The 70,134-nt window shown below is 45.4% G+C and overlaps 4 protein-coding genes across 6 annotated transcripts; 2 read left to right on the top strand and 2 right to left on the bottom strand.

Moving 5' to 3' along the window:
* The first annotated feature begins 1,286 nt into the window (after positions 1 to 1,286).
* On the top strand, positions 1,287 to 22,723 carry LOC142391485 (NACHT, LRR and PYD domains-containing protein 3-like). 3 transcript variants are annotated; one of them, XM_075477261.1, is made up of 14 exons: positions 1,287 to 1,403; positions 5,476 to 5,586; positions 5,671 to 5,763; positions 5,844 to 5,887; positions 5,954 to 6,044; positions 6,197 to 6,316; positions 6,778 to 6,856; positions 10,274 to 12,252; positions 12,352 to 12,516; positions 13,178 to 13,348; positions 13,728 to 13,901; positions 15,918 to 16,082; positions 19,809 to 19,855; positions 19,982 to 22,723. In XM_075477261.1, exons 2-14 carry the CDS (start codon positions 5,519 to 5,521, stop codon positions 20,515 to 20,517), a joined length of 3,732 nt encoding a protein of 1,243 aa, XP_075333376.1. In that variant the 5' UTR covers positions 1,287 to 1,403; positions 5,476 to 5,518; the 3' UTR covers positions 20,518 to 22,723. The 3 variants fall into 3 exon arrangements, with proteins under 3 accessions (XP_075333376.1, XP_075333374.1, XP_075333377.1); XM_075477259.1 differs by having other exon boundaries at positions 5,844 to 6,044; XM_075477262.1 differs by lacking the exon at positions 6,197 to 6,316 and having other exon boundaries at positions 5,844 to 6,044.
* A 114-nt stretch (positions 22,724 to 22,837) lies between these two features.
* On the bottom strand, positions 22,838 to 25,130 carry LOC142391487 (diphthamide biosynthesis protein 3-like). Its single transcript, XM_075477263.1, has 3 exons — positions 24,961 to 25,130; positions 24,401 to 24,475; positions 22,838 to 23,874 (listed from the first exon to the last, which is right to left on the bottom strand). The coding sequence occupies exons 1-3, from the start codon at positions 25,066 to 25,068 to the stop codon at positions 23,800 to 23,802; spliced, it is 258 nt and encodes an 85-aa protein (XP_075333378.1). The 5' UTR covers positions 25,069 to 25,130; the 3' UTR covers positions 22,838 to 23,799.
* Positions 25,131 to 26,580: 1,450 nt separating this feature from the next.
* Positions 26,581 to 27,381, top strand: LOC142391294 (claudin-24-like). The gene has a single exon (XM_075477065.1). It carries the CDS (start codon positions 26,581 to 26,583, stop codon positions 27,247 to 27,249), a length of 669 nt encoding a protein of 222 aa, XP_075333180.1. The 3' UTR covers positions 27,250 to 27,381.
* Positions 27,382 to 53,722: 26,341 nt separating this feature from the next.
* On the bottom strand, positions 53,723 to 69,657 carry cdk15 (cyclin-dependent kinase 15). The gene is made up of 13 exons (XM_075477063.1): positions 69,376 to 69,657; positions 67,630 to 67,776; positions 67,460 to 67,554; positions 66,151 to 66,230; positions 65,213 to 65,307; positions 63,202 to 63,264; positions 63,001 to 63,124; positions 61,652 to 61,772; positions 60,540 to 60,633; positions 58,255 to 58,318; positions 57,676 to 57,724; positions 56,136 to 56,278; positions 53,723 to 53,999 (listed from the first exon to the last, which is right to left on the bottom strand). Exons 1-13 carry the CDS (start codon positions 69,544 to 69,546, stop codon positions 53,887 to 53,889), a joined length of 1,359 nt encoding a protein of 452 aa, XP_075333178.1. The 5' UTR covers positions 69,547 to 69,657; the 3' UTR covers positions 53,723 to 53,886.
* Positions 69,658 to 70,134: the final 477 nt, after the last annotated feature.

The following is a 70,134-nucleotide window of genomic DNA, read 5'->3' as shown; positions in this document are numbered from 1 at the left end:
AGAATGCAATTCTACATATCTATGCCCCCCATGTGATGAGTTGTACAGCCAACCTCTCTCTCTCTCTCTCTCTCTCTCTCTCTCTCACACTCTCACTCTCTCTCTCTCTCTCCCTCATCCTCCTGCTTTTCTTCTTCTTTCTTTCTTTACCTTACTAGTTTAACCTCATGTCATATGGTCTGACTGTCTGATCTCAGTCCTGCTTCAGGTGGAAATCATAAAGTTTCAATTTGTAGAACATTTTTTCAGATGGTTTTTCAATTAAAGGAGCAAATATCCTAAACACTCTGCTTGTGAGTGACTGACTGACTGACTGACTGACTGACTGACTGACTGACTGACTGACTGACTGACTTGAATAAAAACATTTCTTGGGTTAGGGGGGGTTGCACAGTGTAAGATTTAAGATAAAAATGCTATGGAGAAGTGAGATACACAGTATAAAAAACTAGACCTACCTAGAAAATAAATAAATACTCAACCTGACATATGGCTATCTGCATTTCTTCTAATATAAAAGGCCCCCATGTGTGAACGGCTTAACGCTGTCACTTTAACAGATTGATGAAGCTGTTACTGTTGTGTATCTCCTGTGAAAACAGCCTCAGAGTTTCTGTGTTATTCTGTGTGTCTGCAGGCTGTCTGATCACAGAGGAAGGCTGTGCTTCTCTGGCTGAAGCTGTGACCTCCAACCCCAAATCCCATCTGAGAGAGCTGGACCTGAGCTACAACCATCCAGGAGCCTCAGGAGAGAAGCTGCTGAGGGCTGCACTGAAGCATCCACACACACTCAGGTATGGAGAGGCCTTTATATTTTTACACAGAACCAGTCACAAGTCTGGACACGTCTACCCATTCAATGAGATGTTTCTAAAGTTTTTATTAGTTGCTGTAAATCAAGAAAAATGCCAAGTCTACCTTATGATAATCGCTGGAAACTATTACCTAACTATTGTCTGCCTCTATCAAGAACAAATATTCAGTAAGTTTAATAATTCATGGAAATGATTAAATTACCCGGCGCTCAGAACTGAAGAAATGTAAATCTATCATTTTTGATTTGATATAAAAGACAAGAAACAGAGAAAGTGCTTAACAAACATTTAATTTAAATAAAAGGTCCAGATTCCAAACAAAGAGACTTGTTTGTTGTCAGCTTTCCTCAGTGGCAGCAGGAAGCTGCTGCAGGTTACTTATTGATGAATTACCATCATATAAAGCTGTAGCAGCTGACCTTTGATCACTTTAAGACTCTTTTACGGTGTGCAGAGTTTCAGTGACGGCAGCCTGCAGACACAGAGGACTGGTGTCGGAGAAGGAGCAGAGCATTTCCTCTTCTTCTACACAGACCTGGTCCAGACAGCAGAGAGCTGCAGAGGGAAGAAGTTCATGGAAGAAGCTGAGTAAGTGTCACTTTGATTAATTTAACAAAGTCTCCGAGCAGAGAGAGATTTCCTCTGCTGATGAGACACAAGTCATGTGAGCTGAGAGTAAACGGCAACAATCAGTGTGCTGATGAGGAGCTGCAGCTTGTTAGCAACATGAAATGTTTCCCACTCAGCCTGCTGCTGTTTTCTCCTCCAACAGAGGAACTCTGCCTGGAATGTGCTGTTCACTCACACTCTGTTCATCACTGCTCTCTGAACACTCTCACAGTGAAACTCGGAGTCCTGATATGAGATCCAGATAAATCCTGGACTCTGATCCTGTTGGACTCTGATCCTCAACGTGTTTTATGAAGGATCATAATTCAGGTGTGCTGGAGCCTCTGGGTGTGACCATGTGGACTCATCAGTGGGTTCATATAATAATATATTTAACTAGAAATGCACTCAGAGAGTGCAGACCTCCGCCAAGGAAGCTTTGTTTTATAAGCGCATTTTTTTTATCCAGCCATATATTGTAGTGAATGGTCTGAAACGATTAACGTCGTTTTGCCTGTTTGTCGGTTAAGTGAGCCATGCCTCCTACTGATCCGTCCTGACTTGCGATCCGTCCGTTACTGCGGAGTCTGGCGAATCATGCTGGCTCTGGGTGACTCACGGCCCGACAGCGAAAATCCTGGGCGCTCACTCGTCAAGTCACGCGACAGAGTCGAGGCTTGGGGGGCTCCGAGTTGGCTTGGATTCGCTGCTTGCCCGTCTGACCGCTGGGTCACCCAGAGCCAGCGATTCGGCGGTCGGACGGGCAGGTGGCGAGTCCGTGCCGGCTCGGAGCTTTTTAAGTTTCGATTCTGTCTCAACCAAGCCCCGCCACCTTGTGGCAGGTCGCAAGATTGCAGCGAACAGACACGCATCCAGACAAACCAACAGACTCGGGCGATCACATAACCTCCTTGGCGGAGGTAATAAAGTTAAATAATATTTAACAGAGAGCAGTGAGCGCCCCCTGGTGGTTCCTGTCAGTCTGCAGTGATCCTGCAGGATGGATTTCTGGAGTCCTGCTGCTACTTATCTGCAGTGTAGCTCTTCATGTACAGTTCAGTCCTGCATTCAGCCCATCAGAGTGTTTCAGATAGCAGATTTATCATCATGCTGCAGGTTCAGATAATCAGTGTGTGTCAGTGAATGGAGATGTTTCATCATCATCATCATCCTCATCAGGATCATGATGTCTGTGCTGCTCCATACCTCCTTGTAGTGGACTGATGGAAGTACAGCAGCTGATCCTCTTCAGTGTTTCCCACAGAAGGCAATGTGTGGTGGTGGGCCGGGGGGGGGGGGGGGGGGTAAAAAATTAAAATTCTTCAAAATAATTCCTTCGTTAATAATTGGTCACACAGAACTTTATTGTATTATTTCTTAAGAACCCAGACCCATTTCTACTTAAATGAAAATTAAGGGGGTTATAACACAGACTAAATAGACCACATAGAACCCATTTCAGAATTTTTTTCCAGAATACCCCCCCCCCACTGTCAGAGATCTGTAATGTGATATATGTCACATTGGGAGTTAAGAACCTGGATAATTTCTCCATCAAGGAAAATTATGGGAGACGTAAGGATGTGGGACACCTGTGTCACGGTGGGTGACGGCTTATCTGCAGATTTTCACATCTTCATTGTAAACAAATTAATAACATAGCTAATTACACTGGTCGGACTGTTCAATCGCGGAAAATATTTTTCCATACTCATCTGGATTGAAGCAGCAAACACTCAGTGTAAGAGTTTAAAAAAACCTACTTTATTTGATTCACAGCTGCTAGTGTTTTGACATCGACAACCCAACTACATATATTTTTTTTTTTTTTTTTTTTTTTACGGCAAACTTGCGACTCGTTAACTTTATAACAGGGGTGCAAACGGCGCGCCTTTTGGCGGATGCCGCCTTTTTCACAGCTGTCTGGGGGACTTGTGTGAATCGTGCAGATCCGATGAGTTTTTTTTTTTAGGGGGTGGGGGGGGGTGGTGTTGTTGTAATGTCTGATTATAATTTCATCAAAGTTCAGCCCCGAATCTCTCTGGACTGACATAGAGACCAATAAAAGAAGCGGGAGAGTATTTATGTTATGTTTGCATCTGTAAAGTTTAATGTTCCTGTTGCATTTGAATGCGCCGCACAGTTCGTATGACCCCATGTGGGGAGTGCCTCAACAGCCAGGTGAACTGCAGGCGCACGATTTTTTCGTTATTTTCTGACCTTAACCAGAGAAGTAAAGCGCAGCTACTTGTGAAAAGGACAGAAAAAGGAGAAAAATCCCGAGTTACACTGAAAGAAAGTCAGAGCACATACCGATTGGAAGTCCGGAGACAAGTACGTCGGTAAGACGAGTCAGTTATCAAAATAAAGGCTTGTTAACGCTTACCGTCGTCCATGCTAATGCTAGCTCCGTGGCTAACAGGCTAAAGCTGGGCATACACTGTGCGATTTTGGCCCGATGTCGACAAGATTTTCACTCGTGCAACTATTTTGGAGATCGGGCCGAGTTTTGGCTCAATCGTGCGTCTCGCATCGTGTAGTATACATGGGGTAACGACAAACGATTAAGCCCTCCCGACCACCTCCCGATCGATCGGATGAAAATCAAACTTGTTTGAAATCCTGGTCGCCCCTCGTGAGGCTCTCGTACAGTTGAAGCAGCTGGACCAGCCGATTGACCTCATCCTGTCACACTACGCATGCGCGCACATAGGTACGGAAGAGAAAAATGTCAACAGAAGAAGAAAAAGACAACAGAACAGCATGGCGGCGACCGAGTCCGACGTGTCGTGTAGTGTGAGCAGCCAGATCGCATCAGACCATCGGGTCGTACAGTGTGAGAACAGGAATCGTGAGCTGTGACGTTTTAACCCTTGCGATTCACTCGTACAGTATGAGCAGCAGCTGAATACCGCGATTGAAAAAAATCGCACAGTGTATGCCCAGCTTAACACTCACCTGTCACCTGTAGAGCCGCTGCAAGCTCCGATATCGGCGTAATTTGAAATACAGAGAGCAACGGTGAGAAACTTGTCTTTTTAGCTGCTCTGAGGCTATTTTTCTGTTGTTTCTCGGTGTGCTAAAGAAAGTTGTGGTGATATAAAAGTCTATGAGAGTGAACTGAGGTTGTTAATGGTGTGATATTTTGGAACTTGTGTGTATTGAGTCATATTCAAAATGTCAGACTTTTTCAAAAAAATTGAAAAAAAGGGGACATGCCAAATGTTTCCAGCGTTGTCTCAGTATTCTTTACTTTTAAGAATTTCCAAGGAACTGGGACAGTGTATTTTCATATAAAGAACATTTTTGTGTGAATAGGGTGAGCCCTGGATGGCAGAGGTGGTGGCAAAATTTAATTATATGATAATTCCTGCGGGGGCGTGGGCTTCGATAATCTCACTCCTTTTTGACCATACCTCTGTTTGCACCCCTGTTATAAAGAAGGCGTAATCGCGTGTTTGCAATGGGTCGGGACGGGACAACATTGTATTCAAAATATAAAATATTTTTTTACGACTTTTTAATGTGTGATTTTATAAAGGTGCACGTGATACCAACCTTTCGTGAATTTCGCCAGCCGTCTTCTTTCGGTTGAGCCAGAGCTATAGAGCTAATCTAACGCGACGCTGAAGCTAGCAAGCTTCCAGGGAAGCACGGAGGGGAGAGGGCTGTGTGTGTGAGTAAGCTATGCGAGAGAGACGGAGGGAGAGCAGGGAAAGGAAATGCAGCTTAACGAATATGAGTATTTTTTTTAAATAGCGTTAAAAGAAATAATAATAACGAAACGCAATATGTGGCGGCCGGTGTTGAATCTGTGGCGCACCGCCACGAATTAGTCTATGTGTGGGAAACACTGCTTTTACAGCCCAAATAATGGAGAGGAGGATGTGAGCTGCTGTGCAGATGAATGATGTGTGTTTCCTCTGCAGAAGAAGGTAGAAAGTGTGTGTGAGCTGCTGTGCAGATGAATGATGTGTGTTTCCTCTGCAGAAGAAGGTAGAAAGTGTGTGTGAGCTGCTGTGCAGATGAATGATGTGTGTCTCCTCTGCAGAAGAAGGTAGAAAGTGTGTGTGAGCTGCTGTGAGTTCAGCAGCATGGATCAGAGTGAGGACACTGAAACCTCTCTGTGTGGGGAACATGAGAGCCAGAGCAAAGCTCAGAGGTGAGGTGACCATCTCTAACTGTCCATGACTCTCCTCCATGTCCCAGCTCAGCGCTCACATCACCAAACCACCTTTATTCACAGGAAGGGACAGAGACCTGGACCCAGGAGGGGGTCCTCACAGAGCGAACTGCAGAAGGATCTCCCACTTTTCAGCTTACAGGCCTCCAAAGCAGAGTAAGTTAGCATCAGGTCATTGATTTAGAGGTTATTAAGTATATCATGCATGCAGGCTGAAAAGCATTTTTTTCCATCAGGATCCACCAGAGACCTGAACCAGAACCTGAACCTGAACCTGAACCTGAACCAGAACCAGAACCAGAACCAGAACCAGAACCTGAACCTGAACCTGAACCTGAACCTGAACCTGAACCTGAACCCAGCTGTGTGTCCTTTAAGAGCGACTGGTCGAAGGATATTATTACTGAATTCCGTCCTGATGTTCCATCAGCCCAGCAGTGAGTAGCTGTCAGTATTCAGAGGAGGCTGCATCATGTTTCAGATGATAACCAGTTTCCAGCTGAATTACTTGAGACTTGGATCAGTTGTTGACGTCTCTGATGAGACTAATTAGCTGCATCATGTGTGAAAACAAGTGTTTTTCTGTCAGGATTCATCAGAGACTCGGACCTGGAGCTGAGCCTGGACCCAGCTGTGTGTCCTTTAAGAGTGACCATTCAATGCTCGATTTTATTAACTTCAGATCAGCCCCACATCCGTCCCCTCAGAGGTGAGCTGAGTGTAAATGCTGTAACAGAGTAAAATGAGTCAGTTTGAACAGTTTTTACTCCAACATGTGTTTAATGTGAGCTCAGCTCTGCTTCACATCCATTTCTATGTTCATATGTGAAGCGGTGTGTGTTGGATGTTTTCCACCAGCACAGCAGTCGTCCAATAACCAGAAGGTTGGTGGTTCGGTTCCCACTCAAAAAAAGTTTGGTGAACTAACAGCTGGAGGGGTGTCCACCTCCTTGCCACAGCTGAGGTGCTCTTGAGCATCGACTGTACCCCCATGCTCCCAGGTGCTGTGATTCCAGTGTATATGGCATCTGTCTCTATGAATGTGTGACCCTGTGTGTGTTCAACAGGTGCCAACCTGGATGGGTTAAAAGCGGAGGAGAAATTCTGTGTATGTTCCCTGTAATGTAGATGAGAATAAATCTAATCTTAATCTTCATGATTCCTCCACAGAGTGGACCAGCAGAGCTCAGAGGGTCCCAGTGGTCCGTCTGCCCAGCAGCATCAAACACAGCTGGACTCCATATTTATGGTCTGTACATTGTAGCGATATTGGGCATTTATATATGTATCAAATATAAGGATTTATAAGATGTTCTCACAGTCTCAATAAACCTTAAACCTCGAATGTAGGGCACCACCTTCGAAAGAAGGAAAAACACAAAATCTTACGATCCTGTATGTTAAATTAATGTTTCAATTAATAATCAGTCTCATATCTCGCTACTTTCGTGAAAGTTCTCGTTTGGTTGGACAGACATTACGTAAAGAAAGCATACGACACAATCTGTGATTATAACATATATATAGATATATGAACTATTTATTAAAACGATATGACCAAAGACATGAACCTTAAACAAACAGGAGATGCATGGAATATGGGTGATTATATAAACACTTAGTGAATGGAAAATAGAATATGGGAATGGAGGGATGCTGGATTTATTCAAATAGTTCAGGTTGGCTGACTATTTGAAGCTAAAGACTGACATCTTGGATTCATTTATCATTCTAATAAGTCTCGAAACATCCATCAAACCACTTTAAGGTGAAAAACGGGTCGGTCTTACTGTGCTGAAGTTCCTTTTGTCAGATCGGAACACAGCAGGTAGTAGCCACGCAGCCCGAGTGGGTTTCTTCTGGGTTCCGCTCTCAGGGCCTGGTTGTGGCTGATTTCAGCGGACCTGGAGTTGCTTCTCTTCAGCGGGAAACGGGAACGCTGGTGCCAAGGACTGCAGGATGATAATCCGAGTGTCAGAGTTGGCCGGTTGCTGATGCCTCTGATGAAGTGAACTTAAGTTCACAGAAGATTAATAAAAGGTTGCTTGAGTTGGCTTTCTTGGTAGGAAAAACTGTGATGGCGTGCAACAGCGGAGGTTAGAACGTGCGACGTAAAAAGGACATGGATGACGATGGACGAACAAAACACAGAAAGCATGTATCTTCAGACTACTTCATTCTGTTTCTATCTTTGTTCGGGTCTTTCTTTCTCGTCCTTCTTTGGGTCCTTGTCATCTTCTTTCTCCCTCCTGTCGTCTTCTGCACCGCTCATACTCTCCTCATTCTACTGTCTTTCTGCTCTCTCCTGAGACTCCGGAAAACTGAACAACTCTCTCCAAATCTCTTCAAATCTGAAAATCTCTTAAAAACTCTCTGAGTCTGGGTTCGCGGGGTCCGTGGTTTGACTCGCGGAGGCGGGGCATGACGTAGGCTTACACTACTCTTTCAGCCAATGATATGCCTGAACTGTGGTGACGTCTGCCTGGGTGTCTCTGTATGAGGTTATCTGCTCAGCATTTATATGGGGATTCCTGGATAAAACAAAGAAACTCTATTTCTCCATTACTCCTGTCTCATAGAACATTTGTCTCGGTGATTCTGAAAACACCACAACTTGTTAAGATATGCAGATTAAAGATATAACATAGACTTGTGATATAAAGACATCAAAATAACACAACATAATACAGACGATTATGAGTCTCAAAATTCAGATATCTGTAGAGTCATGACATATGAATAGCAAACCACACAATGTTAATTTTCTGTGTTAACAATGGAGATTCCAAACAATAACAAATAGATACCGAAGGGACATCGTTACGGTGCGTTCACACCAGACGCGGTCGGGCGACGCGATTACATACAAAGTCAATGCAAAGACGCGATTAGACGCGGATTCGAGCCGGCGGCGCGATGAGGAGCGGTGAGGTGGTGCGGTGAGGAGCGGTGAGGCGGTGCGGTGAGGAGCGGTGAGGCGGTTCGCGTGAGTTCAAAAAATCCAACTTTGGCGAAATATTCGCGCCAGACAGCCTATCAGCGTTGAGATTCTGGACGACAGTGACGTGGAGACAGATGGACAGGTGCTGTCTGTGACATGCAGATGGGACTGCACATGGAAATTAGCTTCTAAGCTACAATCTGGTGCAGGTCATCTCTTTACTTTGTAATTAATGTACTTTGCACATGGTCCCTGACTAAATAAAATAAAAAATTAAATCACCGCCTTCTCCAGGAGTTCCGTCTGGATGACGGCCGCCTCCAGCGGCACCCCAGGCCCACCAGGACCCAGCCCGACGACCCGCTCGGGAGGACCGGAGCCGCGATCTCTCGGCAGGACACCATGCCACAGGCGCCCCGCAGCTGAAACGGAGCCGCGGCCCAGCTGCGGAGCGCCTGCAGCCGGCGTCCCGCCGAGAGATCACGGCACCGATCCTCCCGTGGCGGCCGCTTCCAGCGGTGTTTCGGGCTCGCCGGGACCCAGTTTGGTGGCCTGCTCGGGAGGATCGGTGCCGTGATCTCTCGGCGGGACGCCGGCTGCAGGCGCCGGTCCTCCCGAGCGGGTCGTCGGGCTGGGTCCTGGTGGGCCTGGGGTGCCGCTCGAGGCGGCCGTCATCCAGAAGCAACTCCTGGAGAAGGCGATGAAATTATCCGAGCTGAATGCACCACCGGATGATGTCACTGATCCAGACACGACGGCGTGTGCGTTTCAGGCGAATCTCGGACTGCCACAGCAGGTACAAGGACGCGATCAGCCATGGATAGCCCCTTGAGCTATTCACTCGTTTTTTACTCGCGCGAAAGAGGCGTTTGAGGCGATGGAATTTAATTTACACCTGCGGCAACGATCGCGCGATGAAGGCGGTGCGAATATTCGCATCGCGTTTGGTGTGAACGCACCGTTAGAAGTTAAATTGTTGCATATAACTGTCCGGTTCACTGAGTCCGTGATTTAAATGTTCAACACTACAGACCACTAGGGGGCAATGTGGTTCCATAGGTGGGTTGGTCATTTTCCAACAAGATTATTTTTCTGTCAATATTTAAGCCAGAATCGTACAAATTGTCTCTAAAGGCGTCTTGTGATCTAGCTGGAAACCTGAAAGAACTTGAATAAGGTTATCAAACACATTTAATACAGTTTTAAGATTTGACTAAGAGTAAGTCTTGGTAAAGTTTTTTCAGCCATCTGGTCCCTTATCTGGGAAAATGGGGTTAAAGTGTCAACTTCGATTTATTGGTCCAGATAAGATAGGTACGTCTCCCACTACTCCAAAAGAAGGGTTCTTTGTTAATTTGAGCTTATTCCAATTTATGGCAAGTGTCTGTTGTTAGTTCCACTCCCAAAAGCTTTCAAAGGGCCGAAGGTCGTTGTAACTTAGGCTTTTGTCTCTCTACTTTATGTAGAATTTCCGATCTGTTCTTGCCCAGAAAAGAAACATCCCCCCATTGGAATGCTGTTATCTTCAGAGGCTGCAGGCCTCTTAATCCAAACACTGTGACTGCTACAACATGTACAACAACTACTTTCCCATCTGTTCTGCTCACAGCCATCTCCATGCTGCACTCTGTAGACCAGCGGGCTGTCAGTGTGTCCAACATGGATCTGATGTTTGGCTCCATGGTTTCAGTCTGATGGGCTCATTCATATAGTTTTCTGTTCCAGCTGCTGGAGGACAACATGCTCACTTTTGTGAAGGAGGAGCTGAAGAAGATGCAGAAGGCTCTGAGTCCAGATTACCCAGAATGCTTAGAGAGTCAGAGGGAGGCTGAGGATGAAGAGCAGAGGAGCAGCAGAGAGGCATTAATGAAGATCACAGTTCACTTCCTGAGGAGAATGAAGCAGGAGGAGCTGGCTGACCGTCTGCAGAGACCAGCATGTCAACGTAAAGTTAAATGTGCTCTGAAGGAGAAGTTCCAGTGTGTGTTTGAGGGGATTCCTAAAGCAGGAAAGCCAACCCTTCAGATCTACACAGAGCTCTACATCACAGAGGGAGGGAGCGGAGAGGTCAATGATGAACATGAGGTCAGACAGATTGAAGCAGCATCCAGGAAAGCAGGCAGAGCAGAAACATCCATCAGACAAGAAGACATCTTTAAAGGCCCACCTGGAAGAGATGAACCAATCAGAACAGTGCTGACAAAGGGAGTGGCTGGCATTGGGAAAACAGTCTTAACACAGAAGTTCACTCTGGACTGGGCTGAAGGCAAAGCCAACCAGGACATCCACTTCATGTTTCCATTCACTTTCAGAGAGCTGAATGTGCTGAGAGAGAGAAAGTTCAGCTTGGTGGAGCTTGTTCATCACTTCTTTACTGAGACCAAAGCAGCAGGAATCTGCAGCTTTGAACAGTTCCAGGTTGTGTTCATCTTTGACGGTCTGGATGAGTGTCGACTTCCTCTGGACTTCCACAGCAAGGAGCCCCTGACTGATGCTACAGAGCCCACCTCAGTGGATGTGCTGCTGACAAACCTCATCAGGGGGGAGCTGCTTCCCTCTGCTCGCCTCTGGATAACCACACGACCTGCAGCAGCCAATCAGATCCCTGCTGGCTGTGTTGGCATGGTGACAGAGGTCAGAGGGTTCACTGACCCACAGAAGGAGGAGTACTTCAGGAAGAGGTTCAGAGATTCAGAGCAGGCCAGCAGGATCATCTCCCACATCCAGACATCCCGAAGCCTCCACATCATGTGCCACATCCCGGTCTTCTGCTGGATCACTGCTACAGTTCTGGAGGATGTGTTGGACACCAGAGAGGGAGCAGAGCTGCCCAGCACCCTGACTGAGATGTACATCCACTTCCTGGTGGTTCAGGCCAAAGTGAAGAAGCTCAAGTATGAAGGAGGAGCTGCGACAGATCCACACTGGAGTCCAGAGAGCAGAGAGATGATTGAGTCTCTGGGAAAACTGGCTTTTGAGCAGCTGCAGAAAGGAAAGCTGATCTTCTATGAATCAGACCTGACAGAGTGTGGCATCGATATCTCAGCAGCCTCAGAGTACTCAGGAGTGTTCACACAGATCTTTAGAGAGGAGAGCGGGCTGTACCAGGAGAAGGTGTTCTGCTTCATCCATCTGAGTGTTCAGGAGTTTCTGGCTGCTCTTCATGTGCATCTGACCTTCAGCAACTCTGGACTCAACCTGATGGAGGAACAACCAAAGTCTAAGAAGTCTAAAACACTAACAGAGACTCTCTTCCATCAGAGTGCTGTGAACAAGGCCTTAGAGAGTCCAAACGGACACCTGGACCTGTTCCTCCGCTTCCTCCTGGGTCTTTCCCTGCAGACCAATCAGAGGCTTCTACGAGGCCTGCTGACACAGACAGGAAGTAGCTCACAGACCAATCAGGAAACAGTCCGTTACATCAAGAAGAAGATCAGAGAGGATCTGTCTGCAGAGAGAAGCATCAATCTGTTCCACTGTCTGAATGAACTGAATGATCGTTCTCTGGTGGAGCAGATCCAACAGGCCCTGAGTTCAGGAAGTCTCTCCACAGATAAACTGTTTCCTGCTCAGTGGTCAGCTCTGGGCTTCATCTTACTGTCATCAGGAAAACCTCTGGATGTGTTTGACCTGAATAAGTACTCTGCTTCAGAGAAGGCTCTTCTGAGGCTGCTGCCAGTGGTCAAAGCCTCCAACAAAGCTGTGTGAGTACAGATATAGAGGGATGTGTATGAATATCCTGCTGCTGTTTCTATAGGAGAGAAAGTCCCAGATTCCTACTTCTCTCATTATTTCCTCCTCAGGCTGAGCAGCTGTATCCTCTCAGATGAAGGATGTGCAGCTCTGTCCTCAGCTCTCAGCTCCCAGTCCTCCAGCCTGACACAACTGGACCTGAGTATCTACGGCTCAGGAGTGAAGCAGCTGTCTGATGGACTGCAGAGTCCTCACTGGAAGCTGGAAGCTCTCAGGTCAGGTTTCTCTGCTGTTTCAGCTTCATACAGTCTCTGTGATGCAATAATCTGAAAACATCTTCACATCTGCTTTAAATCCACAAAGTAAAACGTCTCCAGATCTGTGTCCCTTTCCTCTGATCTAGTCTGCAACAACCCAAAGCTTGGGCTGGTGTAATTCTAAATGGTATCAAAGTTTTGTAAAAGTACAACAGTTACATATAAGAAGAAAAAAGATTTACAGAAATCTTGAGGTAGAACATTGACACACAGCCCTTTTTAACCTTAAAAGAGGTTAAGGAAAGGGCACACAAAAAGAAGAAAACATGTGAATTTTTCTTTAATTAAAAGTAGTTGGCGGGCTTATTAAAATCATATATCTGTGGATCAGCCTTCATGGATCCCTAATAAAGTGTTTCTGTGAATAGTGAGATATTTGTGGGCGATGGGAGACATTTTCATCATCTCTGCTGTGGATTAGTAATTAAAGTCCATTAAAAACATGAATATAAAACACCAAGAATGGAACCATAGTGCACATCACCAGATTCAGAGACTCCTCAGTGGAAGTTACAGAGATATTGTGGCTGCAGAGCAGCTTCACATCATTACTGTCCCTTATGTGACTGTTCTTATTAAATGTGACTGAATGTGAGACTGTTTAACATCTTCTCCTCAGGCTGAGCGTCTGTAACCTCTCAGATGAAGGATGTGAAGCTCTGTCCTCAGCTCTCAGCTCCCAGTCCTCCAGCCTGACACAACTGGACCTGAGTAACAACAACCTGCAGGATTCAGGAGTGAAGCTGCTGTCTGGACTGCAGAGTCCAACCTGTGGGCTGGAAACTCTCAGGTGAGGCTGTTTTCATGCTGGAGCAGAGTGCTGATAAATGTTAGCCTTTGTTCCCGGTGGGCAGCTCTGAAGTCAGCCCCACCATCAGTCTGATGGGATCAGTTCCTCAGCTTTGTTCCCCATGAAAGCCTCTGCTGTTTGAATCAGATTCTGAGACTGTCTCTGATGAGCTGCAGCTCCAGGGTGGAAAGGCTCAGCCACCGTGTGGACTCCTTGTTTCACTCATGATGCGTCTCTGAGCATAAAAACCACCGCACGGACACGACCACAGGCTTCTAACCCTGATGTTCCCTCTAAGTGGGCTTTCAGTCCACAGTCAGCATTAGAGCTGACTGATTCTGACCCCAGCTGTTCTTTTTCTCTGTAACTGTCTCCTCAGGCTGAGCGTCTGTAACCTCTCAGATGAAGGATGTGCAGCTGTGTCCTCAGCTCTCAGCTCCCAGTCCTCCAGCCTGACACAACTGGACCTGAGTAACAACAACCTGCAGGATTCAGGGCTGAAGCAGGTGTCTGCTGGCCTGAAGAGTCCAAACTGCAGACTGGAAACTCTCAGGTAACAGAACACCTGTGGATGCTCTTTGTATGATTGTTCCAGCAGCTTTAGGCCTCTGACACCACAGGAACTCACCTGAACCTGGAACCTGAACCTGGAACCTGAACCTGGAACCTGAACCTGGAACCTGAACCTGGAACCTGAACCTGAACCTGGAACAACCTGGAAAGTCTTTGTTGCATCATTTGCTCAGTTTCCTTTTGGGCTGCGTTCTCCTCCAGTAAATAATGTAGAGTGCAGATTCCTACAAAGTTCTTTGAGTGAGTTGTCCTCCTGAGCCCACCTGATGGGCGGGGCCAACCAGCTGTAAACAAGCGTTGGACCTGGTTCCTTCTGACTGAACTGATACGCATGACATTACGTTCCCTTTCAGTGGATTCCCTCGCTACAACACATACAGTACGGGACACGTATACTCGCCCCGCAGAGCAGCCGTCAAACCTGGCTCAGAACCGTGTTCAGGCTTCTAGGGGCCCATGATTAAGAGGGGCCCAGAGAGGCCCCCATAAAGTTATAACACTGACAGAAAATAATGTGACACCAAGTTATTCACTAACTTATAGTCACAAATATATTTTATTTACAATGTTCCGGTAACAATAACTTTATTTGTTTTGGAAACATTAACCCCCCCCTCTCTATTTATGTGAAATGGTTCAGTCCGACTGGATCAGCTGCAGCGCCGCAGCGGGTAAGAAGGCAGAGAAGGCAATATGCCTCAAAGTCTGGTAGCCAAACACGGAAAGAAAGGAAAGAAAGAGGAGAAGGAAAAGTAGGACGAACACATTTTTGAAAACCAAAAACGGACTGAAAATACCATCAAAATGCATAGTTTTCTGTAAAATAGCATCATAAGCCCCTTTCACACTGCCGAATAACCCGCGTTTAATTCGCGAATTTAGCGTGTCCGCTGTTGCGTTCACACTGCCGACCCGGGCTGCCGCGTCAACTCGACTCGCCTTTCGACCCACGTCGGAGCCTAGTCTTTTTGCCGAGCCGAGTTTGATGTGAACGCAATCGACGCGGGTCGGACGTGGGCGTGACGTGACGTGAGGAGTTTAAAAGACAGAATGGACAGCTGATTCAGAATGGACAGCTGATTCAGAACAACAGCGACAGGTGAGGACAAGTTTTACTCTGTTTTAGCCTGCATCAAGTTCGAGACATTTTTTAATATGGCCAACTGGTGAGACAAGGAGGTCCGCGAGCTCCTCAGCCTCCGAGCAGAGGACGTTATTTTCCGCCACATTTCGGGGACGGTGAAGGATGGACCTCTGCTGGAAGGGCTGGCGAGAAAGATGGGAGAGCTCGGTTTCCCACGCAGCAAGACGCACCGTAAAGTAACATCTCCATGAACTGCATTGCAAAAACGAGTTCTCAAGGTGTCCCGCCATCGTTTGTTTGAAAAATTTGATGCAGACAGGTGTATATAACCCTACCTCCGGCGCATGGCTTGTGCCTACGTCATTGTACACGCCCAGCATTTTATGTGTTTCGTGTGACGCTCTGCCACTAGGCAACGCCCCCTGAACTCGGCTTTAGGCGACACGGGTCACCCTGACACGCCAAGCGTTCACATTGCTCGACGCGGGTCGAAGGTGCAATTTGGACCCGCTAAGGTAGCGGATCGCAGTGTGAAAGGGGCTTTAAATTCCTCATAATTCATCATAAAGCCTCCTGACCGGCTGTTTGGGGCCCATGAAAATAATTGTTAAATCCCTGGCGGCGCCCCTGCTGACGAGCGTCTCAGGTTCACATCAGTGAAATCAGCTTCTTCTTCACTGCTGCTCTCACTGTGGTGCAGAGCATATTTCTATCTGAACAGGACTCAGTGGGGAGTGGCTGCATGTGTTCGGGGCTAAAATGGGAGCAGAAATCAGGTCCATCCACGTGTGTGTGGTGTGATTGTGACTCAGATTTGTGAAGACACAGTCAGTAATGTGAGACAGCTGCAGACATTCAGCTTCAGCTTCAGAGCAGTTCTCTCAGAGTTTCTGTTGTTGTGTGTGTCTGCAGCCTGTCAGGCTGTCTGATCACAGAGGAAGGCTGTGCTTCTCTGGCTGAAGCTGTGACCTCCAACCCCAAATCCCATCTGAGAGAGCTGGACCTGAGCTACAACCATCCAGGAGCCTCAGGAGAGAAGCTGCTGAGGGCTGCACTGAAGGATCCACACACACTCAGGTATGGAGAGGCCTGCTGCAGCCTCACAGTGTCTGACAGAGGAGGCAGAGCTGGGAACATGTTCTCTGTGCTGCACTCAGCCCTGTGCTTCTGCTTCCTGCTGAGTGTTACATGAACAGTCACACATGTAGGAGCCTGTTTCCTTTGCTCACAGCACCAACGCTGGCTGGACATGAACAGCAGATATTTGTGGAGGAGGTCTCCAAGGAGAACATCTGCAGGAACAACAGTGAGAAGTGTCTGTTGGTCCTCTGACCCTGGATCAGACGCACAGATGGGTCCAGGACATGTTAGCCTAGCTTAGCACAAAGATTTCTAGAACCATGTTCAGCGTACATCTGGAAATGCGTACATGTGGGTTAGACCTGCGTCCTGAGAGAGGATCTGGATGTTTGGCTGCCCTGAAACCTTCTGAGAGGAGGAGTCAGCAGAAACAATGTGACCATCAGGAGAGACCATGATGCCAGAGACTGAAGAGATTTCAGCACAGTGTTTAAAGCTCACATTTGGCTTCAGAAAGGAGAGAAAAATCAAAGTGAAAATTCTTCCAAAGGTGAAGAGTTGAATTCAGAGACAGAAACTTCATCATCTCCATCATCTGACTGCAGAAAACATTTAGTTTGAACTTGTTTTTTATTGGGTTTTCAGCGCTGACGTTCAGTTTCTGCACTTTTCTCTATCCAGCTGGAGATGATAATTACACACATTATATCCAAATTAAGATCAAAAGCAAACAAGAGACCAACAGAACAAATATCCACTCCCAATGAAATGCATGAAACATCCATCCACCCACCTTCTCCACCCGCTGAATCCGTCGGTAGGGCCGCGGGGGGGCCGGAGCCCCTCCCAGCGGGGCCAGAGGCGGGGTTCACCCTGGACAGGTCGGCCTCCATCACAGGGCCACATTAAATATGTTAAATCAAATATACACATTCAGACATTCATATGTACAAGCCCACACAGAAATAAGTGCTGAGGAGAGCAGCACTGAAACATTGTGAGGCTCTGTGTGGATGATGGGAAACAGGTGGCAGAGCAGGAAGGCTAAGCAGGCTCACTGTGTCTCATAAAGAGCCGACAGGACTCCAGCGGTTAGTAAAGATGGACTTTAGGAGCCTTCATAGATCTGTAATGTGCTCCATCTGATGGAGGCCCCAAACCTTCTGGATCCAGATGTTATATGAAGGGGGGGTTCAGCCATCTAATAGTTCTGCAGCTCAGTGCTGCTGTGAGTAATGTAGCGTTACCGGGGCAATTATATATATCAAATATAAGGATTTATCCTACACCTCGAAATTAGGGCACCACCTCGCTGATGTTTAAACTTGCTTTAAGTTACAGTCCAGGGAGGACGACTGTTAAAATCTTACGATCCTGGTATGTTAAATTAATAATCAATTTAATAATCAATTAGCCTAATAATCAGTCTCATATCTCGCTACTTTCGTGAAGTTCTCGTTTGGTTGGACAGACATTACGTAAAGAAAGCATACGACACAATCTGTGATTATAACATATATATATAGATATATGAGCTGTTTATTACAATGATATGATCTTTGACATGAACCTTTAAACAAACAGGAGATGCATGGAATATGGGTGATTATATAAAACACTTAGTGAACATAAAATAAAATATGGGAATGGGGAGATACTGGATGTATTCAAATAGTTTGGGTTGGCTGACTATTTGACGCTAAATACTGACATTTCGGATTAATGTATCATTCTGTGAAAGCCTCGAGACATCCATCAAACCCACTTTAAGGTGAAAACGGGTCGGTCTTACTGTGCTGAAGTTCTGCTTAGTCAGCTTGGAACACGGCAGCGGCCACGCGGGGTCCGAGGGGATTTCTCTTCCGCTCTCTGGGCCTTCCTGGTTGTGGTGGCTGACTTTAGCGGACTTCTCAGTTGCTTCTTTCACTGGGAAACGGGAACGATGGTGCCGAGGGCTGTGGTTAGATGATCGAATCTTCTGAGTGTCAGTGGGTCCGTTGCTTCTCTGATGAAGTGAACTTAAGTTCACAGAAGATTAATAAAAGGTTGCTTGGAGTTGGTTTTCTTGGTAGGAAAACTTCATTCTGTTCTTATCTTTGTTCGGGTCTTTCTTTCTCGTCTCCGGGGTCTCACTGGGTTCTGGAGGGTCTCCTCCGGTCGTCCTCTGCATCGCTCATCCTCACGTCCTTCCGCTCTCTCCTGAGATTATGGGAAAACTCCCAAACTCTGGTGAGCTCTTCTCTTCTGCTCAAACCATCTCCAAAACTCTCTGAGCAGCTGTTCTCTGCTCAAATCTCCTTCTGAAACTCTGGGTTGGAACTCTTCTGGAACAAGAAGCAAGAGAGCCGCCTGAAGCGAGCCAGCAAACGAGAGAACTAGAGAGCGTGTTTTTCGCGGGCTCCGGGTTTTGACTCTCGGAGGCGGGGCTTACACTACTTTTTCAGCCAATGATATGCTTGAACTGTGTGCATGTCTGCCTGGGTGTCTGTGTAAGGTGATCTGTGCTATATGGGGACTTCTGGATAGAACAAAGAAAACTCTTATTTCTCCATTACTCCGTCTCATAGAACATTTGTCTCGGTGATTCTGAAAACACCACAACTTGTTAAGATATGCAGATTAAAGATATAACATAGACTTGTGATATAAAGACATCAAAATAACACACATGATAAAGACAATTATGACTTCAAAATTCAGATGGATATCTATAAAATCGTGACACATGAATAGCGAACCACACAATGTTAATTTTCTGTGTTAACAATGGGGATACCAAACAAATACCAAATAGATACCGAAGGGACATCGTTAGAAGTTAATAGTTGCATATATCTTGTCCATTTTACTGAGTCCTCTGGGATTTAAATGTTCAACTAATCAACACTGCAGACCACTAGGGGGCAATGTGGTTCCATCAGGCAGGTTGGGCATTTTCAACCAAGATCAGTTCTTTGTCAATATTTAAGCCAGAATCGTACAAATTGTCTCTATATGCGTCTTGTGATCAAGCTGGAAACCTGAAAGAAATTGTACACGGTTATCAAACACATTTAATATAGTTTTAAGGTTCGACTAAAAGTGAGCCTTAGTGAAGTCTTCTCAGTTCGTGTGTAGCCATCTGGTCGGTTTGCTGGTGAAAAGGGGTGTTAAAGTGTCAACTTTCGAGTTATGGTCCAGATAAGATAATAAGTGTCCCACTTTTCCAAGAGTGAGTTCTTTGTTCGTTAGAGTCTATCCCCAATTTTTATTGCAAGCGTCTGTTGCGAGTTCGACTCCCCAAAAACTCTTAAGAGGGTAGAAGGTTAACGTAAATTAGGCAGTTTCTGTCTCTTTTTCCTTTGTGGAAAGAAAATGAAGATCTGGTTTATATCCACATACGTAAACATCCCCCACAGGAATGTTGGTTTTGTCAAAGTTTGAAAACTCTTAATCCACACGGCACTGTGACTGCTACAGTAATATATTTACAGATGTTTCTCTGGCCTCCCATTCAGCCCTTTAGGCATCACTCCTAATAGAGCCACAGCAGCATTCCGAGGTACAGAGCATCAGATACCTCTCCCCAGAGTGTCTTTACTCTGGGACATAAGCAGAATATATGGCTATGACTGGCAGCATGTGCTCCACCGTTCCTCCAGCATCAGCTGGAATGGGACCGGCTCATTCTAGATGCTATTTCTGGAGTCCTGAAACATGTGACAGTTATTTTCCTGCTTTCAGGGTGGAGCCTGCTGGAGAACGATGGCTGACACCAGGGCTGAGGAAGTGTGAGTGTGTTCTTCATCTGATTCATGACATCCAGCCATCGTCACACTGTCACATCACTCATTGATCAAAGTGAACAGATGATGGATCAATAACTGCAGCTGGACTGTGTTTGTTCTCTCCTTCAGATTCCTGCCGACTCACAATCGACACAAACACAGTGAACAGGAAACTGAAACTGTCTGACAACAACAGGAAGGTGACATGTGTGGAGGAGGACGAGGAGTATCAGTCATATCCTGATCATCCAGACAGATTTGATGGCTGGTATCCTCAGCTGCTGTGTAGAAATGTTCTGACTGGTCGCTGTTACTGGGAGGTCGAGTGGAGAGGAGACGTTTATATATCAGTGAGTGACAGAGGAATCAGCAGGAGAGGAGAAGACAGTTTGTTTGGAAGGAACGATCAGTCCTGGAGTCTGAGCTGCGATGATGGAGGTAAATACTCTGCCAGGCACAATAAGAGAAAAACACACATCCCCTCCTCCTCTGTCTGTAACAGAGCAGCAGTGTATGTGGACCGTCCTGCTGGCACTCTGTCCTTCTACAGAGTCTCCTCTGACACACTGATCCACCTCCACACCTTCAGCACCACATTCACTGAAGAGCCTCTGCATCCTGGGTTTGGGTTCTGGTCACATGGTTCCTGGTTGTCTCTGTGCTGAGTATTGAGAATGAGGAGTCACGTGACTCCGGTCGGCCATGTTGGCAGAAGAATCTATTGGTTGCCAGGGGCAACGCCATTAACTTAACGGATATCTTAACGGATATCTTCCCGCATTTGTCATTTCGGCAGGGCAGAGACTAATACAAAAGAAAGAAAGAAAGCAAAGCAATGCAGAGAGATAAGGCGAAAGAAAAGGGACCTTGCAGGGACAAGCTTATTACAAGCGCAAAGCAGCGGTATTTGGAGAAACTGTCCAGCATCCAAAATATTGATCCTTACGAGCTCCCTGCAGCAGAATGGCACAGAGACCTGGACCAGTTACCTCCGTGCACATATATGGACATAGTCAATTATCTTGTCTTTGGTGTAAGTTACTACACTATGCAGGAGTTTAAAAGTCACAAATCTTTGGAATCGTACGAGACTTTCTGCTGTGGCTGGGTGCAGGACTTGGCCATCTACAAGCCTCCAGGTGGCTCTGGTGATGATAACAGCGTTGTACTGGCAAAGGTAAGGTTCTTGTCATGCGTTTTAGTGTGTTGACTGAGAGGGTAACGCTGCTCATGGTATGACTAAAGGGCTGAGGGGGTACACATTAACACATTAACCACATTAGGGGGTAGTTAACATTAATTTTCGAAGAGGCAACAGTTTGCAAATTGAGCATTTTCGAAGAGGCAACAGTTCGCTAGTTAGCTAGGCAGCAACGGTAAAACAACGGTTGCAACAACATAAGGTAACTTCGTAGCTTTAAGAGACCACAACATAAAGAGATTTTTAGATAACTTACCCGAGTGAAAATGCAGAGAACACACTCTCAACCACGGAGGGGCGCAATCGAAAGTAAGGTCCTTTCTTCTTATTGCAGCCAACCAAGCAACCCGGGGTCTCCTGGTCAGGTCAGAAACCTGCTCTCCCTGATGCTGCATCCATTTAGGAAACCTAAAATAACGAATTTCGTTGTTCCTATGTTTCCCAAACGTATTGTGTGAGGTACTGGAACAGTTCTTCACACAGCATTGATTTCCAGGCATGTTCTTGCAATTCCGTAATGTTAACACTAACTGATTTAAAAACACACGCGTACAATGTAAACTAACGGAGAGAACGGCGTTTTCTCGCTAGCATTCTGCCAACATGGCGGATAGGGGCGGGGCTCTGTACTATGACGACAACTCCTCATTCTCAATACAGAGTGTCCTCCTGTCAGAGAATCCCTGCTGAACAGATAGTTCAGTCTGTTCATGTCTGTCTCTTTCACTCAGAAACACCTTTTCAGACTCATGGACTCAGTCAGTTTCTGTGTGAAACTCTTCTGAATGATTCCCTGGAAACTTCTTCCTCTTCCGGTCCTTTAAAGATGGAAGCTGCCATTCTTCCAGGAAGTTGTTTTTCTGTGTGTTTCCAGTCAAAGCTTCACACTGAGCCCATTCAGTTGCTGTCAGCTGCAGTTAGTTTGCTGCACATGTGACAAACTGATACTTTTAATGTAGAATTTCTATGTAAAAAAAAAAAGTTTAAAAATGAGATGAAACAATTTGCAGTTTGCTTGTCAACATGAAAGCATATTTCTGAAATATGTGCTTGATACCCTGAACTATAAGTGGATGTCTCGGCTTTGCCATCAGTGCTGTAATTCAGGACTTTACCTTTAGAAGCCTCCTAAGATGATGTTTGTTGTGATTTATAAATATCATGTCAAAATAAAACTGAACTGAATTTGACTGACCCTAACCCTATGTATCTGTTGTCATGGCAACGTTTCCCAACACACCATTGAAAAAGCCGCCATCGGCACCGGGCCGGTTGGCCGCCTCTCTCCAGCACATCTGTCGCCGGGGCAAAGATTCGGCTCATTTGGAACTTTCTCTACGAACATTTTTCCCGCTGCGACACATCTGGTGGAATGCGCCGCCTCCACTGGTCATCGACATGCTGCAGACGCCTTCATTTAAACGCAGGATCCACCGCTGAGAGGGACGCATCTTCATGGCCTTTAATGGCTTCTTCTTCTTCTTCCATCAGTCTGAACCTGAAATCATGCTGCATTCACCTGACCTAAAACTGGGAAGTTAAGAATCTTTCACTCTTACTTTCTGCTTCATTGTTAAAGATAAATTCCAGTTAAACTCAGGAGATTTTATATTAACTATATTAGCTTCCTTTGATGTTTGATGAGTGGAAAATGTCATTTCTGTCTTTTTCTTTTAAATTAAATTTAGTCACGTTCTTCATTAAATGCTAACTGCTAAGATATTTCAGGATGAGTTTTCTGATGAATAAAATATTCACAATAAAACTCGGTAGCATTCCAACTTTATTACTTGTGTTTTTATTCTTTTTATCAAAGCAAACTGTTCAAACACGGTTTAAATGTCTGTTTAGTATTTCCTCAGGGGACGTCTCTCCTGACCCAAACAGCACAAAGTCCACTTTCAGACAGAAGTACGGCAGCCTGAGAGGGACAAATTTCACCCCGTTGCATCTTAATAAATACAATGAAACAGTTTTAAAAGACAGATCTTTAATCCTGCAGGGTCGAGCTGCCCTCAGATGGAGATTTGATCCGTGCACACAAACTCTGGTTCATGTCGCCATCATGGCTCCCAACAGTCTGAAGTCGGCTGATGAGCCACAGCTCCGATATGAAGGCGGCTCACAGCTGCAGGCACTTGGTTTTACTTCCGTTTAGCCACATTTACAAGATTTTAAGCCTGAGTTCCACATCCCAGACAAACGGCTGAAATGTGAGACAAAGCGTTCAGCTTCAAACGGGCGAGTTTTAGCAGAAAACACCAGCAGAGAGTCTGTTGCAGCTCTGAAAGACCTCCGAAGGGGAAGTCTGAACTGGTGCTCAGGTCATTTTTTACTGTCGGTAAAGAGTTCGCCTCTTTGCTGAGCCACCGGGACGCCGTCCGATGTTTCCCTGGAAGAAGAAAAGCAGATGGAAGACTCTGTGGGCGACCTTTCCAGCAGAGGATGTGAAACATGGAAGTCTGCTTCACGTCCCCGACCAGGAAACCGGATCAGTGGTGCAGCGCTCTCTGAGTTTTCCCAGTCGTAATCGAATGCAGCGTGACGCGGCTGGAACCAGGCGCCGCCCCGGCCGTCTCCGGCCTCCAGCGGGACGTCGGCTCAGGGGAAAACACGCCGCTCCTCCCCATGAACGCAACAGGAAAGCTAACATGAAACCACCAGCCAGCACAGGAAAACACGAGGCTCAGCGTCACTCCGAGCGTCTCTTTGCTCCAATAAAGTTTGTACAAACTGTTTTCCTCCTTCAGGACCGAGCCGGCTGCAGTTTGTGCTCCGAGGCCGACGGAGCCGCGATGATTTCTCCGGACACGAACAACTCCTGAAACACAAACGGCTTTGGGTCAGTCTGGATTTCCTTAAACATTTCAACCTTTTTCTCTCACAGCGGAGCTCCAAATGGGATCAATCAGAGTCAGTAAACAGTCTGAACCCGAGAGAAACCCACCTCACATTAGTGTCTAACGTTTTTATGGCCTTAGAATAAACCACTGACGTCCCACACGTCAGGGCGGCCATCTTACCGCCATAAAAAGGCACAAAGAAGAAGAGTCCTGTTCAAGAATAAACCCTGATGTGGCTTTTCCCAGAAGCCCATTTTCTCCCAGACGGGTCATTCAGCCTAAACTTAGGTGGATGGACTTTGGGATGGTTGCCATCTCCAACTTGGCTTGATGCCCGAAAACATTAAACCTTTAAGAAAATAAGATGAACTTAATGTTGTTCCTCTGCGGTTTTGACCTTCACATCCAGCTTTAAGCAGGAGCTGATCTGGAACCGCTTTTCCTGCTAAAAGCTGGTCTTTAACAACTGGATCAGGGTGAGCAACCTGAGGATTCAGCAGCTACCTGATCATAGATGACTTTAACAATGAGCGAGCAGCTGGGACAGGTGGCCACCTCCTCCCCGTTCTCCAGGTCCTCCTTAAAAACACAAGCACAGCTCTCAGGTTCAGCTTTCTGTCAGCACCCATCAGCTCAGCTGAGAGTTCTGCACCAGCATGTCTTCATGATGCAACACTCATTTAAACCCATTTCATTCACAAACTAACAAACCTTCAACATCTATTGGCTTTCAGTGGAAATGATCAACTTAATTCGGCTTCTTACTGTAAACTGACCATCAAAGGTAAAACAACGACATTCTGAATCATTGGCGCCATGTTTGAAAGCAACTTTCTGGTAAAAACTCTTAAAACTATTAAAAAATGTAAATATAATCAAAAAATACTCAATGATTCTGAGCAGAATGCATCAGAAGACGTTGTAGATTTATGGAAACGATAAAAACATTAACTGCTCAATGTTTAACTTCCCCAAAGGATGAGAAGAGGGATAATCAGAGATTTTTAAAGTGGACTTTGGTTTGAACAGCATCGGAGTCGGCCATCAGCTCCCAGCGGACTCACTTTAGTTATAGCGAAGCGGTCCCCGCAGGGACACGGGAAATAAAACGTCTCCGTCTCCTCATCGTACTCAAAGTCTTCGATCTCAACTTCATCGTGAAACACCGACATCTTTACCGGAGTCACGCGCGTCGCAAACGTCAAAAAGCAGCACCGGCGGCGCACGCTTACGGCGTCATCGTCTCAGGTCTGTGACGTATTTCAGCCGTCTTTGTTTTTGTTTATTTTCACCCCAGAAGAGACGGAAAGGGAGGCAAAAATGGATTAAAAACGCAAAAAAAACAACAACAAACAAATGGTTTAATAACTAAAAAAATATTCAAACTATATAAAAGTTTTCATACACGAAAGGAAATAGTTTCTCCTGCGACTCTTCCCACTTTGTCCAGAAGAGGGCGACGTTGCATCAAGGAAACCCGCAACTGGAGATTTAATCACAAGAGTAACGAATCACACCACTTATGCACATGCAGAATATGTTTGAAAACGGGTGCTTTTATTTGCACCAGAAATAGTTTTATCTCCATGCTGCAGCACGTCCAAATGAATAGAACCGAAGTGTCTGAAAAAATAAATTAACAGAGTTTAACAGAGTTTATCAGAGTTTATTAGAGTTTAACAGAGTTTATCAGAGTTTAACAGAGTTTAACAGAGTTTATTAGAGTTTAACAGAGTAAAACCTATGCACAGTTTTTAAATAAGACTTCTTTGATCCTGCTTGGACTGATACATTAATGTTGAAGGGAAATAAACAGTTTTATCTTGAAGTAGAGGCACTGATGTTTCCACACTGAAGCAGAGATAAGCTCACTTTGACGTGTGATGAAAGGATGATTTTTCTCACACATGGTGACTGCTAACAGAAAAAGAGAAACGTTTAAAATGTCAGTGTAAAGTGTTGATCAGATAAATATTAAGTGAACACTGTCAGAGGTGAGTGTTGCTCAAACAGCTGTGAACTTTAATATGAACACTGTTCATCCTGAACTGAAATGTGTGGTGGAAATATGGAAAGTGGATTTATAGACGTTTGGTTGGTAACTTAAGACACATTCAAGATGAAAAATATGGTGAATATAAATATTCTAAGCCTTCGGCCTGACTTTGAAAAGGTGGAAGTCAAACGTCTTCCTGATATTAAATGTTCTAAAGCCCGACAGCCCCCCCAGTGTGAGGACCAGGCTGAGAAACAGCTCCTTTTCTTAATGAACTTCTGCAGACGGACTGCAAACGTGGAGATGAAACGAATCTCTTTCTGCTCCCAGTAAAGCCTGGACGTTGTGTCCGCTGTCGCCATGGAAACCTCAGCGGTTTCCTGTTTTTTTCGGCGAACAGAGAACAAACAGACACCGTGTAAAACGGGCAGCATCCCTGTTGAGGAGGGGGGGCTTCAAACGCCTTTCAGGCAGGGATGTGGGCATCGATAACATCCTGTCTCCTGCCTGCAGGCGACCTCACAGCCATGGTGTTGTTTCCAGCCGACCAATCGCTGCGTCCGCTCTGACTGCTGGAGGGGGGGGCAGATTCTCCCAGCTGGACTGAGGAGCTGCTCTCCTGCAGCAGTGATGTGCGAGCGAGGCCCCCTCCTGAAAGCAAGGAGCTGAGACCCGGAGCGTTACCATCATGGACCCGAGCGTTCGGACCCTGGAGTTGCTGGGGGTCCTGTTCCTGGCGGGGACCTGGCTCTGCTCCCTGGCCACCACCCTGCTGCCCACCTGGCTCACCCTGTCCACAGAGCTTCTGCCCACGGAAAGCTTCCAGCTGGGGCTGTGGGAGACCTGTGTGGTGCAGGAACTGGGCCTGCAGGAGTGCCGGCCCTACAACAGCCTGCTGGGCTTACCGCCGGACATCAAGCTGGCCCGGATCCTGATGTGCACGGCGCTGGGTGTCGGGTTGCTGGGCCTGCTGCTGGCCATCCCAGGGATGAACCTGGTCAACGGCTGCCGGCGTCAGATGGAGGACGTGAGCTGCAAGAGGGCCCTGAAGGCGGCGGGTGGGACGCTGTCCCTGGCGGCCGGGATCCTGGTCCTCGTTCCGGTTTCCTACATCGCTCACCTGACGGTGGTGCGGTTCTTCGATGAGTCGGTTCCAGACGTGGTTCCTCGCTGGGAGTTTGGCGACGCTCTGTTCTGTGGGTGGACGGCCGGAGTCCTGCACCTGGTGGCGGGAACACTGCTGCTGACTTCCTGTCGGCGTCCGCAGGAGCAGAACTGCAACCGACCCGTCCACATCCCGCTGGTCCCAGTGCAGCCGGGACGCCACTCTGTCAGGACCAGAACCGAATACATCTGAGGCCACATCCACCGTGCTCCAAACTCCATCTGTCCACAAACCAGGAGGTTCAGACCACAAACCAGAAGGTTCAGACCATAAACCAGGAGGTTCAGACCACAAACCAGGAGGTTCAGACCATAAACCAGAAGGTTCAGACCATAAACCAGGAGGTTCAGACCATAAACCAGGAGGTTCAGACCACAAACCAGAAGGTTCAGACCACAAACCAGAAGGTTCAGACCACAAACCAGAAGGTTCAGACCATAAACCAGGAGGTTCAGACCACAAACCAGGAGGTTCAGACCACAAACCAGAAGGTTCAGACCACAAACCAGAAGGTTCAGACCATAAACCAGGAGGTTCAGACCACAAACCAGGAGGTTCAGACCACAAACAAGTGGTTCAGACCACAAACCAGGAGGTTCAGACCACAAACAATTGGTTCAGACCACAAACCAGGTGGTTCAGACCATAAACAAGTGGTTCAGACCACAAACCAGGAGGTTCAGACTATCAAAGGAAGGTTCAGACCACAAACAGAAGGTTCAGACCACAAACAGAAGGTTCAGACCACAAACAGAAGGTTCAGACCACAAACCAGGAGGTTCAGACCATAAACAATTGGTTCAGACCATCAAACCAGGAGGTTCAGACCACAAACCAGGAGGTTCAGACCACAAACAAGTGGTTCAGACCACAAACCAGGAGGTTCAGACCACAAACAATTGGTTCAGACCACAAACAAGTGGTTCAGACCACAAACCAGGAGGTTCAGACCATAAACCAGGAGGTTCAGACCATCAAAGGAAGGTTCAGACCACAAACCAGGAGGTTCAGACCACAAACAGAAGGTTCAGACCACAAACAGAAGGTTCAGACCACAAACAAGTGGTTCAGACCATCAAAGGAAGGTTCAGACCATCAAAGGAAGGTTCAGACCACAAACCAGGAGGTTCAGACCACAAACAGAAGGTTCAGACCACAAACAGAAGGTTCAGACCACAAACAAGTGTTTCAGACCACAAACAAGTGGTTCAGACCATAAACCAGGAGGTTCAGACCATCAAAGGAAGGTTCAGACCATCAAAGGAAGGTTCAGACCACAAACCAGGAGGTTCAGACCACAAACAGAAGGTTCAGACCACAAACAGAAGGTTCAGACCACAAACAATTGATTCAGACCACAAACCAGGAGGTTCAGACCATCAAAGGAAGGTTCAGACCACAAACAAGTGGTTCAGACCATAAACAAGGAGGTTCAGGCCATCAAAGGAAGGTTCAGACGCCAAACCAGGAGGTTCAGACCACAAACAAGTGGTTCAGACCACAAACAAGTGGTTCAGACCACAAACCAGGAGGTTCAGACCACAAACAGAAGGTTCAGACCACAAACAAGTGGTTCAGACCACAAACCAGGAGGTTCAGACCATCAAAGGAAGGTTCAGACCATAAACCAAATGAGTTGGCTTTTTCTGCCTCAGAAATCAACTCATGAGACTGTTCGAGAGGGAAATGTTGAGAAAATGAAGCTCCAGCAGAACAGGGACGAAGGATAAATGGTTGAATCTCCCGGATGAAAATAAATGTTCCTCCAAATTTCCAGCCTTTCAGCCTGAGCTCCAGCAGACTGTAAATGGAACCGCCATACAGACATGTGAACGCTGTGGTTCAGTTTAACTGCAGCCGTTTCTCTGGAAGCAGAGAAGCAATCCTGTGCTGTTTAAAGCTTTATATCAGACTCATCTGTGAGCGGACGTTTCACCTTCTGCTGCTCCGCTTCCCTTTTTAACTCCCAGCTAGAAAACACCAAACGACTGATCAAAGCCACTCAGTAGTTCAGCCACTGCGGCACTTTCCCTGCATCCTGTGGCGTTGTTGTGACACTCGCTGAAATGTGTGTTTGCCGTCTCTGTTTCAATCATTCCCATGTTTTGATTTGTTGGAGCCAAAGAGACAAAAGAGCTGCTGCTGTTCGCTGCTTTCTTTCTTTGATTCACTCTTTTTATGAGCTTTTTGATTCATCTGAAAACATGATGTCGCCTCTTTTTATGGTGTAAAACTTTTGTCCTGCCTGACCTTCAGCTAAAAGCGAGGCACAGTAAAAGGTTGTTTATATATTGATTATGGATTATAGAAGATGGAAAATGCTCACCGATCCAAACGGATTCACAACTAAAGACGACGCACGTTACTTGGATGTTTGCTTTCACATCATTTGTGTTCAATCAGACTCAGAGCAATACTTTGCATTGATTACGTATGATTGTAAAGAGGAGTGAACATCAAATAAAGTCCAGTTTTATGTTTAAAGTCTGTGTGAGAATCTTTGTACATCTCCGGCTTGGTCCAGGTAAACGCAGCTAACGTAGGTAAATACAGCTAACGTAGGTAAACGCAGCTAACATAGGTAAACACAGCTAACGTAGGTAAACACAGCAAACATAGGTAAACACAGCTAACGTAGGTAAACACAGCAAACATAGGTAAACATAGCTAACGCAGGTAAACGCAGCTAACGTAGGTAAACGCAGCTAAAGCAGGTAAACACAGCTAACTCTGGTAATTACAGCTAACGTAGGTAAACACAGCTAACTCTGGTAATTACAGCTAACGTAGGTAAACACAGCTAAAGCAGGTAAACACAGCTAACTCTGGTAATTACAGCTAACGTAGGTAAACACAGCTAACTCTGGTAATTACAGCTAATGCGGGTAAACACAGCTAACGTAGGTAAATACAGCTAACTCTGGTAATTACAGGTAACGCAGGTAAACACAGCTAACTCTGGTAATTACAGCTAACGCAGGTAAACACAGCTAACGTAGGTAAACACAGCTAACGCAGGTAAACGCAGCTAACACAGGTAAACACAGCTAACACAGGTAAACACAGCTAACGTAGGTAAACACAGCTAACATAGGTAAATGCAGCTAACGTAGGTAAACGCAGCTAACGTAGGTAAACACATCTAATCCAGGTAAATACAGCTAACGTAGGTAAACGCAGCTAACGTAGGTAAACACAGCTAACGTAGGTAAACGCAGCTAATGCAGGTAAACACAACTAACGTAGGTAAACACAGCTAACGCAGGTAAACACAGCTAACGTAGGTAAATGCAGCTAACGTAGGTAAACACAGCTAATGTAGGTAAACACAGAGTAACTCTGCAAAGCAGCAGAACGGCGTGACCTCAGCCAGCAGACAGAAACTAACCAATAATAACCTAACCAATAATAACCTAACTAATAATAACCTAACTATTAATAACCTAACTAATAACAACCTAACTAATAATAACCTAACTAATAACAATCTAACCAATAATAACCTAACCAATAATAACCTAACTAAACTAACCCTTCACCAACGTCCTGCTGAAGCTCTGATGGTTGAAGAGATTTAAAAAAAAAAAATTTTTAAAACACAATAATAAAATACAAATATTTTTAATTACTTTAAGAATTACAATGATTTGAAATATTGGGATCAAAATAACCAATAAAATAAATAAAACACATCAAAGATGAAAAAATGAAAATACATTTTTCATTTCTGCATAAAGTTCTGAAGCAAAGACGTGTTATTATAACTAATATCACTAAAATTACACAGAACCAATATAATTAATGATGTATTATTGATTTTTATCCTAAACAACTCAGTTCAATCTATCCTAAATATGATTTATTAACATTTTAAATAAATACACAAACCGCGATAATAATCGTGATGATCACAAATCAATTAATGGAGAATATTTTTACATGAACCCTGATTTAAAAAACTTAAACTCATGACTAATGCCTGAAACCTTCCAGGCTGCCGTCTCCGCCTGAATCATCATCACGTCTGCCTGAGAGATGAAGCTCTTACTCAGCAGCCCCACAGAAGATGCTGATTGGAGGAGGGAAGCAGGAAGTGGCGTCTGATTGGTCGGCCGCGGCTGCCCTGAACATAAAGAAGCTGCTGTTGTTCTGCTTTAACAATGATGTTGTTCAGCAGAACTGAAGCATGTGACCTCCTCACGGAGCCGAAGGCGTCAGTGTGTGAGAAACTAAGTGAACCCCTGATCCAGCAGCTGGTAGCAGCAATGTGTGAGAAACTAAGTGAACCCCTGATCCAGCAGTTGGTAGCAGCAATGAGTGAGAAACTAAGTGAACCCCTGATCCAGCAGCTGGTAGCAGCAGTGAGTGAGAAACTAAGTGAACCCCTGATCCAGCAGCTGGTAGCAGCAGTGAGAAACTAAGTGAACCCCTGATCCAGCAGCTGGTAGCAGCAATGTGTGAGAAACTAAGTGAACCCCTGATCCAGCAGCTGGTAGCAGCAATGAGTGAGAAACTAAGTGAACCCCTGATCCAGCAGCTGGTAGCAGCAGTGAGTGAGGAACTAAGTGAACCCCTGATCCAGCAGCTGGTAGCAGCAGTGAGTGAGAAACTAAGTGAACCCCTGATCCAGCAGCTGGTAGCAGCAGTGTGTGAGAAACTAAGTGAACCCCTGATCCAGCAGCTGGTAGCAGCAGTGAGTGAGAAACTAAGTGAACCCCTGATCCAGCAGCTGGTAGCAGCAGTGAGTGAGAAACTAAGTGAACCCCTGATCCAGCAGCTGGTAGCAGCAGTGAGAAACTAAGTGAACCCCTGATCCAGCAGCTGGTAGCAGCAATGTGTGAGAAACTAAGTGAACCCCTGATCCAGCAGTTGGTAGCAGCAATGAGTGAGAAACTAAGTGAACCCCTGATCCAGCAGCTGGTAGCAGCAGTGAGTGAGAAACTAAGTGAACCCCTGATCCAGCAGCTGGTAGCAGCAGTGAGAAACTAAGTGAACCCCTGATCCAGCAGCTGGTAGCAGCAGTGAGTGAGAAACTAAGTGAACCCCTGATCCAGCAGCTGGTAGCAGCAGTGAGAAACTAAGTGAACCCCTGATCCAGCAGCTGGTAGCAGCAGTGAGTGAGAAACTAAGTGAACCCCTGATCCAGCAGCTGGTAGCAGCAGTGAGTGAGAAACTAAGTGAACCCCTGATCCAGCAGCTGGTAGCAGCAGTGTGTGAGAAACTAAGTGAACCCCTGATCCAGCAGCTGGTAGCAGCAGTGTGTGAGAAACTAAGTGAACCCCTGATCCAGCAGCTGGTAGCAGCAGTGAGAAACTAAGTGAACCCCTGATCCAGCAGCTGGTAGCAGCAGTGAGTGAGAAACTAAGTGAACCCCTGATCCAGCAGCTGGTAGCAGCAGTGAGAAACTAAGTGAACCCCTGATCCAGCAGCTGGTAGCAGCAGTGTGTGAGAAACTAAGTGAACCCCTGATCCAGCAGCTGGTAGCAGCAGTGAGTGAGAAACTAAGTGAACCCCTGATCCAGCAGCTGGTAGCAGTGAGTGAGTGAGGAACTAAGTGAACCCCTGATCCAGCAGCTGGTAGCAGCAGTGAGAAACTAAGTGAACCCCTGATCCAGCAGCTGGTAGCAGCAGTGAGTGAGAAACTAAGTGAACCCCTGATCCAGCAGCTAGTAGCAGCAGTGAGTGAGAAACTAAGTGAACCCCTGATCCAGCAGCTGGTAGCAGCAGTGTGTGAGAAACTAAGTGAACCCCTGATCCAGCAGCTGGTAGCAGCAGTGTGTGAGAAACTAAGTGAACCCCTGATCCAGCAGCTGGTAGCAGCAGTGAGTGAGAAACTAAGTGAACCCCTGATCCAGCAGCTGGTAGCAGCAGTGAGTGAGGAACTAAGTGAACCCCTGATCCAGCAGCTGGTAGCAGCAGTGAGTGAGAAACTAAGTGAACCCCTGATCCAGCAGCTGGTAGCAGCAGTGAGTGAGAAACTAAGTGAACCCCTGATCCAGCAGCTGGTAGCAGCAGTGAGAAACTAAGTGAACCCCTGATCCAGCAGCTGGTAGCAGCAGTGTGTGAGAAACTAAGTGAACCCCTGATCCAGCAGCTGGTAGCAGCAGTGAGTGAGAAACTAAGTGAACCCCTGATCCAGCAGCTGGTAGCAGTGAGTGAGTGAGGAACTAAGTGAACCCCTGATCCAGCAGCTGGTAGCAGCAGTGAGTGAGAAACTAAGTGAACCCCTGATCCAGCAGCTGGTAGCAGCAGTGTGTGAGAAACTAAGTGAACCCCTGATCCAGCAGCTAGTAGCAGCAGTGAGTGAGGAACTAAGTGAACCCCTGATCCAGCAGCTGGTAGCAGCAGTGAGTGAGAAACTAAGTGAACCCCTGATCCAGCAGCTAGTAGCAGCAGTGAGTGAGAAACTAAGTGAACCCCTGATCCAGCAGCTAGTAGCAGCAGTGAGTGAGAAACTAAGTGAACCCCTGATCCAGCAGCTAGTAGCAGCAGTGAGTGAGAAACTAAGTGAACCCCTGATCCAGCAGCTGGTAGCAGCAGTGAGTGAGAAACTAAGTGAACCCCTGATCCAGCAGCTAGTAGCAGCAGTGAGTGAGAAACTAAGTGAACCCCTGATCCAGCAGCTGGTAGCAGCAGTGTGTGAGAAACTAAGTGAACCCCTGATCCAGCAGCTAGTAGCAGCAGTGAGTGAGAAACTAAGTGAACCCCTGATCCAGCAGCTGATAGCAGCAGTGTGTGAGAAACTAAGTGAACCCCTGATCCAGCAGCTGGTAGCAGCAGTGAGTGAGAAACTAAGTGAACCCCTGATCCAGCAGCTGGTAGCAGCAGTGAGTGAGGAACTAAGTGAACCCCTGATCCAGCAGCTGGTAGCAGCAGTGTGTGAGAAACTAAGTGAACCCCTGATCCAGCAGCTGGTAGCAGCAGTGAGTGAGAAACTAAGTGAACCCCTGATCCAGCAGCTGGTAGCAGCAGTGAGTGAGAAACTAAGTGAACCCCTGATCCAGCAGCTGGTAGCAGCAGTGAGTGAGAAACTAAGTGAACCCCTGATCCAGCAGCTGGTAGCAGCAGTGAGAAACTAAGTGAACCCCTGATCCAGCAGCTAGTAGCAGCAGTGAGTGAGAAACTAAGTGAACCCCTGATCCAGCAGCTGGTAGCAGCAGTGAGTGAGGAACTAAGTGAACCCCTGATCCAGCAGCTGGTAGCAGCAGTGAGTGAGAAACTAAGTGAACCCCTGATCCAGCAGCTGGTAGCAGCAGTGAGTGAGAAACTAAGTGAACCCCTGATCCAGCAGCTGGTAGCAGCAGTGAGAAACTAAGTGAACCCCTGATCCAGCAGCTGGTAGCAGCAGTGTGTGAGAAACTAAGTGAACCCCTGATCCAGCAGCTGGTAGCAGCAGTGAGTGAGAAACTAAGTGAACCCCTGATCCAGCAGCTGGTAGCAGTGAGTGAGTGAGGAACTAAGTGAACCCCTGATCCAGCAGCTGGTAGCAGCAGTGAGTGAGAAACTAAGTGAACCCCTGATCCAGCAGCTGGTAGCAGCAGTGTGTGAGAAACTAAGTGAACCCCTGATCCAGCAGCTAGTAGCAGCAGTGAGTGAGGAACTAAGTGAACCCCTGATCCAGCAGCTGGTAGCAGCAGTGAGTGAGAAACTAAGTGAACCCCTGATCCAGCAGCTAGTAGCAGCAGTGAGTGAGAAACTAAGTGAACCCCTGATCCAGCAGCTAGTAGCAGCAGTGAGTGAGAAACTAAGTGAACCCCTGATCCAGCAGCTAGTAGCAGCAGTGAGTGAGAAACTAAGTGAACCCCTGATCCAGCAGCTGGTAGCAGCAGTGAGTGAGAAACTAAGTGAACCCCTGATCCAGCAGCTAGTAGCAGCAGTGAGTGAGAAACTAAGTGAACCCCTGATCCAGCAGCTGGTAGCAGCAGTGTGTGAGAAACTAAGTGAACCCCTGATCCAGCAGCTAGTAGCAGCAGTGAGTGAGAAACTAAGTGAACCCCTGATCCAGCAGCTGATAGCAGCAGTGTGTGAGAAACTAAGTGAACCCCTGATCCAGCAGCTGGTAGCAGCAGTGAGTGAGAAACTAAGTGAACCCCTGATCCAGCAGCTGGTAGCAGCAGTGAGTGAGGAACTAAGTGAACCCCTGATCCAGCAGCTGGTAGCAGCAGTGTGTGAGAAACTAAGTGAACCCCTGATCCAGCAGCTGGTAGCAGCAGTGAGTGAGAAACTAAGTGAACCCCTGATCCAGCAGCTGGTAGCAGCAGTGAGTGAGAAACTAAGTGAACCCCTGATCCAGCAGCTGGTAGCAGCAGTGAGTGAGAAACTAAGTGAACCCCTGATCCAGCAGCTGGTAGCAGCAGTGAGAAACTAAGTGAACCCCTGATCCAGCAGCTAGTAGCAGCAGTGAGTGAGAAACTAAGTGAACCCCTGATCCAGCAGCTGGTAGCAGCAGTGAGAAACTAAGTGAACCCCTGATCCAGCAGCTGGTAGCAGCAGTGTGTGAGAAACTAAGTGAACCCCTGATCCAGCAGCTGGTAGCAGCAGTGAGAAACTAAGTGAACCCCTGATCCAGCAGCTAGTAGCAGCAGTGAGTGAGACACTAAGTGAACCCCTGATCCAGCAGCTAGTAGCAGCTGTGAGTGAGAAACTAAGTGAACCCCTGATCCAGCAGCTGGTAGCAGCAGTGTGTGAGAAACTAAGTGAACCCCTGATCCAGCAGCTAGTAGCAGCAGTGAGTGAGAAACTAAGTGAACCCCTGATCCAGCAGCTGGTAGCAGCAGTGAGTGAGGAACTAAGTGAACCCCTGATCCAGCAGCTGGTAGCAGCAGTGAGTGAGAAACTAAGTGAACCCCTGATCCAGCAGCTGGTAGCAGCAGTGAGTGAGAAACTAAGTGAACCCCTGATCCAGCAGCTGGTAGCAGCAGCGAGTGAGAAACTAAGTGAACCCCTGATCCAGCAGCTAGTAGCAGCAGTGTGTGAGAAACTAAGTGAACCCCTGATCCAGCAGCTAGTAGCAGCAGTGTGTGAGAAACTAAGTGAACCCCTGATCCAGCAGCTAGTAGCAGCAATGTGTGAGAAACTAAGTGAACCCCTGATCCAGCAGCTAGTAGCAGCAATGTGTGAGAAACTAAGTGAACCCCTGATCCAGCAGCTGGTAGCAGCAGTGAGAAACTAAGTGAACCCCTGATCCAGCAGCTGGTAGCAGCAGTGAGAAACTAAGTGAACCCCTGATCCAGCAGCTGGTAGCAGCAGTGAGTGAGAAACTAAGTGAACCCCTGATCCAGCAGCTAGTAGCAGCAGAGTGTGAGAAACTAAGTGAACCCCTGATCCAGCAGCTAGTAGCAGCAGTGAGTGAGAAACTAAGTGAACCCCTGATCCAGCAGCTGGTAGCAGCAGTGAGAAACTAAGTGAACCCCTGATCCAGCAGCTGGTAGCAGCAGTGAGTGAGAAACTAAGTGAACCCCTGATCCAGCAGCTGGTAGCAGCAGTGAGAAACTAAGTGAACCCCTGATCCAGCAGTTGGTAGCAGCAATGAGTGAGAAACTAAGTGAACCCCTGATCCAGCAGCTGGTAGCAGCAGTGAGTGAGAAACTAAGTGAACCCCTGATCCAGCAGCTGGTAGCAGCAGTGAGAAACTAAGTGAACCCCTGATCCAGCAGCTGGTAGCAGCAGTGAGTGAGAAACTAAGTGAACCCCTGATCCAGCAGCTGGTAGCAGCAGTGAGTGAGAAACTAAGTGAACCCCTGATCCAGCAGCTGGTAGCAGCAGTGAGAAACTAAGTGAACCCCTGATCCAGCAGCTGGTAGCAGCAGTGAGAAACTAAGTGAACCCCTGATCCAGCAGCTGGTAGCAGCAGTGAGTGAGAAACTAAGCGAACCCCTGATCCAGCAGCTGGTAGCAGCAGTGAGTGAGAAACTAAGTGAACCCCTGATCCAGCAGCTGATAGCAGCAGTGTGTGAGAAACTAAGCGAACCCCTGATCCAGCAGCTGGTAGCAGCAGTGAGTGAGAAACTAAGTGAACCCCTGATCCAGCAGCTGGTAGCAGCAGTGAGTGAGAAACTAAGTGAACCCCTGATCCAGCAGCTGGTAGCAGCAGTGAGTGAGAAACTAAGTGAACCCCTGATCCAGCAGCTAGTAGCAGCAGAGTGTGAGAAACTAAGTGAACCCCTGATCCAGCAGCTAGTAGCAGCAGTGAGTGAGAAACTAAGTGAACCCCTGATCCAGCAGCTGGTAGCAGCAGTGAGAAACTAAGTGAACCCCTGATCCAGCAGCTGGTAGCAGCAGTGAGTGAGAAACTAAGTGAACCCCTGATCCAGCAGCTGGTAGCAGCAGTGAGAAACTAAGTGAACCCCTGATCCAGCAGTTGGTAGCAGCAATGAGTGAGAAACTAAGTGAACCCCTGATCCAGCAGCTGGTAGCAGCAGTGAGTGAGAAACTAAGTGAACCCCTGATCCAGCAGCTGGTAGCAGCAGTGAGAAACTAAGTGAACCCCTGATCCAGCAGCTGGTAGCAGCAGTGAGTGAGAAACTAAGTGAACCCCTGATCCAGCAGCTGGTAGCAGCAGTGAGTGAGAAACTAAGTGAACCCCTGATTCAGCAGCTGGTAGCAGCAGTGTGTGAGAAACTAAGTGAACCCCTGATCCAGCAGCTGGTAGCAGCAGTGAGTGAGAAACTAAGTGAACCCCTGATCCAGCAGCTGGTAGCAGCAGTGTGTGAGAAACTAAGTGAACCCCTGATCCAGCAGCTGGTAGCAGCAGTGAGTGAGAAACTAAGTGAACCCCTGATCCAGCAGCTGATAGCAGCAGTGAGTGAGAAACTAAGTGAACCCCTGATCCAGCAGCTGGTAGCAGCAGTGTGTGAGAAACTAAGTGAACCCCTGATCCAGCAGCTGGTAGCAGCAGTGTGTGAGAAACTAAGTGAACCCCTGATCCAGCAGCTGGTAGCAGCAGTGTGTGAGAAACTAAGTGAACCCCTGATCCAGCAGCTGGTAGCAGCAGTGTGTGAGAAACTAAGTGAACCCCTGATCCAGCAGCTGGTAGCAGCAGTGAGTGAGAAACTAAGTGAACCCCTGATCCAGCAGCTGGTAGCAGCAGTGTGTGAGAAACTAAGTGAACCCCTGATCCAGCAGCCGGTAGCAGCAGTGTGTGAGAAACTAAGTGAACCCCTGATCCAGCAGCTGGTAGCAGCAGTGAGTGAGAAACTAAGTGAACCCCTGATCCAGCAGCTGGTAGCAGCAGTGAGTGAGAAACTAAGTGAACCCCTGATCCAGCAGCTGGTAGCAGCAGTGTGTGAGAAACTAAGTGAACCCCTGATCCAGCAGCTGGTAGCAGCAGTGAGTGAGAAACTAAGTGAACCCCTGATCCAGCAGCTGATAGCAGCAGTGTGTGAGAAACTAAGTGAACCCCTGATCCAGCAGCTGGTAGCAGCAGTGAGTGAGAAACTAAGTGAACCCCTGATCCAGCAGCTGGTAGCAGCAGTGAGAAACTAAGTGAACCCCTGATCCAGCAGCTGGTAGCAGCAGTGAGTGAGAAACTAAGTGAACCCCTGATCCAGCAGCTGGTAGCAGCAGTGAGTGAGAAACTAAGTGAACCCCTGATTCAGCAGCTGGTAGCAGCAGTGTGTGAGAAACTAAGTGAACCCCTGATCCAGCAGCTGGTAGCAGCAGTGAGTGAGAAACTAAGTGAACCCCTGATCCAGCAGCTGGTAGCAGCAGTGTGTGAGAAACTAAGTGAACCCCTGATCCAGCAGCTGGTAGCAGCAGTGAGTGAGAAACTAAGTGAACCCCTGATCCAGCAGCTGATAGCAGCAGTGAGTGAGAAACTAAGTGAACCCCTGATCCAGCAGCTGGTAGCAGCAGTGTGTGAGAAACTAAGTGAACCCCTGATCCAGCAGCTGGTAGCAGCAGTGTGTGAGAAACTAAGTGAACCCCTGATCCAGCAGCTGGTAGCAGCAGTGTGTGAGAAACTAAGTGAACCCCTGATCCAGCAGCTGGTAGCAGCAGTGTGTGAGAAACTAAGTGAACCCCTGATCCAGCAGCTGGTAGCAGCAGTGAGTGAGAAACTAAGTGAACCCCTGATCCAGCAGCTGGTAGCAGCAGTGTGTGAGAAACTAAGTGAACCCCTGATCCAGCAGCCGGTAGCAGCAGTGTGTGAGAAACTAAGTGAACCCCTGATCCAGCAGCTGGTAGCAGCAGTGAGTGAGAAACTAAGTGAACCCCTGATCCAGCAGCTGGTAGCAGCAGTGAGTGAGAAACTAAGTGAACCCCTGATCCAGCAGCTGGTAGCAGCAGTGTGTGAGAAACTAAGTGAACCCCTGATCCAGCAGCTGGTAGCAGCAGTGAGTGAGAAACTAAGTGAACCCCTGATCCAGCAGCTGATAGCAGCAGTGTGTGAGAAACTAAGTGAACCCCTGATCCAGCAGCTGGTAGCAGCAGTGAGTGAGAAACTAAGTGAACCCCTGATCCAGCAGCTGATAGCAGCAGTGTGTGAGAAACTAAGTGAACCCCTGATCCAGCAGCCGGTAGCAGCAGTGAGTGAGAAACTAAGTGAACCCCTGATCCAGCAGCCGGTAGCAGCAGTGTGTGAGAAACTAAGTGAACCCCTGATCCAGCAGCTGATAGCAGCAGTGTGTGAGAAACTAAGTGAACCCCTGATCCAGCAGCCGGTAGCAGCAGTGAGTGAGAAACTAAGTGAACCCCTGATCCAGCAGCCGGTAGCAGCAGTGTGTGAGAAACTAAGTGAACCCCTGATCCAGCAGCTGGTAGCAGCAGTGAGTGAGAAACTAGGCCTGCAGAGTCTGAGATGTAGCTCTTGGGTTTCTGACCAAGCAAAAACGTCTCGTATTTGTTGTTGTTTTACTTATTTTTGTAGGTGCATTTTTTTCCAGTGCAAATGGAAGCAAAGGTGATGAATACACTGGAAAAAATCAAAGTCTTACCAAGTATATTTGTCTCATTGAGTATCTCATTACACTTAATATCAGACACAACTGCTTAACAAGTTCTATTTCAGCCAGATATAGGGACTTGTTTTAATACAATACATCTGGAATATCTTGTTAAGTAAAAAAGTCTTGAAAACAAATTGTTTTGAGTCACATATCATATGAAACAAGCTTTTTTTACATTTGAAGAGGTTTTTAAGCTAATTTTAAGATCAGTTTCATCTCAAAAGTCCTAAATATCACATTTTATTTCAAGAAATCTGGAGAAGCCGATTTTCACTAGTTCCATTGGCAGATTTTTTTGCTTATTTCAAGCAAAAATGTCTTTTATTTGTTTTTATTTTTTACTTATTTTTTGAGGGGCATTTTTGTCCAGTGCACAGTCCCCTGCAGACATGAAAGAGATGGAGCTGCAGGAGCTCGCGGCCCTCCGCCCGCTTTAATTGCCCTCTTCCTCTCCGGGACAATGGTGCCGTGATTTGGACAAATGTGGCTCATGGATGCAGAGGATGGGAAGCAGAGCCCCCTCCGCGCCACATTGTTCAGCTCTCATCAGGACGCCAGGCGGGGAAACACTGCCACGCTCTGCCAACCCGGGCGGCCGGCAGAGGGGCTCCTGTTGGGGAGAGAAAGGAGCCGGACTCGCCGTGGTCGGCCTCTTACGGAGCATTTAATGAACAGACCGTCACAGAGACATTTCTGAATGCTCATAATCTCAGCATTTTTACCATCTACTTAAAGGCTAAAACACACACAAAACATTTTTTTATATACAGCTATATAAATTCAGGCGTTAAGGGGATAAAGATCCATTCTGACCAGTAAGTTTTTTTTAATTATTTATTTATTTATTAGTTTATTTGACAGGGACAATACAATCAGACATAGCTACAAATCAATTTAGTCCCTGGTTAGGCTTTTCTATGCTGACACAAAATTAAAATAGACTAGAAACCTAAAAATAAACCTAAAATAGACATTAATTTAAATAAGAACATTATTCTATAAATACAACAGTGCAGTTCAAACTTTCATCTCATTCATTCACTCTCACATTTTTACAGTTTTGGTTTGTTTTAAGCCAAAATTTCAGTTTAAAGGTGAACAATTTAAACTCGCTGATGGACTTAATATCTGTGGGCAGTGAGTTCCAGAGTTTACAGCTTTTGTAAGAAAAGGCCGACTGTCCAAACGATGTTCTGCACTTAGGGATTGTACAGTTGTGGTTGGAGCTGCTGCTGTTTGGTCTCTTTATAAATTCTGGAGCCAAATTGTGATTTAAGCATTTAAAAAATAATTTGAGAAAACACAAATTGCTAAAACTGTCAAAGCTCAACAAATTATGTTTGCAGAGGATTTGTTGGTGATAACGGATTGGTTTTCTGTCCATAACTTTGAGTGCTTGATTGTAAAGTGAGCCAATGTGCTTTGTGGCTGAGGGAGCTGCCTGGGCCCATGCTGTCATGCAGGAGGAGATCTGAGAAAATATCATCCCATGCATGTACAGCAGGGCCGCCTGGTTTGGAATGAAGAGCAATTTATATTTCTTTGAATTGTTTTGGATATTTTCTTTATGTGTGCATCAAATTTTAGTTGTGGGTCAAGAACCAATCCTAAATATTTCATTTCATTTACCTGTTGTATTTTTCAATTTTGGAAAAATATTTAAAAATTTTGTTGTAATTTTTGTTTTTTGATTGAGAAACACACAGAGACTGTTTTTGTAAGATTAGGGACTAATAGATTTTTGAAGAGCCACTGACTAACCTCAGCCATGCATGCTGATAAAACATCTGCATAAAACATCTGCAGCGTCAAATGAGCCAAAATGATCCTGCTAGCTTAGCCGGTAGCTAGCTAACGTTAGCTTGATATGATACGGGGTGGACAGGTTGGACACATTGGCCAATGATGTTTACTGACAGTTACTTATATCTTTGTTTTCACTTTATTAAGATCAGATTCTGCAGGTAAAACTGCAATAATAAGGTGAGAACATCCCCCGTTTGGGCTCTTCTCTTTGGGCCAGGAGAACATCCCTCGTTTGGGCTCTTCTCTTAAGGCCAGGAGAACATCCCTCGTTTGGGCTCTTCCCTTCGGGCCAGGAGAACATCCCCCGTTTGGGCTCTTCTCTTAAGGCCAGGAGAACATCCCCCGTTTGGGCTCTTCTCTTTGGGCCAGGAGAACATCCCTCGTTTGGGCTCTTCTCTTAAGGCCAGGAGAACATCCCTCGTTTGGGCTCTTCCCTTCGGGCCAGGAGAACATCCCCCGTTTGGGCTCTTCTCTTCGGGCCAGGAGAACATCCCCCGTTTGGGCTCTTCCCTTCGGGCCAGGAGAACATCCCCCGTTTGGGCTCTTCTCTTAAGGCCAGGAGAACATCCCCCGTTTGGGCTCTTCTCTTTGGGCCAGGAGAACATCCCCCGTTTGGGCTCTTCTCTTCGGGCCAGGAGAACATCCCCCGTTTGGGCTCTTCTCTTAAGGCCAGGAGAACATCCCCCGTTTGGGCTCTTCTCTTCAGGCCAGGAGAACATCCCCCGTTTGGGCTCTTTCCTTAGGGCCAGGAGAACATCCCCCGTTTGGGCTCTTTCCTTCGGGCCAGGAGAACATCCCCCGTTTGGGCTCTTTCCTTAGGGCCAGGAGAACATCCCCCGTTTGGGCTCTTTCCTTAGGGCCAGGAGAACATCCCCCGTTTGGGCTCTTTCCTTCGGGCCAGGAGAACATCCCCCGTTTGGGCTCTTCTCTTAAGGCCAGGAGAACATCCCCCGTTTGGGCTCTTCTCTTCGGGCCAGGAGAACATCCCCCGTTTGGGCTCTTCTCTTCGGGCCAGGAGAACATCCCCCGTTTGGGCTCTTCTCTTCGGGCCAGGAGAACATCCCCCGTTTGGGCTCTTCTCTTCGGCTCGTCTTCCTCACTGATGCTGGAGTCAGAAACGTGCGCGAACATTCTCACACCTGGCTGAAGTCTCTACAGAGTCGGTCTGAGATCAAAGCAGCAGCATCTGAGCCGGAGCGACCCGGTCTGCAGAGCTCATTGTTGTGCTGCTGTTTGGCAGAAATCGAGGAAGGAAAGAAGGAGGGCTAACAAAGCCCGTCTCCAGCAGAGCCTCGCCAGCCAACAAAAACACCCGGCCAGGGCCAAAATAAAGTCATAAATCCTCCAAAAGCTTTTCAGCTCCGCAGGTCCTCAAAGCTCCACAAACAAAGCAGCAGCAGAAGAAGAATGGGGCGCTGACTGCAGACCTGAAACGCTGCCTCATGTTCCAGGCCTCCTGTCTGGGGGCAGAAGGCTGCAGTCTGGTGTCGTTTAGAGGCTTAACTTTAACTTAAATCAAGAAGCATCCTCTCACATGTGTTCTCTGTTGGATATTTAAACATGTCTGATGGCCTGTCTGCTTCTGTTCATCCCCAGAACCTCTCAGAGTTCTGCTCATCAGCCTGAGTCATTGCACAGTGAAGAACTTCCCTGTAAAGTAACATATTACAGCGCAGCTACTGTTATTTATTTTAACAGTATATATATATATAACTATATACTGTACGTCGGACTGTTATGATTGGCTCGTTTTTTTCTTTCATCTTATAACCTTGTGTGCCTTGAACATGTACAACCCAATTTACCTTTGTGTATACATGCAACAATCTGTACAAAAGCTTTAATAAAATAAAATTAAAAAAATTAAAAAGTTGAGATTGGCTCAGACAAACTTCGATGCGTTCGACTTTCACAACATACAGATAGATAGATAGATAGATAGATAGATAGATAGATAGATAGATAGATAGATAGATAGATGGATGGATGCCATTTCTTTAAGCTAATTGTTCAGTGTGTGTATTTGTCTTATTTACCTAGACTGTATGTATGGCCGAAATGATTCAACAAAACAAACTAGATCTTAAAGGTTCGGGGCTGCTGGGGGTGAAGGTGTGGTACACACTATTCTGTAGGAAATATTTCATTTCTTGGTAAACGCTCTCCATGGCTGCTCCACTGGGTCGGGTTAGACGTCAGGCTGAAAGTGTTTCTGACTGTTCAGATTCCAGAACAACTCTCAGTTAAATTCCTCCTCTCTTAGTACCTGTGGGAGCAGGAAGGGTTCACTTAGTTTTTCACACCATAAAGCTTCTCTTTCACAGCTGTAGAAACACAGCTACAGCCGGAGCCATCCGATGGGCTCAATGACTTCCTGTCCCGAGAAGACAGACTCTTTGTTCTGCGCTGGCTCAGTACTGGGAGCTGTGGTCCACACTCTGCCCCCCAGCGAACAATAAGACACTCACATGCACACGCTCACGTGCACTCACGGTTCATTCACCAACATGTGCTTCATGCAAATACAAATGATGGAGCCGTTTTCTTTGTCAGATCCTGATGGAGGCGGGCGAGTTAACTCGTTATTATCGCGTTAACGCATTGATTATTTAACACCGATAAATATTTTATTGCGTCTTAAAGGGACAGTTCGCCTCATCTGACATGAAGCTGTGTAACATCCCATATCAGCAGCATCATTTCTGAACATCTTCTTACCCCCTGCTGCGTCCTGTGAGCAGAGTTCCAGCCTCGTTTTGCTGTTGATGAAGGTAGTCCGGCTAGTTGGCTGGGGTTTAAAAAATAAAGCGTTTTGCTTCTTAGAACAATATGCGTTCAACAGAGTAATACATTTGCATCACAAAATGGTTCTCCAGGAAAAAGTCAGACCTCACAATCTCTTGGCCCTATTTTCTCTCCCTTCGTATCACTGCCTGCCGTGCAGACCGAAGCGCAGACCGAAGCGCAGACCGAGCAGCACACAGCGTAACAGGCGCGGCTGTCAGCATACAGTTCATACAGAGGAATCTCCATCATTTCATCCATGCCACATATCCATGGTCAGGTCAGTATAAATAAGCAAAAAAACTAATTTTAATCCAGTTTCTTAAAGCTTGTGTTACAGGATCTTCAATTTAAAAATCATTTAAACCATCATAAAATCAGACTTTTAACAGCAGAGCGAAGTGGAACAGTCCGTCCGATCGATGATATCAGTGCTGTATCGTCCCAGATTGCTCTTTAAGAACAGCAGTTTTAGAAATGTCTCTGACTTGTTGTGTAATTCTGTCTGAGCCTCATTTTTCTTTGTTTTCTGTGTTTTTGTATGGTGATTTAATTTGAAGCGTTTAGTTTAAGTTCTCCATGTTATTTCTGCTGAAACGGTGAAGTAAACCCAAAGTGAGGTCTGTGGGTTTAAAGTGTTTAACCCCTTAACGCCTTAATTTATATAGCTGTATATAAAAAAAGGTCTTGTGTGTGTTTTAGCCTTTAATGAGATGGTAAATAATGCTGAGATTATTCATTTCACTTTTGTACAAAAATTAAATAGAATTTTTGGTATTGGGGGAATAAAGATGCTATCTCAGCTGGTTGATTGAGTCAAACGGTTTGTAGCATATATGTGACAATAGGCGTTAAGGGTTAAAGGTGAGACTGAAAGGTGAAAGATGTGATGTTCGTGACATCGTTGGGTTTGTCTCCCTCTGGTGGTCACCTGCTGAACTGCACCGGGGATCCGGAAGTGTTTTTACAGGTGGTTGTGCTACTTCTTTTTTTTTAAACATTTATTCATTAAGACTTTTGTTCATTTTATGAACAAACAGAGATCAATAAAAACAGCACAATGGCACAGTAAGGTACATAAAAATATAATAAAACAAAACAGAATAGAGAAAGGGGACTTGTAATAAAGCATAAATAAAGCAAGCATATGGTTTGTACTCACACAAATCCACGCTACAATCATAAATAAAGATTACATTATAATATAAAAAAACTAAACTAAAAAGACCAGAGATTAAATAAATAAATCAAATAAAGACAACTAAGTCCTATTTGTCATCCATCCAACCATCTACATCCATAATGTTATTCTCAAGAAAGTTATAGAAGATATTCCATATTTCCCAAAACTTGTCAAGTTTGTTCTTTGTTGAGTGGCTTATCTTTTCTAAAGCAACATAAACGGTCAACCTTATTGGGCCTTCCTTTGTTTTATCGACTCATGAGATATCCTGCTGGTCTCTGCTCTCCATCTTTATCAGATGCCTGATAACAGACCTTCTTTGGATGAAGGTCATGACCTCGCTGGACGACTTCTTTGGACTATATTTCGTTTAAAGTTTCGTTTGGTTTATTCCAAGCAAAAATAATATACAGAACAAACGGCTAAGTATTTGTGCAAATTCAAATAAGCTTGGAAAGGAGTGGGATGAAGACAAGCTTATAGATTCCCACCCCCATTCAGTTCTTAATAAATAAATAAGGCCGCCGCCATTTACTTAATTGGCAGCGGCCATTTAATACGTTTTAAAAATATTCTTTGTATATTTGTCGGTAATAATTCCTTACTTGCTTTGAACAATAGCTGTGCTGTATAGAAATCAATTAAATCTTGTAGTTTTAATATTTTGGACTGCAGAAACAATGGATTTGTGTGTTCAAGGTAGCCCACTTTATTAATGATTCTTACAGCTCGCTTTTGTATTGTTACTAGGGACTGAAGTGAACTTTTATAGTTATTTCCCCGGACTTCAATTCCATAGGTTAAGTATGGTGATACCAGGCAGGAGTACAACATATGCAAAGCCTTTGGATCTACATATTTAGCTTTGTTCACTATTGAAATATTTTTTGCTGCCATTTTCTGTATATGTCTGGTATGTGATTTCCAGCTCAGTTTATTATCAATTGTGATTCCTGAGAATTTGATTTCGGCTACTTTCTCTATTTCAGTACCATTTATGTTAATTGCTGATTTATCTTTTTCTCTATAATTTCCAAATGTGATAACTTTTGTTTTGTTTAAGTTGAGTGATAATTTATTCATATTCAGCCATGTTTGTACTTTAGTTCATTCATGATTTACCTCTTGTATTAGCTTACTGTAATTCTCATCACAGTGAAATAAATTTGTATCGTCCGCGAATAATACCAATTTTAGTACGTTAGAGACCTTAAATATGTCATTAATGTATAAGCTGAACAGTAATGGGGCCAGTATAGAACCTTGAGGAAGACCACAAACAATGCCCATTCGTTCAGACTCAAACTCACCCAACTTCACAAATTGCTGTCTCTCTGTTAAATAGCTTTTAATCCAGTTCCAGGCCACTCCCCGTATGCCATATTTTTCTAATTTTTGGAGTAGGATACCGTGATCAATTGTATCAAATGCTTTCTTCAGGTCTATGAAAATTCCGACAGCGTGCTTTTTGTTGTCTTTTGCATCAGTGATTTCTTCTACAGCGTCTATGATTGCCATTGTGGTTGATCTCTTTGGTCTAAATCCGTATTGTCCATCATTAAGCAGTTTATGTTTCTCAATAAATTTTTCTAGTCTGGTGTTGAACAATTTTTCTAATATTTTGGAGAACTGGGGTAGAAGACCCCAGCACACCCTCAAAGCTCCCAGAACCAAGCTCCGCACTATGGGTTACCGGGCCTTTTGTTCTGCAGCTCCAAGGCTGTGGAACGCCCTCCCAGACCATCTGAGAGCCCCACAGACCACTGATGCTTTTAAACGTAGCCTAAAAACACGTTTTTTTTTAGGAAAGCTTTCTATTCATTTTACTGCACTTTTTATCATTTATTAACTTGTAACCCTCTTGTCTTTTAAGCTTGCACTGTAGCACTTTAAAATTGTTTTAATGTAAAGTGCTTTAAAAATAAAATTCATTATTATTATTATGAGAGAGACTGGTCTATAATTTGTGAAGATGTGCTTGTTTTCACTTTTAAAAAGTGGTATTACTTTAGCCATTTTCATTTTTTTCTGGGAACTTTCCAGTTTGGAGGGAAAGGTTGCATATATAAGTTAATGGTTCTGAGATATTATTGATTATTTTTTTTACTACTCTCATGTTTATGTCAAAACTATCCATGGAGGATTTATTTTTTAATTTGTTCACGACCGCTTTAATTTCTTCCTCATTCACATCTGTGAGAAAAATGGTTTTTGGATTCCTATTTATTAATGAGTTTGCAGAGTCATCCTTTACCCTTTAGCATAACCCTTTATCCTTTAGCATAACCCTTTATCCTTTAGCATAACCCTTTAGCATAACGCTTTACCCTTTAGCATAACCCTTTGGCATAACCCTTTATACCTTTAGCATAACTCTTTATCCCTTTAGCATAACCCTTTACCCTTTAGCATAACCCTTTATCCTTTAGCATAACCCTTTATCCTTTAGCATAACCCTTTAGCATAACGCTTTACCCTTTAGCATAACCCTTTATCCTTTAGCATAACCCTTTACACTTTAGCATAACCCTTTACACTTTAGCATAACCCTTTACCCTTTAGCATAACCCTTTATCCTTTAGCATAACCCTTTACACTTTAGCATAACCCTTTACCCTTTAGCATAACCCTTTATCCTTTAGCATAACCCTTTACCATAACCCTTTACCCTTTAGCATAACCCTTTATCCTTTAGCATAACCCTTTATCCTTTAGCATAACCCTTTATCCTTTAGCATAACCCTTTATCATTTAGCATAACCCTTTACCCTTTAGCATAACTCTTTACCCTTTAGCATAACCCTTTATCCTTTAGCATAACTCTTTGACATAACCCTTTACCCCTTTAACATAACCCTTTATCCTTTAGCATAACCCTTTAGCATAACCCTTTACCCTTTAGCATAACCCTTTAGCATAACCCTTTATCCTTTAGCATAACTCTTTAGCATAACCCTTTATACCTTTAGCATAACTCTTTAGCATAAACCTTTAACATAACCCTTTACCCTTTAGCATAAACCTTTAGCATAACCCTTTACCCTTTAGCATAACCCTTTATCCTTTAGCATAACCCTTTATCCTTTAGCATAACCCTTTAGCATAACCCTTTACCCTTTAGCATAACCCTTTATCCTTTAGCATAACTCTTTAGCATAACCCTTTATCCTTTAGCATAACTCTTTAGCATAACCCTTTATCCTTTAGCATAACTCTTTAGCATAACCCTTTATCCTTTAGCATAACTCTTTAGCATAACCCTTTATACCTTTAGCATAACTCTTTATCCCTTTAGCATAACCCTTTATCCCATTAATACAACCCTTTTGTCACGCCCATGGACTTGTGTTTTTTAATATCATGTTTTAAGTTACGTTTTTGTGTTCAGTTCATGTCTTGGTTTTGAGTTTTTAGTTTTGCCATTATTTTTCCCCTCACTTCCCTCACCCAGGTAATTAGTTCATTCCCCTCACCTGTCCATTGTCTCCAGCTGCACTCACTCTCCAATCACCCCCAGCCCTCTATTTAGTCTCTTGTCTCCCCTGTCTGTTTGTTGGTTCTTTGTTAGTGTTCATGACCTGTCTGTCCCAACCTGCCCTGCTTAAGCTAAGTATTTAATTATTCCATGCCATGAAAATCTTTTGTTTGTTTTTTCCCAGTTATGTTTTTGAAACCGGCTCAGCCGCGCTTTTAGTTTGAACTTTGTTATTTTTGGTGTTATTAATAAATCAGCTTTTACTTTGGAAATCCGCATCCGTGTCCTACCTTCCCACCTTCACCCCCAACCCCAAAACCTGACACCTTTATCCCTTTAGCATAACCCTTTCCTCCTTTAGCATAACCCTTTTTCCTTTAGCATAACCCTTTACACCTTTAGCATAACCCTTTACCCTTTAGCATACACCTTTAACATAACCCTTTATACCTTTAGCATAAACCTTTAACATAACCCTTTATACCTTTAGCATAACCCTTTAGCATTACCCTTTACCTCTTTAATATAACTCTTTACCCCTTTAGCATAAACCTTACCCCTTTAACATAACCCTTTACCCCTTCAACATAACCCTTTACCCCTAATAACATAACCCTTTATCCCTTTAGCATAACCCTTTACCCCTTTAGCATAACCCTTTACCCCTTTTAGCATCACCCTTTACCCCTTTTAGCATCACCCTTTACCCCTTTAGCATAACTCTTTACCCTTTTAGCATAACCCTTTACCCCTTTAGCATAACCCTTTACCCCTTTTAGCATCACCCTTTACCCCTTTAGCATAACTCTTTACCCCTTTAGCATAACTCATTCAATATAAACACAAGAAACTTGTGCTAAAGAAAATAAAAAAATAAAATAAAATAAAATAAAGGACCAGACTCAGTGAATAATTCCCTACACTCCGTATTATATAGATCAATGAGCAGTGCTGACCAACATATCATTGGGGTCATCAGGTGGGAACCTCCTTTCATCAGTGTTTCGTCTAGTTGGGCCCACGACACCTCCAGGAAGCTAGACAATGACCACTGGCGTCCCAGAGTCACCCCCCTAATGCCAGCCAACACTGCCCCTCACACCCCAACGACCATAATCTACCTCAGCCTCTCACCAACTGCACACCAGTCACAGCGGGGTGGGGATGCAAACCCTGGTTCGGGTAGGGGGTAATGAAAATATAGAGAGTGCCAGAGGTGGAGGAAGGACAAGACACACTAGCAGATTCAGCAGACAAACTCACCTAAACAGTCCTATAATCCCTAAAATACCAGCAAAAACAAATCCATACAACTCACTCTCACCAACTGCACACCAGTCACAGCGGGGTGGGGATGCAAACCCTGGTTCGGGTAGGGGGTAATGAAAATATAGAGAGTGCCAGAGGTGGAGGAAGGACAAGACACACTAGCAGATTCAGCAGACAAACTCACCTAAACAGTCCTATAATCCCTAAAATACCAGCAAAAACAAATCCATACAACTCACTCTCACCAACTGCACACCAGTCACAGCGGGGTGGGGATGCAAACCCTGGTTCGGGTAGGGGGAGCAATAAAAGAGGTAAGAGAAGCAGGAATGGGATTCAAACCCTGGTTCGGGTAGGGGGAAATGAAAATATAGAGGGTGCCAGAGGTGGAGGAAGGACAAGACATACTAGCAGATTCAGCAGACAAACTCACCTAAATAGTCCTATAATCACTAAAATACCAGCAAAAACAAATCCATACAACTCACTCCAAGCCAACTCACCCAAAATGGCCGCCTGGTTTCAAAAGGATCACATGTGCCAAACCCACCACTTAAATAGCTTGAACTTCTTCTTTGCTTTTTCAAAAGTCTGTTTACCCTAAGTGCTCCCCCTGCTGGGCCCCCAGCTGCTATTGCTTCTTCTTATCCAAATCCACTGACTGGATTGTAATGCTTTATCTGAAACCTCCTGCACTATTTTTCTCACACTCTGTCCAGTTACACCCAGCTCCCTCAACAATGAGACAACAGACTTTGCAACAAATCCTCTACATCCTACTTCCACTGGACAGATTCTAACCTTCCATCCTCGCTGCTCTGCTTCTGCCCCCAACTCCACATACCTAAGCTTTTTCCTTTCATATGCTTCCTCTACCAATTCCTCCCAAGGAACAGTCAGCTCTATGAAATAGACTCTCATTCTACTCCTAGACCACAAGACTATATCAGGCCTTAAGTTTGTAGAGGCTATTTCCTGGGGAACAACAAGCTTATTTCCTAAATCTACCTGCATCTCCCAATCACAAGCATCCTCCAAGCTCCCTTTCCTCCTTATTGTCTTTTTAACTTTCTCCCCCTCTTGAACAAACTGAATTGCAACTCTCTTCACCTTAGACCCTCCTAAGTTTACCTGCCTTCGTTTATCTTCAATACCTGCAGCTAAGCTTCTTAATACTTGGTCATGTCGCCATGTATACCGGCCTTGTGACAGACTAACCTTACAACCTGACAAAATATGCTTTAGAGTTGCAGTACCTGAACATAACGAACATAACGGGTCTCCATTTACCCAGAGTTTTAGGTTCTGGGGAGTTGGCAATACATCATATGTTGCCCCTATCAAAAATCTAATACTCCTTTCCTCCATACTCCACAGTTCTTTCCAACTAAGCTTTTTCTTTTCTACACCTTCCCAGTTCACCCACCGTCCCTGCTTAGCCTGAGCCACTGCCTTTGCACCCCTTAACATTTCCTCCTGTCTACGAACCTGCTCAACAACTAGCTTTCTCTTCTCCTTGGGACCTGCTCTACTCCACACTGGTTTGCCTGGGCCAAGCCCCAAGCCTCCCCGGCCTATTTACACATTACCCACAATCTCTGCATGTCTAAGGGTTGCTTCTGCCTCCTGAGCTGCCGTTCTTGGTTTCCACTTCCTCCCCTTGGTTGGGTTTGGAACCACCTTACTAACTACCACATCTTTACTCCCAGCTAACAGGAGCTCTGTCCTAACTTTAGTACATTTAAACTCCTCTACTAGACTAGATACTGGGAGCTGGAGTATGCCTTTCCCATACAGTGCCACAGTACTTAAGCATCTAGGAACACCTAGCCACTTCCTAATATAAAAGCTAACTAATCTTTCCATTTTTTCTACAACAGATAATGGAATCTCATACACAGACAGTGGCCACATCAACCTAGGAAACAATCCAAACTGCAGACACCACAGCTTCAACTTTCCTGGAAGCTCTGATTTATCTATTCTATACAGTCCCTCAGCAACATCTTCACGAAACTGCACTGACTGCTTTCCATCATTCATGTCTGCCTGGTACCACCTGCCTAAACTCTTCACTGCCTTTTCCCTTATTATTGGAATGCTTTCTTCATCTATTACAAACTTTCTATCACTTAATTTCCCTCTACTTATTGAGATACTTCTAGACCAAGTATGTTTGATTTTCATACCAGCCCACTTTAGATTTTTATCAAGTCTCTCAAGTATTCTCTTCATACATGGTACTGTTGTAGTCCCTAACGTCATATCATCCATGTATGCTCTAATTGGTGTAAGGCGCATGCCATCCTGACGTCTCTCTCCTCCTACAACCCACTTGGAAGCTCTAATAATTATCTCCATGGCCATTGTAAATGCTAATGGAGAAATTGTACACCCTGCCATAATGCCTATTTCTAGCCTCTGCCAACCTGTTGTGAAACCTGCTGTACTTAAGCACAGTCTAATATCTTGAAAATATGCTCTTACTAAGTTAACCACTACAACAGGCACTCTAAAATACTCAAATGCTTCCCAAATAAGGCTATGTGGCACTGAACCAAATGCATTTGCTAGATCTAGAAATATAACATGCAAGTCTTTTTTCTCAATCTTGGCTGTCTGAATCTGATGCCAAATCATGCTAGTGAGCTCTAAACACCCTGCGAAACCTGGTATTCCTGCCTTCTGCACAGTAGTATCTATTAAGCTATTCTTTTCTAAATAACTAGCTAATCTCTGTGCAACCAAACTAAAGAAAATCTTCCCCTCTACATTTAGGAGAGAGATCATCCGGAACTGACTCAGGTCCGAGGACTCTTTCTCCTTTGGAATAAGAACGCCTCCTGCCCTACGCCATGCTCTAGGAATAACCTGTTTCTCCCAAACTATTCTTAATTGCTTCCACAAAAACTTTTTACCCCTTTAGCATAACTCTTTTACCCTTTAGCATCACCCTTTATCCCTTTAGCATAACTCTTTACCCCTTTAGCATAACCCTTTACCCCTTTAGCATAACTCTTTTACCCTTTAGCATCACCCTTTACCCCTTTAGCATAACCCTTTACCCATTTAGCATAAACCTTTATACCTTTAGCATAACATCTCTTGAAATAATTCACACTGACAGAAGATGCACACCAGATGTTTTAATCGAACTCGACCTGTAAACTGAGAGCACAACTTTAATCTGATGAAAAGTCTCGGCTCTCTTTCCTTACACCGGTGGGATCCCACAGCTGGTCTTCCCCAAAAATAAAGTCAAATTTTAGTACTGAGACAGGAAGTTATGGATTCCGTCTGTTGTTTGAGGGAGCTCCTCCTCCCCGCTCGTCTTCCCGGGTTGGTGGTCGGCTGATTGGACAGTTGGGTCACCAGCGTTTGGCGGCGGGCAGCACGGAGGGCTTCGCCTTCCGCCCGGCGTTGAAGATGTCTCTGATCTCCGTCTCCAGACGGACTCCAGGAACCTTAAAGATGGACACCGCTGGGAAGCAGAAAAGTTTAGATCAAGTTGATTTCCCTTTAACCCTCCTGTTGTCCTGCGGGTCCAAAGTGAGCCACCACCATGTTTAGCTGTAGAAAAAATACCTTAAACTATCTTTTTCAACTTGAAATCTTATGACCTTTCCTAAAGGGACCCCATCATTAGAAAAAGTCAGACTTTATGTTTGTTTATGTCTCCATGTGGGCTGTACACCACTAGGGTACAAAGATTGTCTTATGGGTCATTTCTGACCCGTGAATTATAAAAACATTTAAACACCAGAAAAAAGTTCACTGTTTTTTTCCTTTTCAATATAATTAATTCAGAAGTAGTTACTTCACATTCATATAACAGCAATAATAAACCTTTATAGGACAGACTTTTAACAGCAGAATTTGTGAGGCTATGTTTTCATTATGATGGCTGTCCAAGTTAAGGCTATAAAAAACTAGGACTAACGCAATAATAAGCATAGCATGTAGGTCGCTTTGGATAAAAGCGTCTGCCAAATGCATAAACATGCCTGTAGCATTACTCTTTACCTCTTTAATATTACATAATAAACCTTTATTGTGTAATAGAAAACTGAGAAAACAAGAAAACTGTCGGTCCAACTGACAAAAAAAAAAATAAAGTGTAATCCTGAAAACTGCTGATTGTCTTTTTGTGTTGTGTAAGAAAAAATACATGATAACAAATGTTTTGAATTGAGTTGAATAGATAAATAACAGGTGGTTTCATCATACAAAATAGATTTTGGATTTAACCCCTTAACGCCTTTTGTTGCATATATGCTACAAATCGTTTGACTCAATCAACCAGCTGAGATAGCATCTTTATTCCCCCAATGCCGGTTAGTCCAGATTCACTTTATATAAATAAATATGTAAAAAAAAAAAAGGGCGAATAAAAAACATTGTTTTTTCTCTGTTATATTACTGTGCTGTTGTTATCTTATTATTGATCATTATGCCTGGTGTCGCAAATAAGCAACATACCAAAATTTATATTTATTTTTTGTGCAAAAGTGAAATTAATAATCTCAGCATTATTTACCATCTACTTAAAGGCTAAAACACACACAAAACATTTTTTATTATATACAGCTATATAAATTCAGGCATTAAGGGGTTAAAATTCAATGAAGTTGCTTTATTTTGGGGCTTTGGTAGGGCGGGGCATTTCTGACCCGTAGGACAAAGGGAGTAAACACAATGTTAAGACCGCACAAGGGTTATTCACCTACTTATAGATCATGTAACAGTGTTTCAAGGTGGCATCACATGTGGAGAAAGTTGTAAATAATGAGGCACCAGTGCTTCCCATGTGACTGAAATGAATGGCTCTCCTTCAGCCTTCTGCGGAGCTTCCAGAGATGGCCCACTCATAACTACAACACGAAGAAAGTCGAGCACATGCACGCCAGCTTCCGCTCAGCCCAGCATTAAGATACATGTGGTCTGAATTTAAAATGTATTGGCTCTGTTCAGGGGCGCAGCTAGGGATTTTGGGCCCCATAAAAATCATTTTTACTGGGCCCCCAAACAGCCGGCCAGGAGGTCGGCGAAAATTTGTGATGCTATTTTACATAAAACTATGCATTCTAATGGTATTTCTGACTATCGTTCCCATATTTGTGAAAAAAGAAAAGCATGACAGTTGAGGTAGGTAACACTGAGCACGAGGAATCCAGTTTCATTTATTTGCTGCAACACTGAAACTCTGATACTAAACTTAATTAGGCTACCTGAAAAATACAAAACATAAACGTAATGTTTCCAAAGCAAATAAAGTTATTGTTACCAGTAAATTGTAAATAAAATATGTTTGTGATTATAAGTTAGTTAATAACTTAGTGTCACATTATTTTTTGCCAGTATTATAATTTTATTAGGGCCTCTCTGGGCCCCTCTTAATCATGGGCCCCTAGAATCCATCTCCTTCTACCGCCCTTTTCGGCGCCCCTGGCTGTGCTGTGTCTTTTTTTGTTTCATATGTAGAAATGCATATTTGCAAAAGGGGACTTCAGCATGTTGTGGTAAAAGTGGCTCTGCCCTTGATTCTGCTGCCGATGTGGCTCTGGTGAAATAAATAGTGAGTATCTCTGAGTTAGCGGATGTGTGGCGGTGTTCGTACTGTCTCTGATGTGCACGATGGGAGGAGGGAGCGTGCTGAAGTACAGATGGTGCAGGGCCTCCTGAGCCGAGATCCGCTCCGCTGGAACCACCTTCAGCATCTTCTGGACCAGGTCCTCGGTTTTATAGGGCAGCTGCTCCAACCTGATCAAGATGCACACAGACTGAAGAGAGGCCTCGTCCAACTGAGCCACATGCTGGGGCTGCTGGGAGCTAAGTCAGCATTTATGCTCATTTTCTCACCGGGACAGCAGCTGTGCACTTTCTACTTTCTATCACGGTTTGTAGACATTTTCCATTCTTACATTTCCAGATTTCTTGGCTGATCTGCCCAGCTTTAATTTTAACACGTTTGTTCAATCCTCATTTCAACTAAGGATTTCCCACAATCCCTCTCTCCACACGCTTTTCAGCCATACCCACAATGGACAGCAGAGGGCGCTTATCCCACATTTAGCTGGACTTATCCACATTATTTTAAAGGGGATAGAGAATCAAAATCCTCTTTTTCAGGTTTTTGGTGTTAGTTCTGAGTCTCCCCGCTGTGGGGAGTACACACCAAGTGCCAGCAAGTGTCAGAACCTCTGTTTCAAGTACTCCCCTTTTTTGAATTGCCGCCAGAAAATGTGCCAATCCGTGTTTGAGCATAAAGTGACGTATCTTTTGGTGCAATCGCCCCCCCACACCCAAATCCACAGCCACCCCGTTTCAGACACGCCCCTTCGGCGAGAAACAGGAACAGGTGAGCCTTCCAAGGCTGTGAAAGCGGACTACGATCGTTACATATTCTAAAGCAATGTTCGCCATCAATGGCTTTTATTTATTTTTAACAGCATCCCCAGTGCATACAACCGCCGACTTTTCCTTTGCGCTGCGCATTTCACGGAGGACAGTTTCACAAAGCTTGCACGATTCCGAGCAGGCTTCAGTCGGAGTTTAATGCTCAGTACAGGGTCAGTTCCGACTTTGCAACAAAATCAACCCCAGCAATCAGTACAGCCTGTAGGTATCACATTTTATTTTGTTTTAAATGTGTGTTGTGCCATATTCCTGTTGTAAGAATTGCACGTTAGCTCTGGCTTGTTCATCCAATCAAGCAACGGCAACCGAATAGCGCCAACACCTACCTGCATTTCATAATGAGGTTGCCAGATAAGCTCTGAAACGACGCCAATAAGGGCAAACGACGCATTCTAAACCCAGCATAGTAACAGCTGTTTCAGAGAGCCTTTTAGGGAGGTTCTGAGCCATTACAGACACAACCAATTTTATTTGGGCTACATATCACATCACAGAACAAGGATTAATGCCCCATTCAACCTTTCTCTATCACCTTTAACATAACTCTTTAGCATAAACCTTTAGCATAACCCTTTACACCTTTAGCATAAGTTTTTAGCATAAACCTTTAGCATAACCCTTTACACCTTTAGCATAACTCTTTAGCATAACCCTTTAGCATAAGCCTTTAGCATAAGCCTTTAGCATAACTCTTTAGCATAAGCCTTTACCCCTTTAGCATTGAGTCACTGTTAGCTTACCTTTTCCAAACAGTCCTAAACTCCTTTGGTTCAGAGTGAAGAAACCACTCTAAAGAGATCAGATAATTATCACGTTAGCATTCTGATCTGCTGAATTAACTTCAGAGAATAATCCAGAGTCCGGTACTACAGTCCCCTTTATGTTTCTTTAGGCACGTTAACAGGAAGTTCTGGTGGATTCAGCAAGTTAAGGCTGAACTTCCAGCTCTGTTTTCTAGCTCGTTTTAGTGGACATGATGGAAAACGAGTCCCACACTGAATCTGAAAGTGTGTTTCTGGGGTTTGTGTTCAGATTATTGATTTTTGAAGAAGGATAAGTTCAGCTTGAGGGTTCTTACAGGAACCCTCGGATCTGAAGGCCTCGGAACCCACAGGGATTCCCTAACCTTCAGATAAATATGATCTGTGAGCTGTTGGAGCCCTTAGATGGAGCTGAAATTCAACTGAATCTAAGTTAATGTGTTTTTTTATATATATGTGTGTGTGTGTGTGTGTGTGTGTGTGTGTGTGTGTGTGTGTGTGTGTGTGTGTGTGTGTGTGTGTGTGTGTGTGTGTGTGTGTGTGTGTGTGTGAACTCACCTTCTCTATAATTAGGCAACAGGCTGACTCCAGGCCAGCTTTCCTCCGATGGCAACCCCAGGACCTTCAGAAAGTCCGTAAAGTTATACTGCCATGTCAGAATAACACACATTTACATACAGCTGGCAGCAAAACATTCAACCCCCATTTCATATCAGATTTATTACCAAAAGATGATGAAGGAAAAAAGCTTTGGTTCGGTTTGCTGACTCCACTGGTCAGGTGGAGTTCTGGAAATGTGGACCTCGTTGGGTCAACCTCGACGCCCGCAGCAACCTGCTGTGGTTTCTTCTTTATCCAGCAGATGGCGCCAGGGAGTCGGTGGGCTGAGTTTTTCCGTCAAACTAGGCACACCTGCGATCTATTATCCCTCATCAGGAAGGAGCATTTAAGGAGTATTTAAGGAGCACGCTGCCAGTCCTCCAGTGCCTGAGTGTTGGCCACATCTGGTAACTTCAAGCCCCTACGTTTGCCTCTAGAGAATCTTTTGCGAAAACTATGTGCTTGTTTCCAAGGTTCCCTCAGGTCCACGCCTGGTTCCTGCCTAGTTCCTGCCTAGTTCCTGCCTAGTTCCTGCCTGGTTCCTGCCTAGTTCCTGCCTACTCCCTGCCTAGTTCCTGCCTAGTCCCTGCCTGGTTCCTGCCTAGTTCCTGCCTGGTTCCTGCCTGGTTCCTGCCTGGTTCCTGCCTGGTTCCTGCCTGGTTCCTGCCTAGTCCCTGCCTGGCTCCTGCCTGGTTCCTGCCTTGTTCCTGCCTAGTTCCTGCCTAGTTCCTGCCTGGTTCCTGCCTAGTCCCTGCCTGGCTCCTGCCTAGTTCCTGCCTGGTTCCTGCCTGGTTCCTGCCTAGTTCCTGCCTAGTTCCTGCCTAGTCCCTGCCTGGTTCCTGCCTGGTTCCTGCCTGGTTCCTGCCTGGTTCCTGCCTAGTTCCTGCCAGGGTTCTTGCCTGGTTCCTGCCTAGTTCCTGCCTAGTTCCTGCCTAGTTCCTGCCTGGTTCCTGCCTGGTTCCTGCCTAGTTCCTGCCTGGTTCCTGCCTAGTTCCTGTCTGGTTCCTTCCTAGTTCCTGCCTAGTCCCTGCCTGGTTCCTGCCTAGTTCCTGCCTGGTTCCTGCCTGTTTCCTGCCTAGTTCCTGCCTAGTTCCTGCCTAGTTTCTGCCTGGTTCCTGCCTTGTTCCTGCCTAGTTCCTGCCTAGTCCCTGCCTAGTCCCTGCCTGGTTCCTGCCTAGTTCCTGCCTGGTTCCTGCCTGGTTCCTGCCTGGTTCCTGCCTGGTTCCTGCCTAGTCCCTGCCTGGTTCCTGCCTAGTTCCTGCCTGGTTCCTGCCTGGTTCCTGCCTAGTCCCTGCCTGGTTCCTGCCTAGTTCCTGCCTGGTTCCTGCCTGGTTCCTGCCTAGTTCCTGCCTAGTCCCTGCCTGGTTCCTGCCTAGTCCCTGCCTGGTTCCTGCCTAGTTCCTGCCTGGTTCCTGCCTGGTTCCTGCCTAGTCCCTGCCTGGTTCCTGCCAGGGTTCTTGCCTGGTTCTTGCCTAGTTCCTGCCTGGTTCCTGCCTGGTTCCTTCCTAGTTCCTGCCTAGTCACTGCCTGGTTCCTGCCTAGTTCCTGCCTGGTTCCTGCCTAGTCCCTGCCTGTTTCCTGCCTAGTTTCTGCCTAGTTTCTGCCTGGTTCCTGCCTGGTTCCTGCCTTGTTCCTGCCTGGTTCTTGCCTGGTTCCTGCCTGGTTCCTGCCTAGTTCCTGCCTAGTCCCTGTCTGGTTCCTACCTAGTTCCTGCCAGGGTTCCTGCCTGGTTCCTGCCTGGTTCCTGCCTTGTTCCTACCTAGTTCCTGCCAGGGTTCCTGCCTGGTTCCTGCCTGGTTCCTGCCTGGTTCCTGCCTAGTTCCTGCCTAGTTCTTGCCTTCTTACATTTAAAATTCAATTAAGTTACTTTATTTTGGGGCTTTGGTAGGGCGGCTCATTTTTGACCCATAGGACAAAGGGAGTAAACACAATGTTAAGACCGCACAAAGGGTTAAGATAAGATGGATGGGATGTGCTGGTAACACTCTACATCGGGCAGGTGCTCATAATGTCCGGATTGGTGTAAAACTGCATCATGCTTGAATAAATTTAAATAGATTTCGAGGTCCAGCATCGGCTCAGATGTGTTGACAGCTGTCACACTGATCGTATTAAATGTTCTTAGTGATCAAACAGCTGGAAAGTTTGACATTTTTTACCATAAACCTAATATCCGCCTGTGGTTGAATGCTGTTGCTGCCAGCTGTTTAACATTAAACCACGTTAACAGACAGGAAACTGACCCCCCAGATCTTCTGCAGCTGCTCCAGCTCATCAGAGACTCCGGGGAACGCCGGCGCCCCCTGCAGCATCTCAATGAAGATGCAGCCGGCCCCCCTGATTCAAACACACCAAACTTTATTGAGCCTGTCAGCCACAGGCGCTTAAAGGGACAGTTTGACTCTTTAGACATGAAGCTGTGTAACATCCCATATCAGCAGCATCATTTCTGAACATCTTCTTACCCCCCGCTGCGTCCTGTGAGCAGAGTTCCAGCCTCGTTTTGGTGCTGATGAAGGTAGTCCGGCTAGTTGGCTGGGGTTTAAAAACTAAAGCGTTTTGCTTCTCAGAACAATATGCGTTCAACAGAGTAATACATTTGCATCACAAAATGGTTCTCCAGGAAAAAGTCAGACCTCACAATCTCTTGGTGCTATTTTCTCTCCGGCTAGCGCCATGTATAAAATATATTTGATAAAATATTATATATTTTACAAAAATATCATATTTTTATAATAGTTTATAAAATATATTATTTTAAAATATATTTATTATAATAAAATATCATCATGATAAATATAATAATTTTATTATCATTATTATTAAATAAAAATTGTATATTATTTATTACATTGTAAAATATATTAAATAATAAATAAACAATCAATAATTTATTAAATAATAAATTTAATTAATATCACTGCCTGCTGTGCACACCGAGCAGCAAACAGCGTAACAGGCGCGGCTGTCGGCAGGCGGCAGCAGGCAGTGATACGAAGGGAGAGAAAATAGGGCCAAGAGATTGTGAGGTCTGACTTTTTCCTGGAGAACCATTTTGTGATGAAAATGTATTACTCTGTTGAACGCATATTGTTCTGAGAAGCAAGACGCTTTATTTTTTAAGCCCCAGCCAACTAGCCGGACTACCTTCATCAACACCAAAACGAGGCTGGAACTCTGCTCACAGGACGCAGCAGGGGGTAAGAAGATGTTCAGAAATGATGCTGCTGATATGGGATGTTACACAGCTTCATGTCAGAAGAGGCGAACTGTCCCTTTAAAGAGGCGAACTGTCCCTTTAAAGAGGCGAACTGTCCCTTTAATGCAACCGTGTGTGTCCGATGGCAGCACTGACCACATGTCCAGAGCCGTGGAGTAATCTGTGGAGCCCAGCAGCACGTCGGGGGGGCGGTACCACAGCGTCACCACCTCCGATGAGAACGTCTGGCAGGGGATGGACTTGGACCGAGCCAGACCTGAACCGGAAGGAGGAAACGAGTCAGAGACCGCCCCGACGTCCACGTACAGACTCAGAACAAAGTTACAAATACAGAAATTAAATCACACATTACTTCTTTTGACTTGATCTACGTCCGTTTTTACACATTTTTCTCCGATTTGAACTAAATTCTCTGATAATCCTTTAAATTCTCCATGTTGTTTTTTGTCATTTTGCTTTGTTCTGAAGATCTCTGAGCTGATTATGAGCTAACTGATCATTTTGACCCCTCTCCTTCGTCTGTTGCTCACAGCCTTTTATTCTGTGAAAGTCTGTTGCTCACAGGCTTTTATTTTGTAAAAGTCTGTTGCTCACAGGCTTTTATTTTGTAAAAGTCTGTTGCTCACAGGCTTTTATTTTGTAAAAGTCTGTCGCTCACAGGCTTTTATTCTGTAAAAGTCTGTTGCTCACAGGCTTTTATTTTGTAAAAGTCTGCTGCTGTCTGCTGTGGAACAGGAAAAGAAAGTAATCGGCGGATCCACCAAACACGGAGAAGGGTACGGAACTTTTACTCGGCCATTTTCATTTTAAAGTTCTTCCAGACGGCGGAGTCGACAGAACCAAAGTCATCTGTAAACACTGCCAAGTTGAATTGTCTTCTCAGCGTAGTAGTTCCAGTCTAAAATATCACTTAAAGGCAAAACACACAACTGATAGCAGCAAGTCATTCAAGGAAACAGACAGTGGAGCGAGGCTTCTACATAAAAACTACAGAAAGATGCTGATGTTAAAAGTGTGTTTGCACAACAAATGTTATGGCACTTTCATTCATATGGCAGCACATTTAAAATAAAGCTAAATGCTAAAAGCTATACACTACTTTTGGATTCATTTTGGGATTCTGCGTACAAATGAGATTAATCGTGATTAATCAGGGAAATCATGTGATTAATTAGATTAAACATTTTAATCGTTGCCCAGCCCTAATTTTAACATGTTTGTTCAATCCTCATTTCAACTAAGGATTTCCCACAATCCCTCTGTCCACACGCTTTTCAGCCATACCCACAATGGACAGCAGAGGGCGCTTATCCCACATTTAGCTGGATTTATCCACATTATTTTAACTATTTTAATCGTTGCCCAGCCCTAAGAAAAACTAAAGAAAAGTTCTGTAAGCGCTCTTTGTCTCTTGTTTTATCAGATCATAATCATAACTCTTTGTTTCGTGGTGAGCAGCCTGCAGGGGGCGCTACTCTCCTCACCGAAGTCGGCCAGTTTGAGTTCTCCCAGGTAGCTGATGAGCAGGTTGTGCGGCTTCAGGTCTCGGTGCAGGATCCTGCGGCCGTGGATGTAGCAGAGGCCTCGCAGCAGCTGGAACATGAAGATCTGCAACAAGCACAGCGCCGTCAGCCCACACCGCAGGGAGGACCGTCCCTGCAGCGCCCCCTGCTGTGTGGACGTACGCGCACGTTGTGGGAGTGCAGTCCTCCGGGGTGCTGCGTCATGTACTGGGCCAGGTCCGTCTGCTGCAAGAGAAACCAGATTTAGTTTAATAAAATGATAATTTAATCAATAATAAATACATAATACATTTAATAAAAGTTTAATTACAAAACACCCCAAAGTTAATCTCATGATCTGAAGGTGTGTGGCAGGCTGCCTCACGAAGCCTCACGCTGCCTAACGCTGCCTCACGCAGCCTCACGCAGCTTCACGCAGCCTCACGCATCCTCACGCTGCCTCACGCATCCTCACGCAGCCTCACGCATCCTCACGCATCCTCACGCAGCCTCACGCATCCTCACGCATCCTCACGCAGCCTCACGCATCCTCACGCATCCTCACGCATCCTCACGCAGCCTCACGCTGCCTCACGCTGCCTCACGCTGCCTCACGCTGCCTCACGCATCCTCACGCTGCCTCACGCCGCCTCACGCAGCCTCACGCAGCCTCACGCTGCCTCACGCTGCCTCACGCAGCCTCACGCAGCCTCACGCAGCCTCACGCTGCCTCACGCAGCCTCACGCAGCCTCACGCTGCCTCACGCTGCCTCACACAGCCTCACGCTGCCTAACGCTGCCTCCCGCTACCTCACACAGCCTCACGCTGCCTTCTGCTACCTCACACAGCCTCACGCTGCCTCACAAAGCCTCACAAAGCCTCACAAAGCCTCACGCTGCCTTCTGCTACCTCACACAGCCTAACGCTGCCTCCCGCTACCTCACACAGCCTCACGCTGCCTTCTGCTACCTCACACAGCCTCACGCTGCCTCTCGCTGCCTCACACATTCTCACACAGCCTCACACAGCCTCACGCAGCCTCACGCTGCCTAACGCTGCCTCCCGCTACCTCACACAGCCTCACGCTGCCTTCTGCTACCTCACACAGCCTCACGCTGCCTCACAAAGCCTCATGCTGCCTCTCGCTGCCTCACACATTCTCACACAGTCTCACACTGCCTCACACAGCCTCACGCTGCCTCATACAGCCTCACACAGCCTCACACAGCCTCACACATCCTCATGAAACCTCACGCTGCCTCACACTGCCTCACGCTGCCTCACGCTGCCTCACGCAGCCTCACGCAGCCTCACGCAGCCTCACGCAGCCTCACGCAGCCTCACACAGCCTCACACAGCCTCACAAAGCCTCATGCTGCCTCTCGCTGCCTCACACATTCTCACACAGTCTCACACTGCCTCACACAGCCTCACGCTGCCTCATACAGCCTCACACAGCCTCACACAGCCTCACACATCCTCATGAAACCTCACGCTGCCTCACACTGCCTCACGCTGCCTCACGCTGCCTCACGCAGCCTCACGCAGCCTCACGCAGCCTCACGCCGCCTCCTGCTACCTCACACAGCCTCACTCTGCCTCACGCTGCCTCACGCTGCCTCACGCAGCCTCACACTGCCTCACGCTGCCTCACACATTCTCACACAGCCTCACGCTGCCTCACACTGCCTCACGCAGCCTCACGCTGCCTCACACTGCCTCACGCTGCCTCACACAGCCTCACACAGCCTCACGCTGCCTCACGCTGCCTCACACTGCCTCACGCAGCCTCACACAGCCTCACGCTGCCTCACGCTGCCTCACGCTGCCTCACGCAGCCTCACGCAGCCTCACACTGCCTCACGCTGCCTCACACATTCTCACGCTGCCTCACACTGCCTCACACTGCCTCACACTGCCTCACACTGCCTCACACTGCCTCACACTGCCTCACACTGCCTCACACTGCCTCACGCTGCCTCACACTGCCTCATGGAGCCTCACGCTGCCTCACACTGCCTCACGCTGCCTCACACTGCCTCACGCAGCCTCACGCATACTCACGCATCCTCACGCTGCCTCACGCTGCCTCACGCTGCCTCACGCAGCCTCATACTGTCTCACGCTGCCTCACGCAGCCAACAGAAATGCTCATTTCTATCACTACAGGTAGGAATGCAGAGTCTTCCTCACCACATATTCAAAGACGAAGGTGAGCGTCTCTCTGGTGTGGATGATGTCGTGCAGGAGGACGATGTTGGCGTGTTTCAGACGTTTCAGCAGCGAGGCTGCACACAACAAAATGTACACACAGGTGAGTGCTGCAATATTAGAGAGTCGATACACAGTTATCCTGAATCTAAGTGGGACAGTGTTCCCAGGCTGGTTACAGCAGGTGTGTTACAGAGACCAGGGTTTGATTCCTGGTTCCACATTGAACTTCAGGAATGGTTAGAGGCCAAATTCTAATTTCCTAAATTCTAACATCCCAGAAATAACGAAAAGGGAACCCTCAACAACAGGGGCGAGGCTAGGGTATCTCACAGTGGTCGGCACCCCCTGGCTCAGCACATTTTTAAAATATTATATTATGCAAAAACACTTTTTTTTTGCTCAAAGATGCATTATTTTATGACCATTTTATTTATTTTCTAGCATTTGTTTTTGTTTTAACTCTTTACTCCCAAAATAAATGTTGAGTTAACTTCAGTATCTGTCTCAGGCTCTCTGTTATCTCTGTCGAGCCGCAGTCTTTTGAAATGAAGAGGTCAAAATTGAATGTTGTAGGGGAAAACACTACTCAAAGCAAAATACGGCTCCAAAATTTATAAATGTACTAGTTCGCCTCAATTAGTGAGAAATAATGTGCCTCTGTGAGCACTGGGGGCTGGGCCCCCCTAAAGACCAGATCCTAAAATCGCCCCTGCTCAACAACAACGTTCCAAGTGACTTTACTTCACATAACGGAGACCTTTCTTTTTGTCTGGGAGGTTGGCGCTCATTTTAAGTCTCAATTTGTTGCATTAGCCTGATCAGGTGCGTCTCATTCTGACCTCTGCTGGAGACTTTTGATTTTAACAACAGAAATCAACAACCAAAGGTTCCCTTAAAGGTTCTCTGAACATGGTCACCTTCTCTGATGGCGGTGAACGGGACGCCCTCCTCCGTCTTCATCTGAATCACCTTCAGGGCCACCAGCTGCCCGTTTATCCTCCAAAGAAGAAGAACACATCCTCAATTAAGTCGGACACTGAAACTCAACAGATCGATGAAAACTTCCCCTTTAATATGACGATTATTAAAGCCATTGTTGATAAGTAGCAAAAAAAAAAATTGTAAAATATCTGAACACATCCCTAAATGAAAGTATTGATACAATTTTTGGATAAAGGTCCAAAGACAAAGAATAACCAAGAAATACTGTTAAAATGTGAAAATATTTACGTATGTCCAAACAAAACCAAAGAAGAAAGAAGAAAATATCTTAAAATGTCTAAAAGTGATTAAAAGATCTAAATATTTGGGATATTTTATGTGGTAAAAAGACCTTTATAAAACTCCTTTAAACGAAGAGAACAAATGTCTAATAAATAGGGCTGGGCGAGTTAACTCGTTATTATCGCGTTAACGCATTGATTATTTAACGCCGATAAATATTTTATCGCGCATTAACGCAGGTTTTGTTTTTCGTTTTTTAATTTTTTGGGGGGAAAATTTTAAATTACTAAATTTTTGGAGGGCTTTTGTGCCTTTAATGGACAGGAAAGTTCAGAGAGACAGGAAAAGAAAGTAATCTTTGGATCCACCAAACATGGAGAAGGGTACGGAACTTTTACTCGGCCATTTTCATGATAAAGTTCTTCCAGACGGCGGAGTCGACAGAACCAAAGTCATCTGTAAACTCTGCCAAGTTGAATTGTCTTCTCAGCGTAGTAGTTCCAGTCTAAAATATCACTTAAAGGCAAAACACACAACTGATAGCAGCAAGTCATTCAAGGAAACAGACAGTGGAGCGAGGCTTCTACATAAAAACTACAGAAAGATGCTGATGTTAAAAGTGTGTTTGCACAACAAATGTTATGGCACTTTCATTCATATGGCAGCACATTTAAAATAAAGCTAAATGCTAAAAGCTATACGCTACTTTTGGATTCATTTTGGGATTCTGCGTACAAATGCGATTAATCGTGAATAATCAGGGAAATAATGCGATTAATTAGATTAAACATTTTAATCGTTGCCCAGCCCTACTAATAAATAACAAAAATCTTTTAAAAAAGTGCATAAAGTTTTATTCAAATGTCTGACAAAACATCTTTAACATTTTTTCTGTGATGTAACACAGATTAAACAGTGAAAATGAACATCTTTAAGGTGGACTGAGACTGGCAGAAGTGACTCATTGATGATCAGCTGATGACAGGAGGAACAAACTCTGACCTGCTGATGCCTTTGTAGACGGAGGCGAACGCTCCTTCTCCCAGCTTCTCCAGACTCAGGTACGAGTGGGCGGCTCCGAACTCCAGACCCGGTTTCTGAGCACAGCACACACAGCTAAGGCGTCAGGCAACGTCACATGACCTCAAACACCGTGTGACTGATGGACTGACCCAGGTGAAGGGCTCCTGGGCGGGCGTCCCTCTCAGCGGGTCGCTGTTGCTGCGTCCTCGTTGGACTCGGAGCCGTCTGACCTGCAGGGTGTGGAACCAGTGAGGCCGGGACCCCGAGGGGGGCGAGCCGGACGGGTCTGCAGCCACCTGGGACGGATAGAGACGGGACCGGGTCAGTGGGGAACGCCTTAAAACAGTGGTTTTCAAAGTGGGGGCCACCAGGGGGCGCTAGGGGGGCCTCAGAAAATTGGAGTGAAGATAAGAAAAAATGCAAAAATAAAAAAATACAATTCAATTTTTTTTAAACATCTTTATAAAAAAATTGTCAAATTTCTTTTAGTCAGTATTGTAAAATACAATTTATAATAATATGTCATATGGAAATGTTGTTTGCCATGCTTGTCTTTCTGATTGGCTGCCAGTCAAAACATGGTAGACCTGGCGGTTTGCGCCTGTTCTCAAGCTGCTCTGCTCCTCAAGCTAGCATGTAGCTAGCTTAGCCAAAATGGAGAGATTTTTTACTTGGAAGAGACTGAAAGAACTGGCTGACTAAAATCAGAAAGTATGAGGCAGCATACATTAAGTTTGGCTTTACAGCGTCCTCTGTCTGGAGAGCCTCTTAAATGAGTGTTTAAAACCTTCGAAACTTCAGCGTCACCTGATACAAAAACATCCGGCAGAGTCCGAAAAAACGGTTGACTTCTTCAGACGTAAAGAAGAGCATTTAGTCAGGCTGCATTCACACAGCGAGCTGCTGTCCGTGAAGAAAAGAAAGAAAATACGTCCTAAAAGTTTGTTTCTTTACATATTTTGTAGCATTGTCTGTGGTTTGCAAAGGGGGCCAGAAGCTGTTTGGGGGCCTTGGCATGGAAAAGTTTGGGAACCCCTGCCTTAAAACACGCTTAGAGACTTCAGAACCACCTTAAACGTTCAAATAGGCGAGAGGTTAAAGCTCCAACAGAAATGATGCCACCTCCGGCGGGTGAACCCACTTCGAAAGGCTTTTTTTTTCGCAGTTGTTACCTTTAAAACTCAACTCATCATGAGTAAAAAAAAGGTAGAAAAGCTGAAAATGAGAGCGGACAAGATGGCGGTTTAACCTTGTAGCAGCCACAGATGCAGATGTGCAACAAGCTTTTTATTTATTTACATTATTCATTTACATTATATTTTTATTTACATTACATAATTTGATTTTTTAAATCTACATACATTATTTACATTCATGTGCAATATTTATTTACATGACATTTTTTGCATTTTATATGTGCTTGACTTTTTCACAACAAAGATCTGTGAAATCTGTTTGATTTGTTGCTGAATGGAAAGTTTATGATGGTTGCTTTCCGCACTTTGTATTAAGAATGTTCAATAAAGGTTTATTATATACATTTTATTGAGGCAGCAGCAGTTACTGCTGAACTTTCACTATAACGATCTGCAGAGAATGACTTGGTTTTGTGAACAAAATGAATCAGGAAAGCCCACAGCTGCAAATATGCAACATGGCCTAAAATGATCAAAAATAGCCCAATTCAACTGTCCAATGTAAGTGATGAACATTGTACTCTGTGCTTTGGAAATGACCGTGTAAATGGAAATAACATGTACATGTGCCAATGATACCACCTTAAACACCACCTCAAGAAAAACAAGCAGAAACTCTAAAAACGCAGCAGAATCTTAGTTCAGTCATCTTAAAAGAACATTTCAAAGTGTTCCCTCAGCAGCTGATCTCTTCCATACCTCCGCCGCAGACGGGAGGGAGGTCCAGCTCCTGTTTTTCCCCAGGATGACCTCCTCCTCCTCCGGCTCCTCATCCTCATCCTCGCCCCTCTTCTCTCGGCCCTCTTCCTCCCCCTCGTCCTCGCCCCAGCAGCAGCTCCTCAGCCAGCAGCAGCGGGACAGCTCCTCCATGTTTTCTTCTTCTTCTTCTTCTTCTTCTTCTTCTGTGGCTTTCCTGCTCTTCCCCTCCGTCTCATATGACTCACATGGTTCAGGACGTGCAAACAGGATCCCATGACCTCCCTTTCTACTCTGAGAGAAGAACAACAGTCTCCTTTCAACACTCTGAGGCTCAACGCTGTGTTTGCTGCCACCTGGTGGTCGCTGACCATCACTGTGAAAAAATATTAAAAAAATTAAATAAAATATATTTATTTATTTATTTTATATATAATATGAAATTAAAAACAATATTTAAAAAAAATAAAAAATATATAATATATATATATATATTTATTTTATATATAATATGACATTTAAAAATATAATTAAAAAATAAAATTAATAATATATATATTTATATTTATTTTATATATAATGTAACATTAAAAAAAATATTTAAAAAAAATATATATACAATATATATACATTCATATTTATTTTATATATAATATAAAATTTAAAATTAAAAAAAAAATTATCAGCAGGAAATATGACCGAAAGATGCCATTTGAGGCTAGTGTTATCTTTGTATTAATATTCTTTTATTATTTCTAAAGA

This window comes from Odontesthes bonariensis, chromosome 11 (genome assembly GCF_027942865.1).
Source record: "Odontesthes bonariensis isolate fOdoBon6 chromosome 11, fOdoBon6.hap1, whole genome shotgun sequence".
NCBI classification, from domain to species: Eukaryota; Metazoa; Chordata; class Actinopteri; order Atheriniformes; family Atherinopsidae; genus Odontesthes; species Odontesthes bonariensis.
The sequence above is the reverse complement of the archived record's forward strand: the minus strand, read 5'-3'. Positions and strand labels throughout refer to the sequence as shown.

Coding starts and splice junctions, on each gene's coding strand:
- LOC142391485 (XM_075477259.1), top strand. CDS start 5,519: ATGGATCAGAGTGAGGACACTGAAACCTCTCTGTGTGGGGAACATGAG. Junction 6,857..10,273: donor AGCTGGACTCCATATTTATG/GTCTGTACATTG, acceptor TTTCTGTTCCAG/CTGCTGGAGGACAACATGCT. Junction 13,349..13,727: donor TGTGGGCTGGAAACTCTCAG/GTGAGGCTGTTT, acceptor CTGTCTCCTCAG/GCTGAGCGTCTGTAACCTCT.
- LOC142391487 (XM_075477263.1), bottom strand. CDS start 25,068: ATGTCGGTGTTTCACGATGAAGTTGAGATCGAAGACTTTGAGTACGAT. Junction 24,476..24,960: donor ACCGCTTCGCTATAACTAAA/GTGAGTCCGCTG, acceptor TGTGTTTTTAAG/GAGGACCTGGAGAACGGGGA. Junction 23,875..24,400: donor TTAAAGTCATCTATGATCAG/GTAGCTGCTGAA, acceptor TTTGTGTTTCAG/GAGTTGTTCGTGTCCGGAGA.
- LOC142391294 (XM_075477065.1), top strand. CDS start 26,581: ATGGACCCGAGCGTTCGGACCCTGGAGTTGCTGGGGGTCCTGTTCCTG.
- cdk15 (XM_075477063.1), bottom strand. CDS start 69,546: ATGGAGGAGCTGTCCCGCTGCTGCTGGCTGAGGAGCTGCTGCTGGGGC. Junction 67,555..67,629: donor CCCAGGAGCCCTTCACCTGG/GTCAGTCCATCA, acceptor TGCTGTGCTCAG/AAACCGGGTCTGGAGTTCGG. Junction 56,279..57,675: donor TTTAGGACTGTTTGGAAAAG/GTAAGCTAACAG, acceptor CATCTTGATCAG/GTTGGAGCAGCTGCCCTATA.